General features: G+C 33.4%; 2 protein-coding genes across 2 annotated transcripts; both read right to left on the bottom strand.

Annotated features, from left to right (window-relative positions):
- Positions 1-7,217: 7,217 nt before the first annotated feature.
- Positions 7,218-40,829, bottom strand: LOC129220774 (fibroblast growth factor 16-like). The gene is made up of 3 exons (XM_054855202.1): positions 40,596-40,829; positions 36,024-36,127; positions 7,218-7,412 (listed from the first exon to the last, which is right to left on the bottom strand). The coding sequence occupies exons 1-3, from the start codon at positions 40,801-40,803 to the stop codon at positions 7,218-7,220; spliced, it is 507 nt and encodes a 168-aa protein (XP_054711177.1). The 5' UTR covers positions 40,804-40,829.
- On the bottom strand, positions 14,795-16,471 carry LOC129220158 (YEATS domain-containing protein 4-like). Its single transcript, XM_054854513.1, has one exon. The coding sequence runs from the start codon at positions 16,246-16,248 to the stop codon at positions 15,532-15,534; it is 717 nt and encodes a 238-aa protein (XP_054710488.1). The 5' UTR covers positions 16,249-16,471; the 3' UTR covers positions 14,795-15,531.
- Positions 40,830-66,117: the final 25,288 nt, after the last annotated feature.

Below are 66,117 nucleotides of genomic sequence, written 5' to 3'. Positions count from 1 at the left end.
TTAATCTTTCTGATAAATCTGAAAAATTCCATCACAAGAAAATTTGTCTTATCACTCATACTACTTACGGTCATCCTAGTCATCCAAGTGTATGAGATACGAAAAGATTTTGCAACATAAATCACTTGGGAAACTGACCCTTAGTATATGTTGGTAAATTACTACAATCTGCTTTCTGCTATGATACAAGTATGTTCTAGCAACCTTTTTATAGCAATAAACTTGAGTTAGACAATAGATCAAAGATGAAATTAGAAATTAAAAAAAATATGAAAAAAATGTAAACAGTTAAGAGCAAAAGAATGGACGTGGAACAAGTACCATCAACACTAGAAGTCAAAAATATGAAAAGAAACCCAGTAAATCTACAGTGTATGAGGAATAAATTCATAAAGAATAACCACATCTTCACAAACCAAGCACAAAATATGAAAACAAGGCAAGGATATTACTAAAAATAATTAGAAAAGTAATGATTCATTGCTAGCTTAGTAGCAGATAACCTGGTTTCGTTTTTATCCGATTTATAGAGCGTCACCTATTGCTACTTTCCGTTCCCAATTGCTAAATTGCTACGATCTGCTATGATACAAGTATGTTCTAGCTCTAGCTACATTTTTAAAGGAAACTTGGTATTTATCGGCACGAAAACAATTAGATCAATCAGTGCAAATAATAATATGCAATCTTCCTGTGTAGAAATAAACACCAACGGTGAAAAAGGGAAGGTAGTAGACAATACATCAAAGTTAAAATTAGAAATGAAAAGAAACATAAAATGATTGTAAACTGCAAAGAGTCAACCAATAGACATGCAACAAATACCAATACTAGAAATTAAAATATGAAAAAAAAAAAAGACAATAAATCTACAGTTTATGATTAATTAATGCTTTAAGAATAACCACATATTCACAAAACCAAGCACAGAATGTGAAAACAAGGCAAGAATATCACTAAAAACAATTAGAAATGTAATGATTCACTGCTCTTAACTGCTTTTAATAATCGGGAAACAGTCACACCCTACTATTTGACGTGCTTATAGACATTGGTGGATGTATTTGAAGAGGAGGTTTTAAATGATCTCGTTAAAAAAAGACCAACAAAAAATGAATATAAGATTAAAGCAAAACTAATGATCAATATGATGTGCTTTTCTCACTTTCTTCATTTTAAAGTCGTAGTGATTCCGAAAAGATTTGCATGGAGTAACACCCTTTTGACGCCCCCCCCCCTCCTCCCCCTTTGGAAAAATTCAAAATTACGGTCTTGGATAGGACACACAATTAACTTTTTGGCACATCGTCAGTCGTCGTAAATTGCCTTTCTTCAGATTGGATAGTTTTACTGCCCCAAACTCCCTTTTGCGTCTCTTTTTTAAGTTACGTTTTTCAAGAACTTCTTTCAGTTTATGTGAAGCTTTACAAATAACAGTTTCTTATCATACCTTTTTGATTGTAATTAGATTCAATAAGAGCAGCAATGTCTCGCAATCGGTTTTTTTGTTCTTCCAAAATTTGATCAACTTTAAACATATGTGTACCCCACATCACCAGATTATTTATCTAACCTATTGACAGTAATATCAATTTTACCCATGCCAACGAGAATGATACCCTCTTCCCGCCTCCCCAATGAGAACATATCCTTAAATGGTGCAATCTGTACCAGCAGGAATCCCTTCATAGAGCTCTAGGTAATAATCACAAATAAATTTCAGAACATAAATCAACAAATGTTGATTTTTAGGTTATTTACATTAAAAAACAACAAATTACATTGCTTGTAAATTTTATCATTGTTTTTAGTTTAAAAAAGTAGGAATTAATTTTTACCTATTTGTTGCACTATGTTAGAAAAAAAGTTGGTATTTTTTATGAGTCAGGCCTACTAGGAGGGAGGGGAGCAGGAGCAAAATCTCCACGACCTAGCTTCCTGCTTTAAAGAAGGAAATGTCAGCCAAAAGGTAGGGACTGAGTTAAGGGCAGTCTTTTTTATGTAAGGCATTCTAAATTTCCATAAAACACAGACTCTATCCTTCCCATTAGGATAAAAACTAAACTAGTTATATCATTTTTAAAATTTTTATAGCTGAAGTGTTAATTACTGTGTACATCAGAAAATAACACACAATTTTGAATTAACTTTATTCAAATAAATTACATCAAATAAACACCATTTGGCACATAAAAAGACTTGCATTTTCAATGCATATATACAGCTATTAATCATACATGAATGACTCAAATGCTAAACAGAACACTTGAGAGGACTTTTCAAACAAAATGTACATACCTGTCCAGCAGATATGCATAAATGTATAATTTAAAGTACATAAAATCATGTAAATAAGTTAAAAATTATTACCATATTCTTCCAATATGCATCTCATACATTATTATAACTTAACTCTGTACACAAGAGTATTGTTTTTTTCTCCTACACACTTTTGCTATATTTTACAAAAAATAATCAATGTACTTGTGTTTGTCAATGCACGTAATGTCTACATTAACTCGAACAAAACTTTAAAAAATCAATTAGTACCTATGTAATCAATAAACAATGCTACAATAGCAAGTACTTCATTGTTCAGAATAATCTAAACATTAAATCAATGCCATAAACATTTATATTAAAATCTAACATCTATAAATATTCTAAAGGGGCACATATTTATACATCAACATTTAAAATAAATGCAACAGGTACCTTATAATTTTTCTTTTTGGAATAAACAATAAATGCTTATTTGCTAACTTCATGACACCAACTTCCATTCATGAATGCAAACAATTTTATGCAACCATTGGCTGGTCCCAAACCATCTCTTTTTGACTACACTGTATGATTCTGTATGACTACAGCACAAAATAAAGTGTTTCAAAGCAATTTGTAACACATTTGAAAATTAGCATTTTTTCTTAACACATATGAATAAATATATCCACTGAAATGAAGTTCAAGTCAATTTATATTTTAAGCATGTAATTATTTTGAGATACTTTATAGAACAGCATATTTTTATAAAAGAAATAAATAATTACTTTTCTACTAAAAAGTAAAAATATAAATAACAATACAGTAAAAGTACAGCTCTGAAAATATTACAAACATGTAGTGGGGTTACAAGGAACTCCTTTGGCGACAAAAGTCACCTAAGCTGTTATATGAAAAATTATCATATAAGCTTTGTGCTACAATATGATTAAAGTGTAAAACAACGTAAATAAAGCACAAATATTGGCGTAGATACAGCATATAGCTATTTCAAGGCTACAATGGAGCCTCTTCATCAGTGCAAAAAGCTCACCAACACAACCAAAAGTTGAGTTCTCTCGCAACTTTTGGTTGTGTTGGTGAGCTTTTTGCACTGATGAAGAGGCTCCATTGTAGCCTTGAAATAGCTATATGCTGCATCTACTCCAATATTTGTGCTTTATTTACGTTGTTTTTCACTTTAATCACCTAAGCTGTTGTTAGATATCTTTACTTCCGTTAGCTCAACATATTTTTGAAGTGAAAAGTTCCTTGAAACCCAGTAAGATGTTGGCGATTTTTTTTTCTTTTTTTACAAATTTGCCTTTTGACTCGTACAATGTACATATTTCTTAGTTCTATGTATTTTTAACTACTGAAAAGTATACCTGTTTCAGCACTTATTAGCAATTCTTTTTTTTCTTTTCCTTCTTTTTTAACATTTAGAGAGAGCACAGAAACACTACCGTTTTCCACTACACCTGGATTTAATTTTACATGATGTTATAAATGCTTGTTTTGTACGCTTATTTTAGTTCATAGTTATTTAGAAAAAATTGCCATATATGAATAGTTGTTTTTTTTTTCCTTTGAATCAATTCACTTAATAAACAATAAAATTCTTATATGTAAAGCAGAGTACTTTTAAGCTCAAGCATCGATTATAGAATCCAGAATAATTGATGGTTGTTCAAATTGTGCTTGAAAAATAGATTAGTGCAAAAATATAATACTAGTATTTGAATTTCAAAATACTTTTTGAGCAGAGTTTTCTACAGAGTACAAAACTTTGGCTTTTCAGGACGGCATTAAATCACAATAAGCCACAAATTTTTTTCTATTTATCAAGATGTTTGAAAGTACATCCTTGAGAACTAAATTTTGGCAGAACAAATAGGAAATCTGAATTTTATTAAAAGATAGGCACAAATGGCCACATAAAAATTTAGTAAAATCAATTCATGTATAAAGTTTATAAAAGCTTTAGTTGTATAAATTTAAATTTATGAGCACATTTTCGTGAGCAAATTAACTGAGGTAAGACAGATTTTAAATTTTCAAAATGCATAAGTATATTTCAAAAGCAGGTCTAAAAATATTGTACCTCATGTGCAACAATTTAAAAAGATACTACCATTTTTATTTCTAACATCCACAATGGACCCAGAAAAAAAATACATAAATAAATAGCGTAGCTTCACTGTATTTTGCAGTTTTTGAAAATGTTCTAGATTGAATATCTTACTAAGGGGCACCTGGATGAGAGGTCACTGTGATCTCCCAAAATTACCTTATTCAGCAAATGTCTGACAAATTGGCAACATTTGAAGTGCCATTCGGCAAAATTATCATCATTTGGCGAATTTCGGACTTCCATTTAGCAGAGTAATCATTATTCAGCAAATTTTGAAGTTTATTCTGCAAATTGAGAATTTTCATCCTCCCAAAAGTTAAAGTTTGGGGTGGCTCCGATCTTACTTAATATTTATATTTCAGCATTAACTGTTCAAGGAAGCCTTTTAGATACAGAAAAGTCACTTATAAATCATGCAAAACATGAAATATCTAAGATAAAGATAAGTAAATACCTTTGTACTGAACAGAAGAGTAAGAAATAAACAACGTCAGAAAAGAACAAATTCGCAGATTACTGCAGACACGTGTTTTGGGCATTATAGGGAACATCTTTTCAATGCAAAAAGTATTGAGCTTATGGATGAAAAGACATCCGACAAAAGCCATTTCTTTTTCAGATCATTTTTCGCCATCTTTTGTCGTATGTCTTTTCATCCATAAGCTCATTATTTTTTGCATTGGAAATGGCGTTCCCTGTAATGCCGAAACACGTGTCTGCAGTAATCTGCGAATTTGTGCTTTTCTGATGAAATATCTAGTTCAGAAAGGGGAAAAAAAAGTAAACTATTTTATTTGTTCATTGAAAGTTTAGTTAATACTTCATTCAGAAATTCAACAGTCACAGCACTATAATTGACAGGAAAACAAATTCACAACTAGTCATATTTTTACTTTATCAATGGGGTTGTTTCCAACATTTTAAAAGTATTTTTTTCCGAAACAGCATGCTAAAAACATAGGACTTAACCATTTTTTAAATAATTTGACAGTCTAATATTTTTTAACAATTATTTTAATCTGTGCACAGACTGAAACTCATTTTTTATGCTTCTGCACATGACATCACAAGTGATGAAATGCCATTAGCGCACAGCGCAAATTACCATAACGTGGCAATGCAGTTGGCAGCAAAGCATAAAAAATTCAGCGTGCAATGGAGTAGTGTAAGTACATCAATATTTGAAGTGAATTGAGACGTCATAAAGACCATGCCTTATTTCCAAAATCAGACATTTAAAAAAATTAAATAAAAAGTAACTGTAAAAACTTTTTCTGCCTCCATGTTAATGGGGTCGTTTCTAAATTTTTAAAAGTATTTTTTTCTGAAAGAACATGCTTAAAAACATAGAATTTGACCATTTTTTAAAATAATTTCTTTAATATTTTTTAAAAATTACTTAAATCGGTGCTCTTTCATCGTTTAACACTTCTGCCGATGACATCACAAATGATGAAATGCCATTCAGTGTTGCCATTCACAGTCCAAAATATATAATTTGCTTCTTTACTCAAGTGTATTAGCAATGATATAGTTGATAGCAAGAGTAGAGGCAATTTTCAATTCGGTGTTTGATTATCATAACGTGGAAACGCAGTGAAAAATGCACCGAAGTACATCATTTGTGATGTCACAAAGACCCCGTCTTGTTTGAAAAATCGTGCATTTTAAAAAATTAATTAAAAATAACTGTTGGGGAAAATAAAAGTACTTTCTGGGTCCTTGTTATTTTTTTTGCTTATTCTATCAAAATCTGTGACTAAAAGTAGTACTTTTGACTGAAGGAAACAACCCCATTTTCTTTGCTTATTCTATCAATTTCAGTGACTAAAAGTAGTACTTTTGAGTAAAGGAAACAACCCCATTATAAGTATTCTGCTAAAAGGCTAAAATAAATTAGAGGATGTAATGCATAATATATGCAAAAGCATTGCACATACAATGATGAGGGTTACATGAAAATAACCTCAAATGCACTGAGATTTGTAATTAATGGTGGTAAAACAAATGCAGTATTTTTTAAATGGCGACAGAAAAGCAGCAATTTTATGTTTGTGTGTGATGTCTCGGTATGTCCAGCGTGGACCTGATAAAGTCATAACTTCCACATGAATGTTATCTTCGAGTTTTTCTATGCTATTAGGAGAGGAGTTACATAAACCAGGTCATTAAAGTGCCTTCCAAAGCACTTCAAGAACAGGTAAACATTACGTATATTGTAAGATGAGAAAATAAAAAATGCTTATTTTGTGTTGTCGGTATTTAAAAACTCATATTACCATCTGGTTGACATGACTTCAAATATTGATGAGTTTTTTTGGTTATTTTTCTATACTCCTCATTGATGTTGATGCAATACTTTTGGACAAATAGCGTTTTGAAAATAAACGACTCATTACATTTGTGTACTGAAAATATTTGGAAATCCCTGTATATTGCATTACACAGGCATGCACTTTACCCTCAAATGTAATTAATCCCCCCCCCCCCACCTCCTTCAAAGAACAAAAACTGACTAAAATACTTTAATAACTTATATAAGAGATTTCAATGGTCTAAATTTAACAAAAAGTAATGAATGTCAAATATAAATATTTGAACCTACTATAGAAATATCATTTGGATGAAAATGACATCTCATAAACATGAACCTTTGTATAATATGATAGTAGCATTAATGACGTCGAATTTGGACAACAAAGATTTTTCAGCTGTTACTTCAGTATCATCAATCACTTTAGCACACAGTCATTATAAGAAAAACGATTTTCAACATTTAACACTACAATTTACAGAAGAATACTGACTTAAGCAGAAATAATCAATAAGAAGGATTTGCAGATCTGGGCACAAACTTTACAGACTTCTGCTTCTTCTTTGTCTTGTGGCCATGTTTCAACTTCCCAGATTTGTTGATAGCAAGAAACCATTGTTTGTTATTGCCCAACCATACATAGTTGTTCCAATTTTCTTCAAAAAGCTCTTTAAACCAAATGTTTGGTGATTCGGGATCTTTCTGAATAAAGAGAAAAAAAAAATCCTTATAATATAAATAAACAATAAAACACTTGTTCAAATAAACCCTTTGTGAATAAAAGGAGTTTAAAATGCTATATATTTTGTTACAAGGACAGCAAGTTTAATACAGTAGTACCTCCTGTAAGGGACACCTCCGAATAAGGGACACCTCTATTTAAGGGACACTTTTGCTGGTCCCAGTCCCTTTGAATAGAGACTCCAATGTATTTACCTCTCATTAAGGGACACTCTATTTAAGGGACACTCAGAGAAACGAAAAAACAAAAATTAATGCATAAATGGATAAAAAATATTGAATTTTCTAGAATTCAAGTTCCACTTTTTCTGAACAAACTAACTGGGGAATAATGGTATAGGTTTCAAAAAAATGTTAGCTGAAAACTACTCCCAAATGCTTTCCCCATTCATGTGGGTTCAGCACTGACAACTTGAGCACCGCCCTTGACATTTTCTATTCATAACAGGAAAGTGCATACTATTGCTCTAGAAGGGGCAAGGGGTGAAATTATCTGCAAGATGTTTCTTACAAAGTGTGGATCTGGATTACTTCTGGTTGATTTTGCTTTTGTTCTCACCCTCACTCATACTCATCTTTTAAATTCTTATTTCAAGTTTTGAGAATGCCTTTGAAAAAGCTCCACAGGTGTCTCAGAATGTACACTGGTGTATTCAACTCTAAGCAGATTTCACTAGCAAGTCAGGGGGGAGGTGTGTTGTTCAGAAGAGTTTGATTAAGGTTTCTTATGAGAAGGAAAAGGCTGTATGCATAGAATGTTGCTTACTAACAATCAAGAATGGAGAAGGCAGGGATTATCTTGACTGATTGGCCCAGTCACTATTCTAAAAGGCTAAATTTAGATTCGGTAGGAAAAAGGAGATTTTTTGCTTTTAATGTCCTGTCACCAGTCAGGTAGGTCATATAGAGCTCTGTTGCTGAGAGGAATTTGTTTAGTTTTCAAGCTTTAATTCTAGCCATGGCTTCTAAAAGAAAAAGAATAACTTTGAAAGAAAAGATTGAAGTAATAAATGTGGCAGAAAATGAAAAACTAAGCTTAAGGGATTTAGGTGAGAAATTTAAAATAAGTAAAAACCAAGTAAGTAATGTGCTAAAGGAAAAAGAAGAAATAAAAAGATTGTGGATTACAAATTCAAATGAAAATTCTAAAACTGTTAAGTTTAGGAAAACTGAAGGAGAAGATATTGATCAAATAGTTTTTAAATGGTTTTCGGCTATTAGAGGAAAGAACATTCCAGTTAGTGGAGTACTGTTGCAAGAAAAGGCGAAAGAAGTTGCCGAAAGTTTAGGATTGCAGAACTTTAAGGCCTCTAATGGATGGCTGGAGAAGTTTAAACTACGTCATAATGTTACTTTTAAAACTGTTTGTGGGGAAGAAAAATCTGTAGATTTGCAGTGTGTTACAGAATGGCTGGAAATATTGACAGAAATTTGTGAAGGTTATGAAGCTAAGGACATATACAATGCTGATGAAACTGGACTGTTTTTCAGAGTTTTGCCAAATAAAATCTTATGTTTTAAAGGAGAAAATTGTTCTGGCGGAAAAAGTTCTAAGGAACGGTTAACTGTGTTACTCTGCTGTAACTCGGAAGGAGAATTTGAAGTACCACTTGTAATTGGTTAGGCAAAAAAACCTAGATGTTTCAAAAACATTAACCCAAAAACCTTATCAGTTCAGTGGTATTTCAACAGAAAGGCATGGATGACTCAAAATATAATGATAGAATGGCTAACTGCTCTTGATGACAAAATGTGCAAACCAAATAGGAAGATTTTGTTATTTCTTGACAATTGTAGAGCACATCCACAAAATTTAAAATTGAAGGCTGTGAAATTGGTATTTTTTTCACCAAACACTACATCTGTGTTGCAGCCTTTAGACCAAGGCATTATTCAAAACTTTAAAGTTGGATATAGGAAATTGTTTTTAAGGCATGTTATTTCGCAAGCTTCCAGTGAAAACAGTGCTCAGCTCGCAAAGTCCGTGAATGTATTGAATGCAATCCAGTGGATCACTAAAGCGGTTTCCTCAATATCCAAAAGTTGCGTTCAGAACTGTTTTAAAAAAGCAGGCTTTAAAATCCAAGGTGTAATAGTCAATGAAAGTAACAACGAAGAAAATGAACTCTCCGAACTTGCTCGAGTCACTGGCTGTGATATTCCGATTAACGATTATATAGCGATAGATGAAAATTTATGCACTGATGACACCAATGAGGATATCACTGCTTTCATCTCTGAGAAAATTGAAGATGCAGGAGGAAGTCTTCCAGAGGATCTTGAAAGTAGTGAGGAAGAAGAAGAGCCAGAAGAAGATTGCAAAATCAAAAATTATAGTGATGCTTTAAGACATATCACACGGTTGCAAAAGTTTATGTTGATAAATGGTGACAGTGAAGGACTCGGACTCATTAGCGACTTTAGTATACATGTACAGAAAAATGCGTCTAAATTACGTGCTGCAAAACAAACCCTTGTAACAGATTACTTTAAATAAATATCTGTAAGTACTTTTCATCACTAAATTTTTGCTAAAATTAATTTTTTCTAAATAAATAACTTAAAATTCAAAATATTTTCAAACTTTATTTAATACTAGCATTACCCAGACGGCTTAGCCTGTACTAGAAAATTAAAAGGGCATTTTAAAAATTATTATTGAATTCTTATTAATTATTATTGTATAACGTTAATGCTCTATTTAATGTTTGGAAATCTTGATTTTTGTACCTCCGAATAAGGGACACCTCTATTTAAGGGACAAAATTTCTGGTCCCCTTCGTGTCCCTTATTGGGAGGTTCTACTGTACATTAGTAATATAGGTTATGAGATTAAGCGTAGGTTTTAAGAAGAAATAGGGGTTAGAGCACACTTCAGTGAAATGTTTTGAATTATAGTTCTAAGAGTTAAACGATTTTTGAAGATGTTAGAGGAAAACAAGTTTTGGGGGACTGCCCCTCAAAACTTTTTACAATTTAAGTCTAAATACAATGACACATTAGGGCTGTTTCCATGGACAATTTCGACCCCGGAAAAAACCTGCTTTTCACCGCATTCAGGTTATTTGCGGGATTTATGTGGAATCTTTCTACTCCTGCTAGCTTCTGGAGTGAAAGCGGTGTTTTTACCTAGAATGCATTACTCGAAACAAGTTGGCCTACTAGCCGCTAAGGATGGTGGGTAAAAACCGCTTTCTCTGGTATAATAGGAGAACCTCCTTTTACATGGAAACGGTAAATTTTTCAATCGGTTTTTTGTGGAGCCAGAGCCGGGATTTACCGGGTCGAAAAGTGCGTTATGAACGCGGTTACTAGGTGAAGGAATAACTTCAAGAAAGCAACCCTGACTATTTAACACTATTGTAACCTTAAATGTATATTTTTAGACGATGTTTGGTGATATTAAGTACAAGTTAGAGAGGTTCATAGAAGGGTTCGTTAATTTAAATGCACTTGATTTAAATGAAATGATTTTTTTTTTTTAAGTCATTGATTTAAATCAACTGATTTGAATCAAGTGATTTTTTCAACAAAATCATTTATTAAACTTGGTTGCTCAAATATAACTTACTTCATTACTAATCTTAAATTCAACTGGCAAAACTACATAGATCCCTCTTTCTGCGTGTGTAACAAATTTTCAGACTCTTGCAATATTGCTTTCACTCCAAAATTAGAACAAAATAAAAATGTGCAGTTTTTCTTATATACCATGACTAATATAGCTGAGAAAAGTAATTGTACAGCATATAATTGTACAGTATAAATGGGCATGATGATCTTGTCTGAAACCAAAATATAAAACAAAATCACATCTTATCTAAACATTATAATGTATTTACAAATCTTAAAAATTTTATTGAATGTTTAGAGAAGTTATCCTAATTTTAAGAGTAGGCTGAATGGTGGACAGTCGGTGGATTTTCAACTTGCAGAAAATCATCAGTGCCCATGTCGTATGATTATACTTTTGACCCCGGAAAAAACCTGCGGCATGTGAAAGATCCCTTGAGTATTCGTGTGGCTTAGAATTCCCTCGGCAAAATCAAAAGTCCTAGTGCAATTTTGCATCAAAAGAGAGCCCAGGTGCCTCCATCTGGTGGAAAGTGGGTGTTCAAATTATTCGTGCCATTCACATCCACGCCTTAATGGGTGATCACACTACGTCTGCTAAAAGGCTAAATAGCCTAAAAACGCAACCCTCATTAGATGGAAAAAAAAAGAGTAGGCTGAATGGATTCATTAGTTCGAATCGCTTTATTATCAAGGTTTTTTACCTTCATTTTAATTGAATAATTGAATCCATTTAAGAAATTATGTTGATTCTAAGTTGATTAACATGGAAAACTGCCAAATTTTAAGAATTTTTCTTCTAAAAAGTATGATTCGGGAAATAGTAGTAGTACTGTTTCCAAGAGTTACAGTTGAAAGGTTGTAGCTGGGGGGGGGGGGAGAATTTAATTTAATTTTAATCATTCATTTGAATTAAACTCTGGTCTACTTATACCTATTATTAAAAAATACTACCATGGAATGAAAATAGCTAGTTCCTTTTTCACTTATTGTATGAAATATATTATATTTATAATTGTAAAGTGTACTTAATATCTACACATTTTTGAAGATTTTAAAAAATAAAAATATCTAATTTAAATTTCAAAAAATCCAACTTAAATTGATTTTTTCTAAAAAATTAGAGACCCTGGTTTCTAGACCTTCTGCCGGATTTGTTTTTTTTTTTTTTTTTAATTTGTAGAGTCAAGGAATAACTGCTAACAATTTTTTACAATTGTGGCATTAAAATTCACAAAATTGTTTCATAAATTATTTGTATTCATATTTTGTAAAAATTCATGTTCTTAGAATGATATCTAAATATGATTTTTACAATAATTTGTGCAATGTGATATTTTAATGTATTGGAAATAAAATATAACTTAACTAATATTCTGGCCATCTTTTTCGATATAGGTCGACTAGGTGGCGTGGTGGTAAGGCGTTGGCCTTCGGTGCCATGGTCCCGGTTTCTGACCCAAAGTGGCCTGTCGGTAGATTTTCGAGATGCAGAAAATCGTCAGTGCGCATGTCGCATGATTATGCTACATGTAAAAGATCCCTTGGTTATTTGTTTGGCTTTGAATCCCTCCCCCCCCCCAAATTAAATTCCCAGTGCAGGTTTGCATCAACTGGTTCCTCCAACTGGCAGAAACTGGGTGTCAAAGTTATCCGTGCCATTGACATCGTAGCCTTAATGGTAGCACATGAAAGACTGGATGCCACATCAGGAGATCACAGCAGGTCTGCTAAAGGCTAAATAATCTAATGCATCCCCATTAGAAAAAAAGAAATCAATATTGACTTTTACATTCATGTGCTCTGTAAAACTGATCACTAATATGCATGTCGCCTGTAAAAATTACAGAGAAATACCACAGTAATATGTTTATAAATATAAAATATCATGTAAAACTAAAAGATGAAAAAGTTATGGCTCTCCTCTGATATGCCCCCCTCTTGGCGAGATTTTAATTTTTCGCTCGATACGAAAATCGCCAATAAGGCGATAACTTGGCAACCCTGGTTTTGCAACTTGAACGCTGGAAAGTAGTTTCTCGAAGTCTGTCTTTTTGCACGTGTGTGTATGGTAGGAGGTAGGTGCTCATATGTTCCGCTCTTAGGGAGATTTTAAGTTGAATACTCTAAAATAAAGTTTCAATTCAAACTTTATTTTAGAGTATTCTTTTTCTTGTTGTTTTTTAATGTTAATTTAGTTGAATTTTCTATTTTAATTATGAGTTCGGTTTGTGATGTTGTCCAAATGTATCAATTGAAATTTTTGAATGAATCTTCTTTTTCTTTTTCGTCAGGTCGTCCAACGTTTGGACGTACCGGAGTCCTAAATAGATTTTTTATATTTAAACTAATTGAAAATAAAGAGGTTTTTTTAGAATTTTTAAGGGAAATTGGTTTACTTAAGAATGAAATGTTATGTTCTAGATGTAATTCTGTTATGAAAATTAAAAAAACTAAAAAATGTTCAGATGGGTTAATTTTTTTTTGTAGAAAGGTTATTGGGGGTGTTGTTTGTGGAAAAGAAGCAACGATCAGGAGTGGGTCATGGTTTAGTTCTAGCAAGTTGAAAATAGAGGAGATTTTTTTGATAACATATGAGATTTTAATTGGGACCAAAACTGCTGATATTGAAAGTCAATATTTTTTTTCATCACAAACTTTAGCCGATTGGCGAAATTATATTAATGAAGAAATATTAAATTACATTGAATTAAAATCCGAACAAATATTCCTAAGAGCGGAACATATGTGCACTGCCTCACGTGAGGAAGTAAAAGAAAAGTAAAAAAGGTAAGTGAACATATTTTGAATTATTGTGTTTTTAGTGTGTTTCTGGTAGTTTGTATTTTGGTCTGGTTGGCATTTTTGTAGCACAAAAATGGTGTTAATTTCACATAAAATCTGTGACTTTATTGTATACTGAACGGAGGAGATCTGTGACTTATATCCGACTGTGATGTATATTAAAAGTCGGAGGGATAACGGACCGAGCGGCAGCGAGGTCCTGGCGAGCCCGAGGTCTCATAGTACTTTCGTAATGAGACCGAGGCAGGGCCGGCGAGCCGAGGTCTCATTACGAAAGTACTATGAGACCTCGGGCTCGTATCCCGGAGAAACAACGGAAAAAAATTAATGCATTAATTTCATTAAATAATTAATGACATAATTTGAATTTTTCCTGTTGGCGCTAAAAAAGCATCGCTAAGAACGATATATGACATATGACGTCATACATAGTTTTCTTGGCGACGCTTTTTTGGCGCCAACAGGAAAAAGTCGCCAAGAGGGGGTATATCAGATTTGTTCCAAAGTTATTTAAAACTAAGGTTGGTTGGGTTAAGTGGAACCCCTTTTGAAAACAATTCGCTTTTGAAACCTTAAATACAAAAGTTTTGAAACAAAAAGATTCAAACTTGTCTTATTTTATCTTGGACATCATTAATGAACTAAAGTTTATCATTTGTAAAAAATAATGCTTTAAATCTTCTTAACGATCATTCAAAAAAAAAAAAAAATCAGATGGGTATGACACCCCATAATAAGTTGTAAGTGGGTAACCCCCCCAATTATTTAACTTTAAATCAAGCATATCTAAAAAAGGGATGTCGAGGCTTTAACTTGATAAAGTATGTTAATTTTTGGTATGATTTTTTTTTTTTTTTTGTAAACGCATCTATTTAGGAGTTATCTACTATCTTTTAAATCTGTATGACAGAACATTAAAAAAAAAAAAAAAAAAAAAAAAAAAAAGACTATTACATCCTGTGAAATTTATTAAAAGCCTTTAAGTACATATTTCACTTTTCAGATATAAAGGTGAGTTCAATAAAAGTAATACAGTCGATTAAGATCAATTTTGGTAAATTAAGCAAAACCATAAAGCTGAAAAAGAAATTGTAAGCAATTGACCAGGTCTGTTAAATGAGTGTGCTAAGGAAGTTCTATCATCATCTGGATGATGCAAGTTTCATGAGTACATTACCACCAGCTTTAGAAGTTTTTCTAGCTGAACTGTCAATTCCTACTAGGTCATCATAGCTGTCTTGTATTTCACCAATAAATATTTCATTACAGTTGATTTTGAAATCCCCATTATTATAGGGGGACCCACTTACACCTTATAGCAAAAATTTACGGGGTAAGTGGGACCGCTTCTCTGAAACTTATTAATAATATTTTGTGCAAAAATTGTTGTTGCTGTATGAACTTTAAGTTAAACTATAGGTGTAAAATCAACTATCATAAAAAATAATAATAACTAAACTGGAAACAATTCTTTGAAAAATGTTGCTTAGCAAAAGAAAATTTATTTTGAATTTTTTTTTTTTTTGACTAAGTGCTATGACCTAGAAAAAAAATTCCACGAAGTCCAAATTTATGCAAAACCAATCAATGTGATGAAATTTAGCATGAGTGCAAAAAATTTTGAAAACTTTTATCCATAATTCAGTTTAAGGAGTGTAACCTACTTGTCCCAGACTTTACCCCTTTACTTGCACTGGACATATTAGTCTTTTTCGAGCTTGGCCTCCAGCTTTAACTTTGAGATTTCTTCCTGCTTAGCCAGAAGTTCAGCTTTAGTTTCAGCAATTTTCTTTTTTATTTCCTCCCTTGCCGTCATTACTTTCTTCAAATCTATTACTTTCTTTTGTTCGTAATCCGTCTTGTGCTGTGTCGGTCCACTTGCGTTGGGTTTAGGATGAGTCAACTGTCGATGCATTTTGACCGTCGGGTCAGAGAAAACCAATTCATCATAAAATTCGGAGTCTACAGGGCCAGCTCCGACCTTTACACTTCCATCCTTTTCACGGTCAAATAATTTCAGAAAATGATATAGAGTTACTGGCCTCTCATTACTATCTTGAAAAAATATCTTGATTGCAATTTCAAATTCACCCCATCCAGTCTCCGTAATTGTGTATGGAGGTGAATGACAAACCCTATTTGGTTCCGAATAGCTTTCATGCAATTTGAAATGGACTCTCTTGACATACACCGACATATCCTCATTATCATATGGTCTCAGGTACACAGTCCACTGATGCGTATGTCCATCTTCTTCTCGCTTCTTACCAAGAAACCATGCAACATTTCCATAAATTATCGGTTTAATAATTTGAAGTCCTTTTAGACGTGTAGTTTCATTTCCTGAGCCAGCTTTAGCGACCACCGCTTTGCCAGGCGGATTACGGAACGGTAATGCTGCCATTTGTTTTGATGCCATATGCTAAAAATCTATTTGAAAATTTTACATTATGAAGAACAATTGAACAAGATTAATCGACACATCAACTGCTGTTGTTTGATAACAATTCAGAAAACAGCAAAAAAGTTGACAAGCTTTGAAAATTTTCAATTTTGTCGTGCTGTTTGTTGTAGTTGTTGAATATAAACACTACGGTTACGATTAGATCTCCTGCACACATTAACTGCGTGTTTGATTTCCAAAACCAAACATCTATGATAAGCTCTAAATTATCTTCAATCACGCTGAAATTGATAGGAAATTGCAATCTCACAAAAAATAGTGTTAAGAAAGAAATTGCTTTACGCTTGCGTTCGACGAGCCTCACCGGTCGACCAGTGAGTAACCGGATGCTAACCGCAGCGTTCTTGAGAGCTACCGGTTAACTGGTTGCGCTGCTTCCGATGTCGATGAGCCTCATCGGTTGATCTACCGATCGACCGCAATGAAAGCGTTCGATGAAACATTGGTTCGTGAATAACCAGTTAGTAATCGCTGACGTCATTGCTGTCACGTGATTAACCAACCGGTCGCTACCAGTCATGCTACTCGAACGTAAGTTACGTGAAACTATTCCTTAAGTATCCCTGCGAACCGGGACTTGCTCTTAACCTTAACGGTATGAAATAGCTGTTAATCCAAAATTTTTGTGTTAATCACATTTTCTGTTTTTTTCTGGGTGAGTTGATTATTTAAATAATTATTTTTTTTATTTTCAAATCATCTTTCGTATTTTCATGCTTTAAAATTCGTTTTTCAGTGTTTTTTGTGATTTTAAGTCATATCTTTGATACGGTGTCTCACACCATCGATTTTGCATATCATTCTGAAAAGCTGTAGATAAACACTTTAGAAAAAGTATTAATGCGAAACAAGAATAAATATTTGATGATAAATAAAGAAAAGTACATTTTGTATCTTTCTAATACATTGATTAGAATCCGAGTTAAATGCGTACTAATCTCTTACTCTGGCACGGAACTCTTTAAGTTCGTCAGCGTCATGTATATTACCGAGAAATTTTTCAATATACAGAATTTTAATTTACAACTTTTAACCTACTAAATGCTTTTTTCTCTAATACTATTACTGATGCATTGTTTAATACTTACAAATTGGATCGATCTGCAACGCCCATGCTAAATGCTTTTCCGAGATCTTAATGAGTGATATTTTATGATAAAGGTATAAAAATTCCGTGAAATTTAAGATAATCTTTTCTTTTCTGTTTAGTAAAATTCATAGGAAGATTGTATTTGAAGCAGTAAGGCAAATATTTGAAATTAATATTGCAAAACTGTCTTAAGTTGATTTGGTACAAGTATACAGTCGGGGCAAAGAAGGTAAATAATTTTCTTTTGGAAATAAGTATTTACAATATTTACATAAAGTTTGAACAAATCTTTAATTTGATTTGCTCAATTTTTGAATTTTAAAAAAACCGAGAATATAATTTATGTCCTTAGAGCTTTAACAAATATAATCGTAATTGTTAATCCTTACTATTTTTTTTTTCATCAAACAAAGTCACGAAAGTAACTTAGTTTGTTTTTATTTCACACTTTAGTAGTCAACCGAAATTTTGTTACACATTGTTAAGGGTTCAGCAATGAACATGGGTACCTTTTACATGAAGTATACCAGGCAGCCCTGATATCACACCCAGAGACTGCAGTTTCTTTCTCAATAAAACTCATCAGTCTGGATTAGTGAATAACTGAGCTGGAGGCACATGTCATCACAGTAAGATAAAAATATAAAGTATCTGCGCACATAGCTCAAAACTGTCTGCAGGAATGAAAATCAACATGAGGTGGGTAGGTTACATTTTTAATAAGAAAATGCGTTTTGTTTTCAATAATGTTTTCGTGAAAGCTATCATGAACATTTTTCATTGATTTATCTTTAAATTTTGAAGATAATCAGTGTTAAATATGGATATTATTAACAATTTTCAGCCAGTGCACATATCTACAGCAAATGTATCTGCGCAGCATCAAATGTGTCCGTGCTCGCATGCCATGCCTCTGTTTTATTTAGCTATGGATGTCATCTCATTGAAGTTGAGGGTGATAACAAACTGATAGATAAATTTATCTCACCAGCAAATGGAGTCAGAAGGGACATGATTCAGTTGTTTAATTTCATCAAAATGAATGATGTTAATGGATTAAATTTTTGCACAGAAAGCAGGACGAGGGGTCATTGTTTTAAGCTATTCAAATTTCAGGCTAACCTGGAAATTAAGAAAAACTACTGCTTTAGTAGAGATGTGGGCACTTTGAACAGCTTACCCGAAGAGGTGGTACTGAGCAAAGGGGTGGATAGCTTTGGGAGGGTCATTGATCTTCATTGTGGACTAATAAATTGACTAGGACTATCCTAGCTGGGCCAAGAGCCTGTTGCTGGTTGTCACATTTGTATTTGTAAATGTTCGCAGCATGGTGACTCTTGAGGGAAAATCTTGGGTATTTAGCAGTATGTTACTGCCCCTAAGCAAGGGCAGAACTACAAATCTTGTGGGATAAATTTATTTCATCTACCAATTTGTTGACACTCTTAGCTCCAATGAGATGACATCTATCTCCAGCTAAGTCTAGACTGGTGAAATCTAACCAGAACAAAACTGCAGTCTCTGGATGTGATAAAAGGCCTGTCTGGTACATGGGTACCAAACTGGCCCTGGGTTAGGAGCAGTAACTTACTGCTAAATGGGGTACTTTTCATTTAGATAAAAAAAATTACAATATTTTTATTGGAGTTTAGAGCGTCATTGGAAATATCGTATTTTGTAGGTCATATTTTGGGCTGCAAAGCATTTTTGCAGCATATACTGAAGCCCATAAAATGCTGCACAAGATTAACTTTGCGCAAAGTTAATAGAATAATTGGAGCACCCCTCCATTCGTCATTTCAAGTTGTTTTCACATTCTAAAGCAAGAGTTATCTTGATTTTTAAAGATGCATATTCAATTTAAGTTGGATCTCAATTAAACTTAGCAGGGAGGTACTTATGCACCCAGGAGCAGTCGTTGACGGTTTTGAAACGCCCAAAAAGTATCAAACTATTCACATTTTAATTTTAGGAACAAAAAGTGACTACAAAAAGCTCTTTCCACCCGAAATTATTAACAGAGTGGTTCATCTTGTTAGAAAGCTTGCGAAAAATATCCTTTTCAAAGATGTTCGGCCTGTGGATTTGAATCCACTAAGGCTTTACAATCACCAGGAGTTAAGCATTTTTGAATAAGGAAAAATCAATTTTAAATGGGAAATTTATCGTCTGCCGCAAGCTGAGGTTCAGTTAGCATGAATAAAATCATTGAGAAGAAAGATCTGTTGCCATTTTTTTCTTAAGTGCGTTACCAAATAAAATTCTTGCTTTTGGTTTGAGACTTTTCGTGTAAAGTTTGGAGGTTTTAAAAAAATTCTCGTTTTTGTTATTTTCCCATGATTTACCTACTAATTTCTTTTTATTGTCGGCAGAAGATATTTGTATTCATGGCAACTTTTACTGTTGCATTTTCAGGGCTCCCATATTGTCCGTTTTTCCTGCCAAAGTTTTTTTTAGGATAAAGTCCGCTTTAGACCGCTTTTTAACATTTTGGTCCAATTAGTCTGCTTTTATGTTGTTTTTACTTAAAAATTAGATGTTAAAAGCTTTCACATTACTTTAAAAGATTCTCTGTGCTGATATCTGTTGCGGGCTTCTATTTTCTATTGAACCTGACTTTCCTGTATTATTTCGCTTCAGATTGACGTCATTACTCCTCCTTCAACCGCTGCAGCATAGAAATCTAGCAAGTAGAGAGGTTCCAGAGAGGAGTTATGACGTCAGATCAAAGCAAAGTTATTATTAAATTGTGCTCTTTTTTTTTTTTTCAAGAATATTTCATCAGTACAATTTTTTGAACTTGTGTTTGATATACAGCATCAGGAAAAATTGCTTCCTGTGTTTGCGAGTTCAATCTTTTTGCATCTTGTAAATATTTTGATATTTTTGGCAATCTGAAGTTATTTTAGCCTATGCCACCATAGATTAGCTAATTTCTTGTTTAATTTCAATAGATAACAAACTTTTTTTTTTCGGAACCATGGCGGCATTGCACTTGCTGGAACTTTGGGGGAAATTGCTGGTCGTCTTTGAGATTTCAATCTTTTTGCATCTTGTAAATATTTTGATATTTTTGGCAATCAGAAGTTATTTTGACATGACCACCTTAGATTAGCTATTTTTTTTTGTTTAATTTCAATAGATAACAAACTACTTTTTTTTCGGAACCGTGGTAACATTGTACTTGCTTGGACTTCGCGGAAAATTGCATGTTGTCTTTGAGATTTCAATCTTTTTGCATCTTGTAAGTACTTTTGGTATTTTTGTCAATCAGAAGTTATTTTGACATGCACTGTAACAGATTAGCTTATTTTTTGTTTAATTTTAATACATAATAAACTTTCTTATTCTTGGAACCATGGTAACATTTCAATTACTTGAACTTTGCGAAAAACTGCTTCTTGTGTTTGAGATTTCAATCTCTGTGCGTCTTGTTAATTTTTTAATATTTTGGGTAATCAAATGTTATTTTCACATGTGCTATCTTAGACTAGCATATTTTATGCACTTAATTTTAGTTATATTTCATTTCAGTAAATAATAAATAAATTTATTTATTATTTACTAAGTATTTCTGCAAAAACTTTTCATGCGTGTTTGTCTGGTTTATTTTTTCGATCTGAACCTAAATTTTAACTAAAAATAAAAGTTAATATTAAAATAAAAAAATATTTTCCCCCGAAATTTTGGAAATTTTTGATATTAACTCATAAAATGTCAAAAATAAATTAAACAATTTTTAAAAAATGAATAAATTTAGGTTCAGATCATAAAACTAAACCAGACAAGCATGCACAAAAAGTTTTACGGAAATATATAAGAAACTTTTTGAGATATCATGCACACAAAACGAGAAACCTGAGAAAACGCAACCTGAGAAAAAGAGGCTTAAACAGCTGCTGTTAACATAGATCTCTATGGGGAAAGTGGAACTGATGTGATACAGGGGCGGCATTTCACCATTTCATTTGGGGGGTCGAGTTTCTTAAATATGTATAACCTCAAAGCGAAACCAAACACACATTTTAGCTAACAAGAAGTTGTCATAAAATCGGTTTAGTATAAATAAAATTAGTGTTTAAAAACAATTAAAATTTTGATTCATTGACTAAAAAGTTATAATACAAAACATCCCACTACTAAAAATTTTATACCTTTTGGAAAAGTTATAATGCATGATTTTTGGAATTTGGAAGAGCAGGGGAATCTGTTACTAATCTATCAGTGCCCAATGTCGTGCTGTTTTGCCAATTCAGCTAAATGGAAAAAGTATCCCCCCCCCCTTGTGTTTCGAAAATAATTCTCTAACTTCCTGAGATATAAAAAAAAATCTTTCTGTATTAGCTGAGCTGATTGTAATAGTTAAAAAATAATTGAAGTAACACAAAGTTATGCATTAAAACACTTTTTATACCTTGCTCTTCAAAATCACTTTGGCTACTTCAAAAACTGTGAGGGGCTTAAACTTTTCATCACTGAATAATCTAGTCATGTCGGCGCTCTCAGATCAATGAGATATCATCTAGCTCTGTTATTCACTATTCCAGACTTATGAGTCCATAACAAGGACGAAACTGCAGTCTCTGGATGGGCAGTTCTCAAAAGGTGGGAACAAAAAAGTTAACTTTGAGCAATTTCAAAAATTTTCGAATTTGACATCAATTTTGCTTTTATTCTATAGTATGCATACCTAGAACACAATATATGAACATGAAAAGACAGCAGGTATTTGTAAAAATTGTTAATTAGCAAATTAAATCAGCAGTCTGTAGGTAACAGATTTTGGACATTGTTGTCCTGTAGGTAACGGATTTTGGACATCATCATAACGTAAGTTTCACCATTTTTGACAATTCTTAATCTGATTTTTAACTTTTCCAATGAAAATTTTATTTACTACTTTTTTAAATTTTGCAATTTAATAATAAAGAGGATATTACTGAAATACTTGAATGGCTATACATGCTGCTCCTTACATATAATAAAGTTTTGGAATGATTTTGAAGAAATTGATGCAAGGTTAAAAAAAAGCTTCAAATTAAAAATAATACAATTGTAAAAAGTGACATCAGTTTTAATAATGAATATTTTTTCTAATGTCATAAGAATTAAAATGATGTCTAAAAAAATATTGAAGAAAGAAATTCGTATTTCTATTTGGAGATCGTTAAATTATGTTTCCAAAAGAAAGAAGAGAAAAAGAATTCTAAAATAATAAAAGCGGGGAAAAAAAAAAAAAATTTGCTAGCACAGGTGATAAAGTCGCCAAAACTGGTACAGCTGACGATAAACTACATTTGTCAAATTGGAATTCCCCTCTGGTAACCTTTAGCTTATCGTATACTGTGTTGTCGCCAACGGAGGTTTGCTTGGCGATTTTAGCGCAAAATGGCTTTCGGTTCGACCATAACCAGCCATGTTTCTACTGTAATTTATGTATTGTTCAATGTGTAACATATTAATTATGCAAAATACCAATGGATTAAAGAAGATAACATTATAATAACGTTTTTTATTGAGGTTAGAAGACAGTAGATCATCAAAAATTATGAATAAACGGACAGAATTATCGGCGTCAAGATCGTAACGCCATTTGGACATCTCACATGTACGTTTAAAAAAAATTATTTTTCTTCTAAGATACTGCATAAAAGCTTATGAAAACACTTTTAAACAATTAAAAATTGATTCTGAGGCTCGATAAACACCTTTAAAATGAAAACATCATATACTTCGTTCTCAAAAAATAGCATTGTAAAGATCGTAAATTTTGGACATGCATCAAATTTCAAACTTACTATTTTCTAAAATCGTTTACAAAGTGAATAATCTGCCTTTACTTTTGTTATTTGTGTAAAATATTAACAAAAAATCATTCAGTGTAAGATTCATACCCTTAATTTTTTTTTGAAACGTATGGAAATAATTTTAAAAAATTTTTCTTTAATGGTACATTTGCTCAGTTAACGTTTTGGTATGTCCAAAATTGCGCCTTTTAGCAAAGAAAATATTTTTTTAAGGGCATTTAAAGAGCATTTTTTCCATAATTTACGTCAATTCTTGTCTCTATACAGTATTATAATTTAACTCAAAAATTTTTGAGTTAATTAAAATGAAAGTTATTTGGTATTGAAGCCTCAAAGTTGAGGTCTGTGTTTGCTCCCACCTTTTGAGAACTACCCGGATATGAAAACCATTCTTCCGGTATATTGTTTGTAATTTTTCTTGCCTCACTCTAAAAATTTTACTCACAGTTGAAACATTTTATTTTTCGTTTTCATAATCCAATCCAAATAACCATAATCCCAGTCGACCATACAAAAAAATAATTATCATCAAATCTCATTATCATGTTAATTTCATTCGAAACTGAATCTATTACTTCATACAAAATATTCAAAAATCAATGTTTAACTTCACATCATCATGTGGATGTTTTTTTTTTTTTTTTCGCTTCTTTAAAATTGGCTTAGAGGAAGGATTTTTTTGAAAAATTTCACGATTGATTGCAATATACATCTATAAAAAATCTATTTTCAGTTTCAATTGTAAATTGAACTGTGGTAGAATGGTGCACAGATCAATTGTAGATTGAACTGTGGTTTGAATTGTCGAGTAGCGGATTGCAGATATAGATTTTGATAGAGTAAAGCATTTTTCAAAAACTTTTTCCCGATGCAAACAAACTGGATAAAAATTCAAACAAATTCATACATGCTAAAGGGCATGAGCTTTTCCACCATTGAAAGAATCGTTTTGCAATAATTCTTCCAGTCGCCAAATCACTGCTTTGAAGTTATAGAGAAATGTTTTTATCGTTTTAACTCTTGAAGATTATCGTGTGTCACTCCGCGATTGCATAAATATAGAGCCCCATAAATGGTATTTGGTTGATATGTCTTTTTTATTCAATAATCATATGCATTTTTAAGAAGTTTCTATGAAAACCTTATAATGTATTGAGCAGCTGAAACGTGTTTCTAGCAGAAGAAAGCAAAAAACACTCATTAAATAATTATGCACTTAAAAAATGAGCGTAAAAGTGAATGTAAAATATCAAGGAATTTTCTTGTGAAAACCATGCTGTCGCTGTCACATCACTTTTCACGAGCCTCTCATATTGGACATACCGTCGTTACACTGGGCACACAAGTGTGAAATATTTAGCCTATATGAAGCAATGTCTTCATTAGTTAAAATTAGCCATGGTTCTCTAGTTTTCTACGTTCTAAAAAAGCCGAAAATACTTCATGAATTTCAAAGTCATCATCCAAATAACGAAAAACACTTTTTCTAGTGTGAGAATGTGTCGAGTTTCATCAAATAGTTGCTGAGAACCAGCGAGATTTCCTTTAATGAACATTGATTTCCGACTAACATACTTTGAATTCACCCATTTTCTATTATTCTGCTCAAAAAATGTGGGGGTGCGATCGCCCCCTCTTGACCCCCCTATTTGCCACCCCTGATGTGATATACCCCACCCTTGGCGACTTTTTCCTGTTGGCGCCAAGAAAGTGTCGCCAAGAAAACGATGTATGACAAATATGTTGTACATCGTTCTTAGCGATGCTTTTTTAGCGCCAACAGGAAAAAATCAGATAAAAAAACATGATTAAAGCACTTCAGAACACAATATATATAAAAACAATATAAAACAACAACAAAAAACCATCACGAATATACGCTTCAAAAATGCTAGAATCTAGAAAGTTTTTGTACACAAAGAACAATTACTAGAAAGTATTTAAAATGCTTAAATTGACATATTACTATAACAGCTCACCAATGAAATATGTACCAATAGAAATAAAAGCTATTTTCCAACATGCATTTCATCGAACAAAAACTTTTCTCATACTCTGCTATAAAAGAGCAAAGCGATTCAAATTGCAATGTTTAAAGCGGAAAAACATCCCCAAAATCAATAACTATTTCAGCCAAAAAAGCGCTTAGTTACTCAAATGTATGATGTATGAAAAATAAAAATGTCTCAACAGAACCATCCTAAACATAAACAATACAAAAATACCATACATTTATTTGCTATCCAGACATGCTTTCAAAATACCTATTATATTTTACATAAAATAACACCTTTATATTTTTATAAAATGCTGTCAACTTATTTTCAGAAATTCAGTACCTAAAGTAAGCACGTTCATAGATATCTAAATAATTCGTGGCATTGATAAGAATTAACTTTTAGAACAAAATAACCGTACTATTTTTGTAAAATTAATTTACATACAGTAAAAATAAAGTTAAAAACTACAAAACCTCTCAAGGATTTGTAAAAACAAAGAATTTCGAAAGTGAGAGTTTTTTTTTTTTTTTTGAATTTTAAAATAAAAAACTTACTTTTTTATGGTATAAATCCTCACTCAGTCTAAAACAATGCATCATATGAAAATAGCACGTTACAGATACACACCACGTTGGAGTTAACTTTTAATTAACGTTCAAGTTTGAAGAAACTGGCATTTTCTAATGTTTTTACTTCAAAACACAACTACTGAATTTAAACTAACACAAAATAAGCTTTCCTGTATGGTATATTGCAGGAAACAACACCTATCTCTCCTGCGTAAAGCCGAGTTAACAACCCAAGTAAACAAGTTTGAACAAGCTTGCCTTCGGGTTGCGAAACACGGGTTACTTTCGCCAGGGATGCCATGCTTAAGAAGTTATCGCCTTATTGGCGAGAAAAATATTTCAATTTTGTGCAAAAAATCGGATGTCGCAAATGGGGGGGGGGGGGGTATATCACATCTGTACCGGGAAAGTACAGTGAAACCTCCCAATAGCGGACAGTCAAGGGACTAGAAGTTTTGTCCGTTATTGGGAGGTGTCCGCTATTAGGAGGAACTACTTAATTTACCTTTTTCAAAATGGGCTGTTGTTCCCTTTTTAGAACACAATCGAAACAATTACGAAAGGTTTACTACATTTTACGTCAAGTGTAATTAATCTGTTTTTTCTTAATAAAGGTATACTGACAGCACACATTTGTCTTAAAAAGCATTTAATCAATTAATAAAGTAAACAGTTAAAACAGTTTGACATCTCTTTTTTGCATTACCAACGGCGGCGATTCGGTGGAGCAACCCCCCCCCCCCCCCCCCACACACACACTTTTTATGGTTAATTTATTTATTTTATCTCGAGTATCACTATTGCATGATGTATGATTGAAAGTTGGCAATATGACCTTGAATATGGGCAAATCTTTTTCATATCTAAAAATTAAACAACCCAACGAAACCACGGCTCCATAAAGCCGACTACTACCGGCGCCGGTCTGCTCAATTACATCTCCTGAGAGCCCCAGTTAGAAAAAGCGCCCAATTTCCTCTTTTTTATCGTAACTATTGAATAGTTATTGTGTATAAAATTCATTAAAATCTTAAGAAAAACGTACGTTAATTGTTAGACTGACATCAGTTTTCACTTATTTGCTTCAATACTCTCAAAACTAGCCGTTACAAAATTATGACTTTTGTTTTCTTTTTCATTTTTTGCTGCCCGCAAAAAGTACCATCCCTTTTAGTTCTTTTTTTTTTTCCTGCCTCCAACTTTTAAGCCCCAATCGCTGCCTCTGCCTATTACCACCCTTTTAATTCCAAGAAACAGTGATAAGGAAATGACGGGGGGGGGGGATATCAGTTGTGGAGGATGAAAAGCTTTGTAATGAAAGCAGTTACTAAGATATTCTGTGAAAAGAAAAAAAAAAACCGGAAGTGCTACGATCGCAAGGGAAATTTTTTGTGAAATAACTGTCCGTTATTCGGAGTGTCCGTTATTCAGAGTGAATTACATGGAATGGCCTATATTGAGGGACTGGGACTTGCAAAAATGTCCGTTAATTAGAGGTGTCCGTTATTCGGGAGTGTCCGTTAAGGGAGGTTTCACTGTATACACATTTTTTCGATAACTTGAAAAGTTTTTTGCGTATGGTAATAAATAAGGTATCAAATTGTTCAGGATTAAATTAGCCATAACATATATTTTTTCCAGAAAATCGAACATTTTTAAGGTTAAGGGTCCTTAGACCTCTTAATTAGTAGAAAATTTATTTTTCAATTAAAATGACTCTGTAAGCTGGTCAGTTACATGCTTGCTTGTCTCCCCCCCCCCCCCCTCCAAATATGTGTGTAAATAATATAATTCAATGAAAAAAAAAGTTCAGTTCTACAGAAGGTGATAAATGAAGTGTACGAAACAGGGAACCCCGCTCTGCTATGCCATCTAGGGCTTCCAGAGAACGGACCTTTCGGCCGGGGCCCCCCTACCCGTAAGGGAAGGTGATAAATGAAGTGTATCATTAAAAATCATTATTATGGTTAATTGACGAATTTCCGTCACTTATTTAGCAGCAGGCAGCTAATTTGCCTTTTGGTGTTTCCCTGGGTTTAACTATGAATGGTCCTCCCAATGTCCTCTTTTTATTTCTAACCGGTCCTCTTTGGTACCCTTTTTGATTGAAATTGGTCCTCTTTTACCCTTTTCTATGGCTAAAATGTGTTGGGAGCCCTGCATTTTAATCTAACCAGGACGTTAAGATTTGCCGTTAAAGTTTTTTCAGAATGGGTGATTCTAATCTGAATTTGAGGTCTGCGTCGTTATTCTAATGCATACTTTTAGAGAACTTATTCAAAAGAGATTTGCTGCAACGCTGATGGGGATCAAAAGCAAATTTGGATGTTACTTTGAAATTTTTTTTCTCAACCTGAAAGTAGTCTTTTGAACTATTTTCCATGTTCATGATTTTAGACGAACTGTTGGCGCTATTTGAAAACTAACCCTTATTCTAACAGTGATTTTTAGAAACAGATTTAATTATCATTAGTGATGCTTCAAAAAAATCTCTATTAGAGTAAGGGTTAGTTTTCACCCAAAGTGGAATTACAAGTTTTTGAAAAATATGAAGCTAAAGTGCATTTTTAACACTTACTGCAAATTTGAAAATTGTTTTGGGGTAGAAACCCCCGGACTCCCTCTCTCCCACCCCACATCATGGAATGAATACTTTACTTAGAGTTAGGTTTATATTCTCTACTTAGACCTAGTAGTGACTTCCTTTTATACCTAAAACCCGAACCCCATTATCTTTCCCTGTGTGCGAGATACGTTAGAAATAATTAAGGGGCCATGAATTTCATGCAGACCTTTTCGACCTTTCAATGACCTGCACATCTGCGTCTTTGTCAGTATGCACAGAAAGCGTTCATAGTTTTTATTTGTCCTTAGCACAATTAGCCCTTTTCAATTTTTTTAAAACACATTGTCTAGTTTAAAAATTGTACAAATTTCATGAATATTAAAACCTTTTTTTTTTTTCGTTTGTATGTGGGTGGAGGAGGAGGGTGGGTGACACCACATAATTACCGCCCCAGGTGTCACCCATGGTAGGTATGCCAATGTTATCATAATAGGGAATTTTAAAGGATTTTTTCTTTCTGTAATGAAGAGTTTGCGGGGAATAATGGGAATATTTTAAGGTTCATTTTTAAAAATCGAAGCATGAATAGCCCTTTAATTTTTTAAAGGTATTTATTCAAACAATATTTTTCCATATCATGAAGCGCAAAATTTGTTTAATGAGCATAACATTGAAAAAGAATTCTTATTGTTTGCTAGAACCAAGGTGTATCTTATTATTTTCACTATATCAACTCATTTTTTAAATACTAGGGAGCTCCGCGTCCTGCTCACTGCTGTTCACCAACCACTCGAAGATTGCATTGCAATCTTATTTGATTCACAAAGATTTAAATCGTTAATTAGAAAGAAACAGATTAAAAGTGCATTATGATTATGAGTTCCTTTCCCTTGTAACAAAAAGCACCCCTTCCCCGGGTTTTAAAATAACTTGTACCAACTTGCAGAGCCATAAGGGCTAAGAGGCTTCTGAGCATTGCAAAACTGCAGTTTTGTACGTTTAAAAAGTCTCTTTCATATTCGTGGTCTATAGTAATGTCTTTTGCTCTTTAGCTCGAGGCTTGAATTGAGTTGAGCCTAAAATTTTCTGTTGAAATCAAAACCCTTAAAATTTGTGAACAAGGAAGGAAATACATACGTATCTAAAGGACATAAAATTATGGCAAAGCCAAATAAAACATCAATAATTTGAATGAAGATGAGATTTTTTGAACTTGATTAAAAGGGCTTGTAGCTTTTTTTTTTCCTTCGGAGATAGAAGCTCAGTTTTTTTGAGTATAAGTCGAGTTATATCTAGGAGTAAAAAAAGTTGCTCTTTCCAGTGGTGTCAAAAAGAAAACTGGAAAATTCCATCCTTTCCAACGTTATATAATATTAATATGTGCACGTAATTTTCACAACTATAATAGGCAATTTACTCGAAATTTGAGCTTAAAAAATTAATTACAAAAAAACTAATTTGAAATTTAAAAAACATAACCCCTGGTGCAATCCACTGGGTTTTGAAGTAATTTTGTACAAATCTTCAAGGCTGTAGGTGCTATGGGGACTCCTGGACGCAGGCCCGCCACAGGCTTCCTTTCAGAATTTCTTTGACTTACTTTTTTTTTAATATTATGGAGCAACTAGGACAGGAGATAAACTAAAAAGTTCATAGGTGTTTGAGCGTTCAGTACCAAAACAGGACTCCCACAGGTCTTTTAAAAGGCTTTATTTCAGTGATCTGTTACAAAGAGACCTTTAAAGTGCTTAATTTTGAACAAAAATTATTTTGATGACATGCTTTTTTTGCTACTGAAGTAAGCTCTTAAAGAATGAAAAAAACGTGTGTGTTTTTTTCTTTTCCTCATTGATCTCTCTCTCTGGTTTATTTCTTTTACCGAAACTTAAAATTTGAATGAAAAACTAAGAAAAACTGCCCTTCTTGTTTAACGTTTTGAATTTATTTTGTTTTCTTCAAAATAAATATTTATTTAATACTTTGAAAAAGCTTTGATGCTTGTTTCCATTTTCTCTGTTTATTTCCTCAGTTAGTTCAGCTTTACATTTCTCTCTAAGTTCATAAGCCAAGTATTTTCAAGTAATGATGCATCCCTTTCCTGTCAAGATTTTCACTGACATATGTATTTGTCTTTCTCTGGTCCCTTATTATTTTTAATAATTATTCAAAACTTACCTAACTTAAAATCTTTTTACATTATTCAGTCTTAAGTAAATGGTTTTAATTTTTTGATAATTTTTATTCTTGAGGTTAAATTATTCTGCAAAATCGCAAAATGCTCCTCAAAACCACCGCAGATTATTCTCAGTGTTTGTTTAAAACTAGGAACCCTGACTTAGGCTTAAATTTTGCCTTTTTGCTCTTGATATTCATTTACTCTAGTCCAAATTTTTCATTTCATATTTAAAGTTAAATTTTTTGTATTTGCCTATTTGTTGCTGAGATCTCTAGGAACTAAGTATAAATCCCGAAAGTACATAAAGTATGAAAATCTTATGGTTTACCAAGAATGCTACAACACCACTCTAGTTGGAAAAAAAAAGTAAGATGCTTTAAAGTGCTTGATTTTGATTTCTATTTTGAAGTGAGAACCATGCAAAAAAATAATAACTCATTATCAATCTTTTGTTCTTGTTTATGGCTAAATTCCTAAATTTTGCTGTTAATGGATAACAATAAAATAACTGTTTAAAATTATTGTAAACCATTCCATTTATACTGAATGTAAAGATTCCCAACTTAAGGGTGGATTTGATTCAAACAAATTTTATTGGAAATAGCTCTTAAAGACCAACTCCCGACTCCAAATCCTACAATTTTAGAGCCGTCGACTCCAACTAAAGTACCCGTAACTTAGTTTGACTCTGACTCTAGCTCCGCAGCTTTGGCAAAAATTTAGACACTGAGAGAAAATGACTGATTCCGACTCTTGGAACTTTAAAGTCTTCGACTCCGACTTCTTTTTCTTAAAATGAGTCCGACTCCACAAACTTTCGTAGAGTTGCGGAAAGTGACCGTTCTGACACCCCAGTCCTTGAATTAAAAATTTTAGACTCCCGACTCTGACTCCCTAACTTAGCAGACTTTTTTTTTCTTTGATAATGAAAATTATTTCTTAAAGTTAACATTTTATTGTTTATTTATTTTTAAAAGCACTTTTATTCTTTTTTTTGGCAACTGGATAAAAACAAACCTTTTTTTTTTTTTGATACATTTCAAGTTGTTAAGTTAACTTTTGTGACTATGATTGGCTGGCTGAAATTGCCTATTTTTAGTGATATTTTTGAAAAAATAGTGAATTTGTTCCCCCTGAAAGGAAACTTCAGGGAAAGAAAATTGAAATTTTGTACGCTTTTGAGTGACCTAGATTCTTTTCCAACAATAAAAAAACTAGAAAAGGAATGGGTTGAAAAAGTAGAGGCATTTAATTAAAAACGACTGAGCATTGGAAATGTTTGAGTGAAGCTATTAATCAGTATTTTCCAAATTAATAACAGAGAAAACATCAAAATGAATTGTGAATTAAAAACAAATTTGCTGTCAACATACAATCTCCAGCTTAGATCAGCATAAGAACCTAAAATTTAGAATTCTATTATTTTAATATGTGTATATTGCATGCCTGTTACAGTGAAACTTCTATGAACAACCACCTCTATATAACGACCACCTCCATTAACGACCACTTTTCTGGGGCACCGATTTTTCACCGGATATACCTATTGTTAAAATACCTCTGAGAAAGACCACTGAAACCTCTCACAAGGACCGGCCAATGGTGAACCTCAGCATCAACAAATATAGGAGTTTTTGTTAGAGAAACCCCGAGAAACAACAAAAGAAAAGCAATAGAACATTTAGTTTGCACACAGATCAGATTTCACTTTTTAACTAAAGTGGAAAGAAACCAGAATAAGGGATGTAAATCTATTCTCTTGTTGACTTAAATATGTTCCTTTGTTGCCCTCTCTGTTTTGAACCTCAAAATGTCGCAAAAAGGAGGGCGTTATTTTTTGGACCCTTTGAAAGCTAAGGTAGCACATGCACATCTTGAGGCAAGTCAAGTGTGCGCCCCTGTCATTGAGGGAGGCTGATAAGAATAGAAGTTCTCTAAAAGAATGTTTCTTGAAATTTTTTGGTTGCTTACAGGAGAGGGGGATTAGAACGAAGCTTATTAAGTGGTCAAAATCTACTTTTAGCACATTTGAAAAGCTCAAGAATTAGTTTCATTGAAGTTGCATTTTGTATTTCATCATTATACATAGCAGTTAAAATGTTGAAAAACTGCGTTCTCATTTTTTGCCTTTCAGGCAATCAATCGGATTCCGATGAGGAAGATGAAGTGAAAATGCTGAGTTGAGGGATACTGTGCGACCAAAGCTGTCAGAACAACAAACTCTGACAGAAATAGATATCTTATCTTGCACTAATAATTAGGACATTATCTTGCACTAATAATTAGGACATTAGTAATTTATTTTTTTCGCTGAAAGCTAAACTAGAAACTAAAGTTGTTTTAGAAAAAACTAAGATTCGGAAGCAGGCGATTCTCTTCACATAAAATATTTAAATTTAATAAATAGTTTTCAAATGGAAAAATCATGTAAGAAGTATATTTAATATTGGAAAAAAAAGTTTCTTTTTGTTCATTCTTATCATAATGTCCTTGATTAATAGACTACAGGAAGAAGAAAAATGAAAGCTACTGGTGCTATATTTGCATGTTCGAAAATGATCTCTAAGAGTGACCAACCTCTATTAACGACCACTTTTTTGAGGAACGGAGAGTGGTCACTCCAGAGAAGTTTCACTGTATTACCAAAAATCCTTTCCTCCAGGAAAAAATTTAGCATTAGTGCTAAGTGCTATCTTTTTAACAAAAATTTAAATTTTGTGCCACTTGTATAATTCTGATACAGTTTAAAAGATGAATATTCTCAATTTTCAATGTGTTGTGGCACTTAAATTATTTACAACTGATGGTTTCAAGTTTGAGTATGGAAGCGATGATGACCTTAACAGATTTTTAATTTTCACAAGCATAAAAAAAATGTTTAGCTGATACTTTATCTGAAATTCATAAGACAAATCTTACGCTATAAAGCTATGTGATTAACATTTAAATGGGTTACCCTATCTACAAAAATAAATACCACAAAGGACTTAATGCTGAAACTGACCTGTTATTTAATTTTTCATCCACAAAAAACACTTAAAGAATACCGGGGACAGTAAAAAAATGGAGCCATGCATCTCTTTAAATTTTAAACTTGAAAATTTTGCTTGTGTGAAAATTTAATTTAAAATAATTTTACCTTTTATTGCGAACAAACCAAAGTTCTATACAAATCTTATTAGTATTAATAAACAATTTAATTTTGTAAGAATTATAACTAAGCAAACATTTTAGCAGTAAGTTATCGCCCCTAAGCCAGTTCTAAAGAATTTACCATAGCTGTTCAATAACAATAACTAAAAATTAAACTCACTTCTCTAAAAGGACCAAAAAAAAATGTATTTAAAAAAATAATGAATGAATCGCTGTAACAATGATTGCTTCTGAATTGATTACTTTATTGGCATAATAATTAAATCCATTAATATTGACCTACCCCAAAGCAGAATTCTTGATGTTCTACAACTTAAATCATTTGACCAAAATTGTTCTGCAAGTACTTCAGGCATTGTATACACAAGCGACCAACATGACCTTTTCCACAAATCGGGTGCTCTAAATCAAAATCGTTTCATACAGGAGGTTTTTTTTTTTTTTTTTTTCAGTTTCTAAAACTTTACTATTTTATGCAATTCTGTGAAACTAAACTGATTGAGATTCTCCTAAAATATTTTTTATGCTATGAAATTTTATAAAAATCCGAACTTGGTGTCAAACTATGTTATTTTGGTCAATTTTACATGGCATGAAGGAACAATCAAATTATTGTTAATAAATAATTACTAAAAAAATAAGTAAAATGAGTCGAGTTAGGGTAGCATATAATAAAACACTTAAAAACTTTCTAAACAATTGAAATATTTTCAGGAATCAAAAGGATTGAAAACTCAAACAAGACATGCAATTTTTGGCGATGGATGTGTTTCAATGTTGGCATGTTTCCAAAACATACGTTTATGAAGGAAATTGCAGTAGAGGAAGATCAATTGGGAAAGTAAAGGAAAAGGGGAACCAAAAACACTAGAAAATTTGGAATCTTTTCTGCTTTAGACTGTGAAATTTCTGCAGAAACTGCCAATTTTCTGCAAATATCTTCAAACTCAAGATAGAATTTTGCACAAATTCTGCAGATTTCTCTGTTCCTGCAGATGGCTTATCGAATTCAACATTTTTCGCGAACCTTCTGCCGGATCATCGTAATTTCCGAGAATTTTTTATTTTCATCTCATTTAAAGAAATCTGCAGAATTTGCAAAATTCTACCTTGAGTTGGAAGATATTTGCAGAAAACATGCAGTTTCTGTAGAAATTTCACAGAAAACTGTAGAATTTCTACAGAGTTTTCCTCTCACATTTGAACAGAAAGTATTATCAATTTCTTCTGCAATGCTTCATTTTGTGCTAGAAATTTGAAAATTTTCAACATTTTTCCGACCATTCTCATCTCTATTCCTAACTGTAAATTGCCAGGTGATAGCAGTTATCAGCATGTACTTCACTCACACCAAAACCCAGACACAGATATATAGAAAATTTTATTTAAGTAGAGGTACAATATATGCGCTTTATAATCTTTTAATCAAGTTAAATTTTGATTTTAATCCTTGAAATATTTACCACTGGTATGACTCATTACAATATAGAGTTTCAAACTTAGATAATTCTTCATGCTTTCTGCCCATTTCTTTTTCCAACTATAAAATCTTGTTTGAAACTCACATTTCAACAACTCCTGATAAGTTATTTCTGTTAATTAAGATTCGCTGTTCTAACTAGAGTAACTAGAAAATCGCCCGTCAAGGTATGAGGGGTAAAAATTGCTTCTACATTTCAACGAAGCAATTGCATGTTTGCTGATATTTTGATAGTTGAAATTTTAACTCTAACACCAGTAGATAGTGTTAATTGTTGACCACTTTTTCTCCTAAAATTACAGTCTTACCCATAAAAAGTTAAGTTACTGGATCTGGTTCAGCCTTATCAAAATAAAGCATTTCCCTGCATGTCAAACATTATCAAAAAATATTATCGTGCCATGGCACGAGTTTAATTATTGGTGACGTCGGGAGCGTTATTCAATCAGTGAATAAGCTAAGTCTATTATGTATGAGAGGATATGTGTTGAATTTATATTTTTCCTCAAATTTTAATAAAACATTGCAAAAATATTTTCAATTTTTCAGATTTGAGGTATAGATTGCTTTATTTTTTGAAGTTTTTTTTTTTTTTTGGTTTTTCAGGGGAGTGGGCCCCGTAGTGGTGTGCCCCCTTCCCCTCTTTTGCAGGTTCTTTGGATCTGGGCCTAACAAAAGGCTAAAACTCAAATTTTTTTTCTTAATCTTTTGAAGGGCAGAATTGCCTTCAAGCTTAACGTATTTCCACAGGGACAATTTATGAGAAATTTCTGCAGAAACCCGCTTTGTATTTTAGTCCCTGTGTATCAAATTTTTCGGCTGTCCTGTGAATTTCGATAGACAAGCAGGTTTGAGTGTTAACATTAAGAGTGCAATGAAATTGTCTTACCTCAGGGTATATTTTCCCCTTCTCATCCATAGCAAGGTAGAAGTTGGAATGTTTTCCTTTTATTTTGACTTCTCCATCGCCTCTTGATGTGACCACCATTATAGCTATAATAATTGCAATCAGTTATTTGAAAATTATTAATTAAGCACAAAAATGTTCAGTGTTGTTTCAAAGTCTGGATTTTAAAATAGGTTCATGGTTCGTTGTGTATTTTTGGTGGTTACAGTAAGGTGGGAAAAAGTTCTAACAAATTGGAAATTTGATTTTGACAATTAAAAATAATATTTCCTAATAGTAATATTTTTTTGGAAAACAGAGAAAGGATTTTTATAATTAGTTGAAACTATTTAATGAGCATCTCGCATTCAATTTGAATGTTAATAATTTCCCACCCTCGGTATTTCAATGAATTCAGATTCTGTCTTCGAATGAAGTTATAATGTCAAAGATAAGATAAAAGTCTCGAATGTCAGAAATTTAAAGCAACATTTTATGTCTTGATTTTTTACTATTTTTAATATACAGGTTATAAGGTTATATAAACTCAGAACAAACCAAGGTTTTTTTTTTCCTTTACTTTTATATTGGGGGGGGGGGAGAAAAGGAAAGTGGTGCAGCTTTGAACCAAAAAAATTAAATCTCTATTGGGAAAAAAAAATCCTAATTTATGTTTTAGAGCCCACACTGTATGCTTTGTCCAGTGTTGCCCACTTATTTTGTGCATTGAGAAGGAATACTAAAGGAGGGAGCCATAGCAAATGTCTCAGTGTAATAAGCTGGGGACTCGATGTTTCCCAGGTCAGGTGACTTGTTTGGCTGGGAAGTTGTTGCGTTTTGGCACGCAATCGCTCTTTTGGCATTAAATATTTTTCAGACGACGCGACGGCGCTTATTATGAAATTGGGGCTACAAATCAGAGCAACTCTGGCTCCAACTCCTTTCCGCATAATAAATAAATAAATAAATAAGGGATACAAATACAGGCCAATCATTCAAACTCCCTCTCCCCACTTCTTTCCGGATTTTAAAATATAGTGTAATTGCATTTTTCATGTATTTTGATGTTGATTCCTTGAAATGACGGGCATGCACAAATAGTTTAAAGTGTTCTGTTATTGACTGAAAATTTATGGATTCATATGTATTGTAATCAATGTTTTGAAATGATTTCCTACGCAGGCATACTAGTATTTAAATTGAAGCATAAAAATAGCAAATCTTTATTCTTGCGCATCTGCTGTTCACAGGAGCTTGGCGAGAAGATTCTCGCCAACAAAGCAAATGTACACAAAATGCTTAAGAGCTGTTAAAATAATTACTAATTAAGTAAAAAGTGTTTTTATGGAACTAAAATGTTATTTGCACTCAAGATATACAATGTTTTATAACTTTAATAGGTAAAATAAGTACGAAAATTTAAAAATTATAGGCAACTGTGGAATATGTACTCGTTGAATGCTATAAATGTTATTTTTTTTTATTTAGAAGTAAAAAACATTCGTACATGCTAGGGAAAAGTTACTAGACCTCCTGGTGTGGCTTTTTCCTCACAGTTTACAATGCTAAAATACTGTACTATTACTGTAAATCTAATTTTTCCCTTCTACAGTTAAAGGTTGTTTTCATGCATGGCTTCAGCTAATGAAGCGAACTTCAGCGGTTACGATCAACTCAAAATTGCTCCCCAAGTCACATGGTACTGTTGCCGAATCAGGATAGTAGGGTTGCACTCTCTCCATCTATTCCTTCTCAATGATTTTGTGAAATGACAAGTAGAAAACTGTCATTTCATCTGCTAGACTATCTTACTAGCAGATTGTGGCGTAACTGATATTTTGTTACTGCATGCATTGAGGGGAAAAAGATTTAGAATGGGACTAAATATAATGTGTAAATGTTGACTAAAAATATCTGTTTTATTATTTTTTTAATTATTCTATTTAAAAATACTTATGTTAAAAAATAATAGCCCTTTCATTCTATAGACAAGGAACTTTTTGAGACAAAATAAATGTTTGAGGTTTTTTATAGCACATCATTGTAAAAATCAAAACAACTTCTTTTAGTTTATGAAATCAAAATTTATAAAACTAAGGGTCACTCATTTAAGTAATTTTGTAGCCAATATTATAGTTTGACAGGTTTTGGACATAAATTTTCGTTTTTGACATGACGGTAAAGACTGTGGTTGAAACCGGATAAAAGCACCTGCTGTCGAAAACTTGCCGACCCTGGGTGAAGTCTTTTTTACAACTTTAACTAATGTACCGAGTTTCAGATCTAACTATTTTGGTAAATCAAACTGTGTAATGCACCTAAAATCATTCATTAAATTGTATGATGAATTGCAAAGTTTAATAATGCAGATAATCACTATATATTGTGTAACAGTACATCATTTACAGACTTTCAGGGCAGATAGAAACACCTAGATGATGGGAAATCACATAGCAATGCATGGTAGGAAACGCTTTCCTGAGGCGATATTGACGACACAAAGTACAAGAAAGACAGGACACAAATAAGAGGAAAAGCCATGTTTGTTATCCTTAGTACAGCAAAAAACTAACAAAAAAAGAACATGAAGGAGCCAAGGATCGTCATCAAAGTAGGTGTTCGAACTTATGACCCTGGGCCGTGATGCATGCCTCACTTCTCCAGCGCATTGAAGATCAAAGGTAGAAGTGAGTGCGGCAAGAAAAACCGCATTTCTACATGCACCGTCCTCTGACGCTTTGGTTTACGTAATGACGTCTATCGTGTACACCAGACAATAACTTAGCCAGCATTTTTGCTGTATTAGAAATAACAAACATAGCTTTTCTTCTTATTTGTGTCTTGTCTTTCTTGTACTTTGTGTCATCACTATCGCATCAGGAAAGCGTTTCCGACCGTACATTGCTGTGAGATTTCCCATCATCTAGGTATACTCTATCTGCCCTGAAAGTCTGTAAACGCTGTACTGTTACATCCTGTATATAACAATCTCTGACAAGTAGTAAATTCAGGTGTGGTCAGGGTTATAGCAAAAAAAGGGGTGAGCTTTAGGATCAACTTTTGTCCCACAAAGGTTTTGGGTTTAACATTTTTTTTACCAATCTAGTATAGTAATTTATTTATGTCCGGATTGTTATGACCCCCCACCCTCAGAATTCTTGGGTTCACAACTCAGGTAAATTCTTGTTGCGCCAGTGGGTACAACTGGTTGTACAACAGTTTTACTTCTTCCCATTGTAACTTTTTTCCTGCTGAGTTTAACCTCCCCCCCCTCCCCCATTCCCTTCTCGTGATTGCACCCCTGACTGTGATGCATTTTCAAACTAAAATAAAATTCAAATTGTTTTTCATTTTTTATGATATACAGTACACTCCCGATTATCCGCGAGCGGATTATCCGCGGGGTGGATTATCCGCGAGTCAATTAACAATCAGGAACATGTATTTTCGCAACAAAAAATAAATACCAATGGTTTTTTTTTCGGAAAAATTGTAAATTTAAACTCGGCTGTTTTTATTTATTTGGTTATTTATTTATTTTTTGGGGGGAGGGGGGGGCTTTCTTCATTGTGCATACACTTGTTTGTTATTGACGGAAAGTTCCGTTGTGAAAAAATACAAAATATTTTTACCATATATATTTTAACTCTTTGTAAAAGTGTTATGCATCAGTGCAGAGAATTTTTTAGGAAGGACAATTTTCAACCTTATTTGTCCCTCATTTGAGTCTTTTTGTGGTTCATCCGCGATTTTTTTTATCCGCGGCAATTGCGCCACCCAATTCCGCGGATAATCGGGAGTTTACTGTATTTACATTCATAGTTTGCTTTCATCTTAGAATGCTGTTGAAATTATAATAAAGTGCCCCTTTAATTTTAAAAGGAATGTTAAGCTATGTAGCAAATGTTGCTTTTGAAAAGCGAATGTTTTTTAATATGGAGATTTTATTAGTGGCTATTTTACCGTGTCTCATATGTCAGGTGAGGCATGACATAGAGGCCCTCAGTGCTAGATCTAGAGGAAGCAAAGTGGGGGCCCTTCACCAAGTGGCAACTACTAAGGGAGGGCAGCAACTTCCACATAGTTCTGCATTTTTTCTTTGAAATTTCATATGAAAACTTGAAGGATTGTGGGTCAAATCAGTAGTTTTCTCAAGTTTTTGCCTTGGCTCGGAAAAATCAAAGATTCAACACAAGGGGATCCAAAAAGGCACATGAAAGATATTTTTCATTCAAAGTTATGTTCATCTCTAAGTGGCCCCCAGAAAGTGCATTCCCAACTCTCTATACAGGAGTGCAAACCTGGGGGGGGGGGGCATGGCGCAGTTTGTGCCGTTGCAATTTTTAGGGGTGTGTTTTTTCTTCTGTTGGGGGAGAGGTTCTTGGTATTTGGGGCGGGGTACCCCTGCTATATGTCCGCCACTGCAGACTAAAGATCTTGTAAGAAATATGACTTTTTTTTTTCTTTTGATTGAAAATTGTATTACATTTCGCTAGGGGGGGGGGGGGGAATCCAGTGCCGCGAGTTAACAGTCAAGTATCAAGAAAATAAATTTCTAGTCTGTGTTCCATTTACCTTCGTTATTATAGGGCTCTCTAGTGCCATAAATTTTCCCTTCGGTGTCGATGACCAGGTTGTAGCCGGTCGCGCTGTGCAGCTGCTTCTCCGGGCCCACATGCCCGGGCACCCCGCTGTCCGGTTCTACCGCCCGGGCGTAGGCGGCGCCCCTGCGTTCTTCGCTCGGTGGCCGGGCCGGTCGCTGCCTGCCGTCCTCGGAAGCCATCTTGCGATGGGAATGTGGGAGAAGAGCGGGATCCTGGAGAAGAGAAGAGCAGAGATATGAGCGACGGGAAGGGGGGCGGGGCCGAGCCTCGTGCGCAGGCGTGGATGCAATTGTTTGCGATAAATGTTTGGTTCTTTGCTGATTGCTTTTACCTATTTGACAGACAGTTTTATGTGCCGTGGAATGCGACATGAGCTCTTTTCTTTCTTTCTTTTTATTTTAAAAATTGTATGGGTGATAGAAGAGAAATTTTTTGGGAATGAGACTATTTGAACCCGTTACTGACTCCCTGTTTCATTAATTTTGTGATTTTGATTGTAAATGACTTCTTTTGAAGTATATTCGTACTTAGACTGCAAAATGGCAAACACTGTTGAATTCTCGGAATAGCATGTGCCGCATTGCGGGACTTCTTTTGTCCCCAAAATTTAAGAAAGAATCAAAAATTCCAATTTAGACGAGTGTTTACTCGGTCTCGCATGTTCGTATTGATTTTTAATCTTCCGAATATATTGCTGCTTTCTTTATGAGTTTTATTGCTTGGTTATTTTCAATGAAAAGAAAAACTCCTGCATGGTCTTAAATTTGCTCTCCCTATCTTAATTTTAACTTTTGAAATACAATAGATTTCATTTATTCAAGATTTCTCTCGCTTTTTTTTATTTTTAAAATTCTCTGAACGAAACCGCATAAATTTTATTCTTATAAAGAAATTTTATTTTATGGGCTTAAGTAAATAATTAAATACAGTGAAACCCCTCTATTACGGACACTAACGGGACAAACTTTTTTGTCCGTAAGAGAGGGGTGTCCGCTTTACAGAGGTTTTTTTAATTTAATTAACTTTAGTTATTTGTTTATGTTTCTTGAAATCTTAAATGAAATATGTGTGAATTCTACTCTTTCATATGCATAGATTTTTTTTAATTTACTAGTTTTTACCAACATATACATAATAAACAATTATTTTATCAGGTTAAATTCAAATATTACAGTTTTGCACACTCAAAGAGATTTAAATAACAGGTTCGCATAAAAATTACATACCTAATTTGTACTTTTAAAAAATTGTTCGATTGATGTCTGTTGATATGTTTTGATCGATGAAAGTCTTTCATTTTCGAAATGTATCTTAAGTTCTTGTACCAAGTCTAGTCCTTTAGGATCGTTGTGTTTAATTGAAAATTCCCTGAGTCCATCTATAATACGCTTAAGGGTGCTCTTCACTGAGAGTCTGAAAGCTTCGGATCCAATGCTAACCTACGGGGAAAGTTAAAGGTTATTTTACAATATTCCTTTGAAGTTTTCGGGTCAATTTTTTTTCTGAGTATTTTTCAAGCCTATGTCTGTGTATATTAGTTTTTACTTTTTTGATACGTCCATTCTTCGATTTTTTAAAATTCGAGAAAAAATGAATTTCTACGAAAACGAGGTACTGTTGGACCTTTCGCTCTGTAAAAAAGCTGCAAATCGTGCTATCGAAATTTTAAGAACGCCCCAACACGCAAAATATTTCCAGCTCTCTTTTGAGACTATGTTTGAAATGATGCGACCATTTCTAAAAAAATATCGGAGTTCCAACCATCTGAAATATTTTCGAAAAAGCTCAATTTCTCTACTAAGCCACGCCCTTCACTGGTCCCCCCTTTCTTGAGGGGAAAAACCGGGTGAGGTGTATAAGATTTACGATCATTAGCGCAAACGACCGTTTCCATTTACTACTCCCCTCTTTTCCGGAGGCATTTTTCAATGAAGGAATGAATGAGTGCTTTTGAAAGTGAATCCACATGCTTGGAAACATCTTCACGATTTGATTTGTGTTTAGAAAGGATATAGTTTTTAAAGAGTGCTTCTGAGATAATTCTTGTGAATTCTTGTGCTAAATGACCTCCTGAATCCAAATATGACCACCTTTTCCCATTCACACGTCCCGCTTTTTTGGAAATGTCGCCCGCAATTTTTTTCAGTTTTTGAGTTTCATAGCCATTATTTTTATTTGGAGGGGAAGTTATCGTTATATTATACATTAATACTTTTCTGAGGGGCTAGAGAGGTGCTACGTTTGTACGCAAGAACATATGAAGGAAATTGGTTAACTCATGGGGGGTATTACCACTTATTATATTTTTAAAATCATCAAAATCCATCCTTTTTTCTAGGGGTTTGTTTTACAATTTTTTCCCTTATTTTTTGGCATGAAACCAGAGTATAGGACTCACACCTATAAACCCTATATCCGAAAAAAAAAAATTTCACGTTGTAAATTTAAAAAAAAGGAAGTATCGCATTTTGCGTAAAGTTGCATCGCAGACCTTCAGTGAAGAACCTTTTCGTGTTATTCAAATTCATTCACGGATATAATTAAGATTAAAATTATCTTAAGTATGCTTATAATATAGCATTAATGAATATTTCTATTTCTGGGGATGCACTACCCCCATTACTTTTCACAACATCAAGAAGGCATAAACAATGGAGCTGGTGCATCCAAAGAAAGATAAATATGTATATTAATGCTACTTTATAAGCAAATTTAAGGATGCTTTTCACTGAGAGTCTGAAAGCCTACGGATCCAATGTTAACCTGCGGGGAAAGTTGGATGAAGATTTTACAAATTCCTTTGAAGTTTTCATGTAAATTTTTTTCCGAGTATTTTTCAAGCCTCTATCTGTGTCGTGTACTTTTTCCTTTTTTGAAATATCCATTCTTTGATTGTTTAAAATTCGAGAAAAAATGAATTTCGTTGAAAGAGGTGGTAGGTACTGTTTGATATTTTGCTCCATAAAAAATCTGGCAAAATATTTCCAGCACTCTTTTGAGACTTTGTTCGAAATAAAGCGACCATTTCTAAAAAAAAAAAAAAAAAAACCGAGTCCGAAACCGTATTCTAGATACTTACTAGATATTTGGATTCTATTTTTGTCTATATTATACTATGTTACTACAAATGTAAACGCATAAAATGCTTTCCACAGCTCAACAAACATTTTTGAAAATAATTTCTCGAGCCAAACTCGTAAAAAATTCTTTACAAGGTATGTACACATTGATCATGTAATTCATAATACAGTGAAATCCAGTAACAATGAACTTCAAAATCGGGACTGAAAACTTATTTGGTTGAAACGGGTACTTCGTTATACTGATATACGTTGTAACAGGATTTCACTGAATTTTTCTTTTGAAGACTTTCTAAGGAGAAAAATGATACATACCTGCATTTCTTTAAAGCATGAATGAGTATAAAAAAATTGTTTTAAAGCAGGGTTGGGTTCCCAGGGTCGTGACCCCAAATGGGGTCGTGTAGCGTTTCTTCTTCGGTCGAAACATTATTCCTACCACAGTATAGTTGGGGGTGGATCGAATCTAACATAGCAGTTTTGTAATGTAGGATCTAACGTAGCTTTCACAATGTTGCCAGGTTAGGTCCACACCTTGCGATACTTTACTGACATGTAGGCTACGTGATCACAGGTCCTTTACTTAGTCAAAAAAGGGTCGCAACGTGCAAAAGATTGGGAACCACTGGTTTAAATTTACAGATAATTAGAGAACTGATGGGGGAAGGGGGAGAACACTGACCATTTTGTTTTTAACTGGATGAATACACCATGTTCTAAGAATCTTTCGGTAGTCGTGTTACACTGAAATTTTCATAAGCTCAGACAAATAATTTGTCTGACGTCTAAAACATTTCCCCGAAACCTAAGGTTTTTCAATTTTAGCCGATCTTTATCAATATATATTTGTGTGTATGCACTGTGCAGTCGCATCTGTTCATAGTGAAGTCTAAGGAACCGAATAACAATTTCGTATATAGCCTCAATTTCGCTATAAAAAGGTAAACAACAAGAAGGGAACTGAACCATAAATACGATACATACGGCTTGAATATTAGTACGAAAAACCAAATTTCTAGTTGAATTTTAATTCAAAGTGTCAAAGGTCAAAGTTTTTTAATATCCTGGATAAAAAAACAAATACATAGCCACAAGTTTTCAATCAAGCAATGCATTTTCTACACTTATAATTTACATCTTTTACTTGTGCTTTTAAGACGTTGTTTTTGACTTTTATCTATTTCTTGCACAAAGCTCATGCTTTTCAAAGTGCATATTTTATTTACAATTTACACATTTAAAAATTGAAGCTATTTTGGAACACCCGATTTAAAATGGTGTTAAAGCTTCATTGAAACATTATCATTATTTAATATTATTCATAAATGGGGGAAAAAAATTCAAAAAAAAAAAAAATTAATACCAAACAGAAAAGAAAGAAACATTTAGCATCCAGCCCATATCTTTCATTTGAATTTTGACGTCTTGAATTTAAATTATGTTTTTCACAATCACGAATTGTGGTAGAACCCTACTCGTTGGGTTTCTTATTTCTACAAATGGTTCCTATCAGAATTATATTTGTAAAAGTCATGATTTGAATACAAGACGTCTACATTCAAATGAATTCCAGGGGCTGGATGCTGGACGTTGTTGACTGAATGCTGTTTTTGTCTGAAAAGTATTGTGTAAAATCGAGAGGGTCGGGAATAAGTAAAATCGATGGCGGGGACATGAACTTCACCGCCCAGGAGGAGGGACATGCTCGCGAAGACACGTGGAACAGACGAGTTTGCATTAAAAGAATAGAAAATTAAAGTCGAAAGAACATCAACTACGGACAAGTGAAAACAATAACCAACTGTGGTCGCTCAAAAAAAGAATATATTTGGTCTTGGTCAAGCAATAAGGTATTCGAGGGCGAATGATTGGTATTAGTCTCACGCAACTTTGCGCACATCTCTCAACTTTTGTTGATTTTAAATGTTAAAATTTATTGACATAGAAATTACACTATTTTAATGTAAAAACGTGCAAATTAAATTACACTTGTTTCGGGGTTATTAAGAACATCTTTATCAATAGAGATAGATACATGTGTTTCTGCCTTTTACATCATTCAAAAAGTTTTTATTGGGCCTGACAGATTTCTCTTCCACGTTCTGGAGTTATTTGAGTTACCCTAATTTTGCTAACAGTTTAAAATTTCTCCGGGAAGTCGAGAAGAGATCAAAAAAAAAAAGAAAAAAAAAAAAGAAAAATTAGAAAAATTAGAGCAATAAATGTTAGTACACTCAACAATTTATAAATTATGCTTCATGAATACTTTTATACAAAAAGAGAAAAATTAAATTGAAATATTTTTAAAATTTAAAGGATAGTATACTAATGTGTGTGATTTGCAAATGTGGAATTATATTTTCAATTCTGATATTTTTTTCTGAATATAAATTACGTATGTAAGACATTGTTCACATTCTTACAAGCAAACAATTGACGTAAATAGGGAATATTCCACGTAATTGTTACGATTGTTTGATTGATTGCAATAGTTTGCATCAATGAAAGCTTGATTGAGTGCAGCTATCAAGTTTAGGACTTCGTTTGCACGAAGCTGTCAACATTGTGTGGTAATAAAGAGGTTTCATTTAATTTCGAAATGCGAACATGAATGAATTTTCTGAAAATTATGCTTTTAGCCGTTGCTTTTCTCACCATAGTATCCGCAGAAAGGAAAGCATTTCTGATTATGTTTATTGTTATTATTACTATTTTGAATCGCAGAAAGCAATGCATAACTAATGTAACCAAAAATTGAAAACCGTTAGGAAAAAAAAAGACCTGAGAAGAAAAAAAAAATCAAAAGTTTTAAAAAGTTATTCTATTCCTCCTAACATTTTGCATTTGAATAAGTCGAAGTACATTGTTCCAAGTGTACTGCAAGTAAACTGCAGCTTGTATTTTTAATTTAAGTGCATTATTGCAAGTAATTCCCTGTTGCTCGTGTAATTCCACCCACGAAATGTATTTTCAAATGTTCTCAAACATCATATAACTGCTGCTTCGAAAATACACTTCAATAAAAGACTTACCAACTACTTATTATTATAGCCTGTTGCACTTTTCGTCTAATGCGTAAATTGCATTCTTTAATTAAACATCAGACAAGAAACTAATTAGCTTTATGAACGAAATAAGATTCGGACGTGGCAATTGAAAACATCGTTTAAAAAAAAAAAAAAATAAGACAATCGTTTTTCCTGTTCAATTTATGATAAATTTTCTTTTCATTCATAAATTTTTCATGAATATAAAATCTGGGAACGCATATCCAAAAAAAAAAAAAACTTTGTTTCAAAAATTACGGCAGACCCTTTGGTACTGACTTTATTTTCTGTTCTGTTCAACCTTCGCATCGGTACTGTTCAAGTGGGGTTTCGGCCGCCAGCTAATTTCCTTGATTGCTCTTCACGACGGGGGTCATTTAGGGGTTTCTTTCCCTCCAGAACAATGACAGCTGTGACAGGTCACGTGTTCCTGCCTTACATCGATTACCGTCCACTCCATTGGCTGTTGAAGTGTCAATCACTTGATTCAGGTTCACGCCCATCGTTCAAGGAAGAAAGTCATTTACACCCTAACTTCAAAGTTTTCCCTCACTGAAGAGCAGCCTTAAAGCTTCGTTAACATTTTTAATTGTTTTAACGTCTTCTTTTACGGACAGTTCATCGTCATCCTCAACTGTATGATCTTCGTTAATTTCGCGCACTATGCTTGCAATTTCTGTTTCGCTTTCTTCAGTGAAAACTTGGTCGTCGATGGGAGCATAGTCTTCAGCGGTCACATTTGTGAACCCTGCTTGTTGCATTAACGACTGCAAATCGGATCCATCATTGTCACAATCAACTTCGTTGTCAATTTCCTCTGTGGCAGATCCTTTTTTGAATCCAACGCGATTAAAGCAACTTACTATTGTTTCTTTTTTAACTTCCTTCCATGCGGGCTTAACCCAGCTGATTGCATCTAACACATCAATTGTTTTGGACAATTCGCTACTTGTTTTAGTTTCTTCCATTTTATTGATTAAATGCTTCATAACTAGTTGTCTGTATTGAATTTTAAATGCTTGAATTATCCCAGCATCCATAGGTTGGCATTTCGATGTTGTGTTTGCTGGCAAGAAGACTATTTCTATATTTTTCAAGTGAAAGTCTTTGGGATGGGAGGGCGCGTTGTCCATAAAAATAACAATATGCCTTTTTTCTCTCCCCAACTTCTTATCAAAAGTTACAAGCCAATCAGATATGACACTGGTTGTCATCCACGCTCTTCTATTTGAATACCAGTCTACAGGTAATTTTTTTATATCCAGTCCTTTAAAACACCGAGGTCTGGCTGCTTTTCCGATGACAACTGGTTTTAATTTTGTACCATCCATGCTGGCACCCAACAAAACTGTTAAGCGTTCTTTGGAGATTTTGCCACCACAGCAGTTTTCTTTCCGTAAAGTTAAGGTTTTATCTGGCAGAGCTCTATAAAACAAACCGGTCTCATCAGTGTTATAAATGTCACATGGCTCGTAATTTTCAATCAAACTAGGCACTTTCTCAAACCATTTCTCGCAAACGTCAGCATCCACATCCATGGATTCACCACATATTTTTTTAAAAACGATATCATGTCTCGTTCGAAAACGATCTAACCATCCATTGGAAGCTTTGAAATTTTCTATACCCATTTCAGTAGCTGCTTCTTTCGCCTTTTCTTGTAAAATAGGGCCAGAAATCGGAATATTTTTGCTTCTTGCGGACACAAACCATTTAAACACAATTTCATCCACTGCAAGGGCATTACTTTTAGGAAAATCTTTTTTCTTCTCTTGGTTTCCATTTATGAACCATTCTTTCTTAAACTTCTCTTTTCCTTTTAATATACAGCAAATTTGTGTGCGTCCCACACCAAACTTTTCAGCAATGTTCCGTATTCCAATTTTATTTTTTTCTGCGAAATCTATAACTTCAATTTTTTCTTTAAGAGAAAGAGTACGACGCTGACGATGAGTATTCAGAGCCATTTCAATGAGAACGATGAAACAACTGAATGCTTTTACCCTTAAGTTTACTTTATGATATTGCATTGGCTTTACTTTTACTCTCTATAAAATATTTTTGTTAGATGGCGCGTCAACTCGGCTCCACTTAGACACAACACGCCTGCTTGTTAGTCATCTGAAAAGGAACAAGGCAACGGGGGAGGGTGGGGGTATACAGACAGAAACTTGCAGAATAATCATTTTCTCTTTTCTTTTCTTTTATTTTTGACGATTTGATGATGTTTTTTGGAATGAAAAATGCATTTCGGTGTCAAGCTGAAAATTTTTTGCTACGCAGTAGATGCAAAGTAAAATTGCAAAGAAATTTTTTTTTATCTCCGTATAAGCTGGTCGACTTTGCATTAAATGAAGCCTTTCAATGGAGTAGCTATTTAATTCTCAAGTTTTAAATACTGTCCGCAAAAAAAGGATATATCAATGTAAATGACTTCGAAAGGGGTGTCCGTGTCCGTATTTGAGGGTGTCCGTACGAGAGAGGTTCCTTATACATTAGGTTTAATGTCTCTCTGCCGGGGAATTAAAAACTGTCCGCATAAGAGGGGTGTCCGCATTAAAGGGGTGTCCGTTAGGAGGGGTTTCACTGTACAGAATATATTTTATTTGTAGTATGTATCAAAAAGTAAATAAAAAACAAATATAGGAAGAACAACACTGTTAAAAAAATAATAATAATAATAATTGGGTAAACTTCAATTCTTTCATCTCCATTCCTTTTCCTTTGGTTGCTTGTTGGTTATGTGTTTTTCTGTTTACTTCCCCTTAAAATCCGTAACTTGTTCAGACCCCGAAGAGTTCCTATTTTTCCTACTTTTTCCTACTTTTTAGAGCTCTCTCCTTATTTTCCTACTTTTTCCTTTTTTTTCCTACTTTTTCTTTCTTTAGTATAGCACTTCTAATACTTCTAATTGTGCATTGATTCTTATTTTTACAATGCCGCGCCGATAATTTTCTGCATGTTTTGATTTTGAAAAGTAAAAGGAACAAGCGGATCCTTAGCTTTTCATTGAATGACTAGACTATAGTAATTTATGGAAGGAACGCCGCGGCGTTTGTGTGTTTAAAAATTTTCGTAAGTGACTTTTTTTGCCGTTGCGGCGTTTATGATCGACTTTTCTTTTTATCGTCCTGACTTCAGTCCTACTGTATTAACGAAACTAAAAAAATATATATACTGGCACATTCTGATGCAATTATATATTATTTACCCATCAATTAGAAGCTTTAATTAAAGTAAACAGCCGACTGTTCAAAAAATGCGGGAAAAACCGCATTTCCTATTCGCCAATTTTTTGTATGATTACAAGTGAAATGGAGCTCTATTTAAACAGAAAGGCAATGTAAAACCTTAAAAGGACATAAGGAAGCAAAAACTGAAAAACTTGTATACTGTACATATTTTATTGATGTTAGTACAACATAAAAGCGACATCTAACAGAAATTCGCAAAAACGGACCACTTCAAAAATAATCGCGGAAACTTTTTTCGTACATAAATATGATTATTGTTCATTCTAAATCGTAAACATGATTATAAAATTTATAAAATTTCATTTTCTTTCCTTGCAAAGAGTGTATTTGCAAAAAAAAAAAAAAAAAAAAATAAATAAATAAATAAATAAAATAAAGCGGCAAAACCTGGATGGGCAAAACGTTCCCGATTTTTGGAGAAAAATCGGAAATCAATTTAAATGCAATATTTTGTTTTTATTTCTTCTCATTTTTAAAAGTTGGGGGATAGAGCTACAAATTAATATGTATTTTTTTTTTTCTTTTTAATGGGTATTTTCTACTCTGATATATCATCAATATCGAGGAGTTGCTCATCATTTTTATGTGCTGTGTTTCTGGCAATGCGACATTTCTGAGCATTTAAAATTTTTTTGACAGACTCTTAACTCTTTTCGGGGTGCGGCAATTATACCGATGCGGCGTATCTACTGTAAGTTATTGTACTTATTGCGCCTGATCAAAGGGAGGGGAGAGAAAGAGATATATGCAGCCATTTGATGCCAAGTGCTTCCCCCCTCACTCTCAATTTCGTGAACAATTTCCGAATGAATATTTTTGTCGTATGGTGAGGATTGAGATAAACTATTTGCCTTCACTTTTATGTACATAGAAGCATTAGTAACTGATCTTTGTCTTTGATAAAAATGTTATGTTTACCATGCATGGATGTTTCCTTTTATTTTCGTGCCAAAAAATTTTGGAACAAGAAGGAGGTAAAAATCATCAAACCATTAAAACAATATTCGTTTTTATTGCTTGATTAAAATTAGAACTGACTCATCACTTTGATTCCCTCCCCCGAACCCCCCCCCCCCCCCGGAGGTGGCTAGCGAAGGATGTATACTGAATGCAAATTTTATCTGCAAACAAAAAAAACCGCACAAACATGTATAGCTAAGCATTAATTTTCCAAATCCAGCGAGGGGAGAAATTGACCCCCATAAATGACGTGCCTGAAACAAAAATGTATGTTGAATGCTAAAAATACATAACATAGTACAAACCCTTTAGTTGACTTATTTCGTTATTTATTTAGTTTAATTATTTTGTTATAAATTTTATGCCCCATATTTAAGAACACATTTATTTTAGTTCTGTATTTTCAGTCGTTTTCCTTTTTTTTTTTTTTTTTTCAAATTCAAACATCTGCCTCTGATTATGCAAGAATGCATGTCAACTGCTGATTATTTTTGACTAAAACTAATTTAATATTTGCTTTGCTTTTGTATCATAGTTTACGATAACAGGAGCTGAAAGTGATAGTATTTTTTAAATGATAAATGGATGCTCTTGAAGGAATGTTTCGTTTTTGACAAAACAAATCTGAAACAAAAATGGTTTTATTGAACCAAAATAGGAGTTTTATTATTATTATTATTTATTCATTTATTTATTTATTTTTTTGTTGATCGCAATATTGCATTTTATTCTTTCACACTTAAAAATTTTATTACTGTATTGGTAAAAGGTGTTTCTTTGTTTAGATTTTATTTTCATATTTTTGTAATTACTATCTTTGTTTCCACTAGTTTATTTTCCATACTAATGATTGTCAGTCGTCTTGACGTGAGTGTAGTCCTATCTCTTCCTATTTTTTCCTACTTTTTTAAGCGATTTTTTTCCTACTTTTCCTACTTTTTTAATTTTTGATTCCTTATTTCCTACTTTTTCCCCTCAAAAAACCACTTCGGGGTCTGCTTGTTGAAATCATGTGTTGCATGTGGTTATCTAGATTGTTTCACCCCGAAATCAAGGGGGGAAAAAATCAAATAAAATATTTTTATAAAGTGATCCAATCAGGCATGGTTTAGCAAAAAAAAATTTAATTCGCTCTAACTCACGTTTGAGCTAACTGTAAACGGGTGTGCGCAGAAATTTTGGAGCCCATCACAAATAACTTTTCCAGGCTCCCCTCCGTATTGTTTACTCCAAAATTTACGCCTAGTTTGAAAAATATTGAGCCCCCTTCAGGCTTGGGCCCGGGCCAACAGGTGTTCCTTCTCCCTTGTGCACATTCCTGGCTGTAAATGAAGTTGATACGAAATTCATTATATTTTTTATAAATTCACGTATGTAATCACGATGAATTAATTTTTAGTAGAGAACGGAATTTCTTCGCTAGTTTTTAGTCGGTTCGAGCAGACGACGGATGTAGCTCAGTTGCTCCAAACGAATTTTCTTTATCTTTACTAATAATAAAGCTGAAAGTCTGTCTGGATGTCTGTTACGCGCATAGCACCTAGACCGTTCGGCCAAATTTTATGAAATTTGGCGCAAAATTAGTTTGTAGCATGAGGGTGTGCACCTCGAAGCGATTTTTCGAAAATTCGATTTTGTTCTTTTTCTCTTCCAATTTTAAGAACATTTTATCGGGCAAATTATCATAATGTGGACGATCAAATTACAAAATTATTATAACGCGGAACCGTAACATGGGCGAGCCATTTAACATAGCAAATTGGCGAGAAATTCATCATCCATTATTTGTAAATATGCAGGTGAACTAAATGACCTTTCAATTTTCGACTACGGACTAAGCCGTGCGGGTACCGCTAGTTTTGATACAGTGGTGTTCCCATAGGGTATACTTCATATACGCTGTATACTCTCAAACATTTTTTAGGCATATAGCGTATACCTTCAAGCTTCAAATGTGTTTATATTATGACATAGCATGTATATGATCGCATATACATATTGTGCATAACTGATAACTGGGAGTATACCCTCAGAAAAATTGATGGGAACATCACTGGGAATAAAACTGAGCTTGGTTTATTTTGGTACTCATCTGTTGAAAAATGCTTGATTAGAAAATTTTTATGAATGAATAAAAAAGCATTTAAGGGAATATTAATTAATTTGAAGTGAACCAATGAGTCTAAATCTTTGCTGATTCTCCTGCACTTAAAGAAAGAATATTGAATATGTGTTTCAAAATTATAGGTTTAAATTGCACCAAAAAAATGGATCTTAAAACCAATTTTGGATCACACAAAAATTCGTTTTCAATTCTGTCTCTTGTCTTTCATTCATGTTTTTTTATTCCAATAAATTTTAAACTGATTTTATGTAAAAATAAATCATTCCCCGAACAAAAAAAATCAGAAAGCGAACACAATGCTGCATGCTTCAATTTACATAACATTTTTTATGGTCTTTTATTTGTTTTCTGAAGTTGTAAGTTGCATTTATGCGAGGAAGAGGGGGCATTTCCTGGCTGCTTGCCAAGACCTGCTGGACTGGAATCGCTTGACGTCACTAGTCGGTGGTTTGTTTTTGTTTCACATTGCCTTTGCTACTGTGGGTTGCACAAACGGAAGAAAATCGTAAATTTCTCTTCTGCTGCTACTCTCATGAGGATGAATTCAAAGTTATATATATTATGATAATTTAAAATGAAAGAAGCTGCGCAGATCTGTTCTGAAAATTTGCGGTTTATCTCCCCTCCCCCTCAATACATCGAAGATAATTTAATATTTCTCTCTCTTCAGAATAGTGAGGATAGGAAGCAGTTCTACTAAAGGTTTTCCGAGAATATTTGTGAACACGTTTAAGCTATTTTTCTACGCGTCGTTGATACTAGTGTCAATAGCTAATCCTAAACTAACATTCATCAAGATAGTACTTTTATAAAGATCTAGCAGTACCCGCACACCGATGCCCGTGCTAAAAATTTAATGGAAGTCCGTTGAATAAAAAAATTTGACTCCCCTGCCCCTCTGATGTGAAATGATCATTTTTCTTTGTATAAAATGCGTACACACCTTTTCAAAAAAAAAAAAACTATCAGTTTCTTTGGAGTTAAAACTTTTCGTCAAATTATTAAATTAGATTTACAGTTGCTATAAAACTTTATTTAGCGAGTGAAGCGGTTTTTACTGCAATTTAAAATATTTCGCCAAATAAACAAAAAAAGACATCAATTAATATCTTTCAAATGTAAAAATAGTTCCGCAACTCTATTGTTTATCGCCAAACTCTCCCAGCAACGACGCTATCATAATCCATCCGTCTAACGAAAAAAAAAAGTGGAACATTCAAAAATCATCGTCAGAAAAAAAGAAGAAATTGTCGTACATTTCACTCTGATAAAAACAAATCAAAAGTTTCTTTTCTTTCAAAACAAATGGCCAAAACATTGAATTACATTTACGGTTGCTTTAAAACAATAATCCTAGACTGAACAGCTCAGCGCCTAACGCGCCAAGCGACCACGCTAGCGGAACCCAGCCTTTTTGCGAGTGAAGCGGACGTTTTTTCTTTGACAATAATAAATGTTTCACCAACCAAACAAACAAAAAAGTATAAACTCACATTAACACTAGCTTTCAAATCTTTATATATTAAGAGCTGCTTTGCCCGGTCTACCTTGAGAATAAAAATTGTGTCACGTGACATATATTCAACAATCAGGCTTAAATAAATTTAAACGAAAAAAAACACCATGCAAAATTACCCTTCCAAACAATGACGACAGATATTAAAATACTTTTAAGAAATTAAAATGCGAAAGATGGATTTTAAAAGCATAACCATGGAAATACGAAAATAAAATGGTTGACAACCTGAATTAAAATGACATTCTTCGAGTTTGATTTAAAAATGCTTGTAACTTTTTTTCACTTGAATATAGAAGCTAAGTTTTTCGACCATAGATCTAAAGAGATCTGGAGTAAAAAATGTGGCTTTTCCAATGGTGTCAAAAAGAAAACTGTGGGACTCCTTCACTTTTTATTGATAGATTTAATGAAGAGAGTAGTGCCTAAATTTCAGCTAAGCCTAAAAAAGTTCGAGCTAAAAACGCAAATTACTCCCGCTGTAATTAAGTAAGAGCATTGAAACAAATTGCTTAGAACGCGGAAAATTCTACCCTTTTCAACGATATGATGTTAATATGTGCAAGTAATTTTTCACTCCCATATTCGGGAATTTATGTGAACTTTGGACTTAAATTGGAATAAAAAAAGAACTATTTATTGGATTTTTTCGAATTATAGCCTGTCATTCAGTAAGAAGCACCTTTCATATAGGGAAGGAATTTTTCAAATACAGTGAAGCACCGTTTATACGTTTTTGAAGGGACCGTATGAAAAAAGCGTATAAATGAAAAAACGTATAATAGGTGTACGTTAATGTGTGACTCTGCAGAGACCAATTTAAAAAACGTGTAATTGATAAAAACGTATAAAAGAGAAACGTATAAACGGTGTTTCACTGTAGGATAGATGAGCGATTTTTATCATTAAATATTGAAATAGTTGTCTTTCCTTACAGTATATTTTGTTATAGTCATTTGCGCTGTCTTTTCAACTAAAGGTAGGAGGAGCTCTCTTATTGAGATTTTCTAGCAAGTTCCTCTATTTTTTTCATTGCACAAGCTCATCTTATTCTGCAACAACCTCTACGGTCACTAATAATCCTGACAAAATGCGACCATCTTTCAGAAAGACGAGAGCCGCTAAAGGGGTCTTAAGAAATACTACAGAATAATTCCCTCAATTCTTAATTGCTGTGCTTTTGCATATAGCACTAGCATGTTGCAAAAAATGTGTGAAGTATCTTAAAACAACGTAATATAGCGTTATAAAAGTGCAAATAAGAGGTTGTCAATTTATGCCGTATGTATGTATGCCACAATTTTGGCAGTGTTGTGGTACCGTGGTTGTGCGAGAGTTTTTAAAAAGCTTGCTTGGTGTCATAGACATTCCATTAAAACGAAAATTACGCCAAATAAATAAATAAATTAGGCCATCACTTTCAAAAATCATTCAAAGTTCATTTTCTTCAAAGCCTAAAAATCCACCAAATAAAACAAATTATAACCAAGCGACCACCTTACGTCACCTATGATAAATTCTCACTGGATGAACCAATTTTGATGATTCTTTCATTTAATGGATGAGGGTTTTTTTTAACTTGGGTCCCGTACCTTCTTTTGACTGTATTCTCTTCAAATAAAATGACAGGTAAAAAAAACTTTGATATTTCCTTAATAAAAAAGGTTATGGAAAGTTGGTTGCTATGAAGGGAAAATAATAATAATTTTTGAGTGAAGGTTCTCTGAACTAATCATAAAATCCATTCAGTCGGTTTGCTCTGCTCCAATGGCGGTTTTAAGCACTAAATTTTCTGAAATTTCCCAAAATGCTGAAAAATTTGCTCTGCCTATTTCGAAAATTTATTCATTTTTTCTCCAAAAGAAAAATGTCTGGAAAACTTATAAAAAACGTAAACCTCGAAGTTGCTTCGCCCCCCCCCCCCCCCCCCCCTCTTTTGTCACTTTTTGTATCAGTCTTCTCGAATTTTTTGTTTTCAATCATCAGTTAATGATATTTTTTCAGTCTTTTTCTATTTCGACTACATTACTGTACTTACATACTGTCATGCGCAATCTTTTACATTCTTAACAGTAATTAACAATTTTTCCTTCAAGCAATAATCGCAAAAATGCATGTCAAAAACTTATGGGTTTCATTTAAATTTAAACTCTTTGTACCAAATTTCAGAAAAGTTCATCACTGTCCACTAACACTCTGGCTATGCAATGAATTTTGGAAAGTCAGCGTTACAATTTAAAAAGAAAAAAAAATTCTATCATTCGCCAACTTACCTTACTATTCCAAAATCGTTTCATCGTGATGGAGTTGCTGTGTGATGACAGCGCTCGCGCATTCAGTTTCCGTTTGACGCGTTTTGAAATGTTAATTTGCTCAGTATTTCAGGGTTGACGCCTACTTTACACACCAACATCTTTCTTTCCCGGATAATGAAGTGCCCTTTGATACTTAGTCGAACGACAAGAACTTGGCAGCTTGTGCGTAAATAAAATTTTGGTTTCCGAAATGATTCGATTTTTAAAGTATCCGATAAGCTCAAAAAAACTATTAAGAGTTAAAAAGTATGTCTAAATATATTCTGTATAGTTCTTTCTATGTGAAAGTTCTTGTCAAGCAAGACTTCATCTTTCACTGTGGAGGGATTATATCATTTAATTTTCGAAATCTTGCCGGTTCCCACATGATACGTTTTAAATTATTCCAATAGGGAAAAAAGCTTTCTCGCCTTCTCGAGTTATGGAGCAAAATGACGTGTATTTATTATTACTAGTGTCTGCCCAGTGGTCGAAATTCGATCATATTCATAAATGAATACTCGAGAAAACGTGTATGAATTTAACTGTTTCCAACATTTTTATTTCTACTCTTACTCATGTTTACTGCATATCTGAAAAGATACAATTTTTATACGGACACACAATACCACAGTAATAATTTATTCCAATTTTCCTTTTACCTATAATCTCAAAATAAATGGATGAAAGGGGATATTTCGGTAATGGGGTCGTTTCCGAAATTTTCAAAGCATTTTTTACTGAAAGAGGATGCTTAAAAACAAAGGGTTTAACCATTTTTTAAATAATTTGAAGAAATTAAATATTTTTAACAACTATTTTAATCGGTGCGCAGATTGAAATTAATTTTTTGGCATCAAAAGCGATAAAATGCCACTCAGTGATGCCATTAGCGCACAGCATAAATTATCATAACCCGAAAACTCGGTTGAGAGCAAGCCGTAAATATTTAGCGCGGCACGCCAAAGTACATCACTTACAACGTCAATAAAGACCACACATTATTTCTAATATCGGACATTCAAAAAAGTTTTAAAAAACAACTGCAAATGCAGGTATTATTGGGAGCTGGAACTGAAAATCGTCCCTCACTCCGTAAAATTATTTAAATACAGTCGGATCCCGACTTACGCGAGGGATGCGTTCCAAGACCCCTCGCGTAAGTCGGAATTTCGCGTTTGGAACAACTTATGTTTAGAAAATTTTTATAAGCATACCCAATTATTTCAGACATGTGTTAACACCCCTCAAGTTGTTTCAAATCATTTTTTAACTATATATTACCGTATATTTTATAAGGAACTGATTTTTTACTGTATTTTAGAAAAAATCGTTACTATTTAACATGATTACTGTTATAAAGCACAAAATCTATGATCAATAAGATACATGTACTTAAACAGTAGGGTACTTACATTAAGTACATTACTGCATTATAATAGCACTGAATAGTAGATATCGTAATTTTAACTATAATTTTTTAAATTATGAAGATGGTGGTTAGTTAGATGATGGTATGCAGTGGGGGGGGGGGGGGGGGGAACACTCCTATTTCTGGCCTTGCTTCCATTTTCATGATGTTTGTATTTTGCTCAGACACTACTCTGCGAGCTTCACTGTTAAGATTCAAGTACTACTCGTTTGGGAGCCATTCTGTTTTATCAACGTTCGTATGTAGAAGGTAAAAAAACTGTTAAGAATCAAAGCGGTTATTTGTATAAACAAAAGCAAAGCGTTGTTTAGACTAATACAGTGTGTGAACTTCCGCTTTCAGTGATGCTAAATTAATGAAAGTCCATTCACGAAACCGATATTTAGTGTCAACGAAGCCCATTCTAACGCTCCGCCGCTCCTTTCCAAAAAATTTCATGCTGCAAGCGAGCAATTTGCGTCAGCAATAAAAAATTCATTACTCATGAAAAACTCGCGTTATAGCCATTTCGCGCAAGTCGGATCGCGTTGTAGCGGGATCCGACTGTATTAAAATCGTGAAAACATTATCAAAATGAAAATATTTTAAATGCCCGTAGTTACCCAAAAAGCCTCAATAATAAAAAACAAATGCAAGTATTTCATTTCTTTATGCTCAAGCGAGAATTGGCAACACCACAATATTATCCAGCAATTTCTTACCGCTAACTATGTCGCGTAAAAAAGCAAATAAAAATGAATTTTCACTAACTTTTAATTGCTTCTAGCGCGTTTTCTAGCCATTTTAGTGGGTTGGCGTTTTCGAACGGTAAAACCGGGTAGAACGTGTTTTAAAGTATTTTGCACGAGCTTTCCAACCAATTTCAAGCTCGAAGCGCTAAAATGCATTTTTCATGTAGAAAGAGCGGTTTAAAAAAACAATTAAAACTTAATGTTTCACGCTTCCAACAATGAATTTCAACAATGAAAAGAGTCGAAATTAAAATTTTTGAGTTTCGCTAACTAAAAAACGCTTAACTTTTTTTCACCTTGGGCGCCCTGACAATTTCTTCGTTAGGAGTATTTTTTAAAGACCTTTCCAACCATGTCAAATTCGAAAAAATTTGACCATCCGTTCGCGTAGAAAGAGTAATTTAGTACGAAAATGCTTTTTTTTTATTAATATCTCCGTTAATTAGCGTTCAATTTCGAAAACTTTTATTGATGACACTAAAACTCGGCAATAGCTCCTAAACAAAAAAGGAATGAAGGAATTCGGTTCACAAACAGAGGAGGAGTCGGTACCGAAAGAAAACGACTTGCCTATAAAGACTAGCATTCCCGTACCCGGCATTGCTCGGGTAATGGAATTAGCAGGGGTTAACAGTGCTTGGTGCACCTAGTTTCGAAAATCCCCTGTAATAATTACTAATTACCTATATTTTTTTTTCTAATTTTGGGAGGATCCCTGGGCCCCTGGACTCCTTATATATATGCCCTTGTCCTTAACCGATCTTTAACTGTTACTAACGATCCTTTTAAAGTATTGATTATCTTTGCAAACACATGCCATCCACATTTTATTGTTATACCTATGTTTAAGCAAGAACTTTTTGTACACAACATTTTTTTTTAGCAATCACGATTGCTTATTGTTCTCACTTGACCGTTTTTGGCGTCCGTGCCTTTTTCAGCTTGGACCAGGCCTGCAGCACCACCGTCCACCGGCGGCGGCGCGGCTGCTCCTGAGCACTGTCCCCCGAAATCCACTTTTGCTGGGCGGTGGCGTCCATGTCCCACACACACGAACGCCTACACACACACACACACACGAACATCTACACGCACACGCACGTACACAACACTCACTCACACACATGCATACATACACTTACGCACCCACACACATGCGCCTACACAAACACACACGCTCGTGATTGCGAAAAACATAATTTGAATTCAAGATGCCAAAAATTCAAATTAATTTTCTTCGTTTTTTTTTTTTTTTTCTGGTGCCAGAATTATTAAGCTGCTTGATGAACTGCCTTTGGAGCAAGCTACATAAAACTGGCCGTGTTTGAAAAAAAAAAGTCTTCTCTTAAATTGATCCCTGCTACTTTTAATGTCTGTCCTTGTGACTTATTAACGGTTATTGCAAAGCAAACTTTTACAGGAAACTGCACTCTTCTAAATTCAAAAGGATAGTCCGCCCTGTGATGATGTTCTTAAAAACTTCGTTTCTAGTTTTGAAAAAATGAAAGCAAAAGACAGAAACATTATTATTTGACTTGAGAAAAGCCTCAAAGAATCACGTGAGAAACAAAAATAATATCAAATTTAAAATTCGCAACTCCAGCGCTCGAATACGCTACCTTGCGGTGATTTATAAAACTGCCGAAGAAACTAAAACATTGCCACGTTGCGTTCCACGTGTGTCTGTTGACGTAAACACAGGCAGTTTGTTCTGAGTATTTATTAACGCAATCGATGTGTGTCTGTCTTAGTTTGCTTTCAGCTACAGAAATTAATTCGAACCTTAGTAGTATTCTCGAGCTTCTCAAAATAATGTTAGTTTTTCTTATTTCCTTCTAAAATATGAGTTGATTGGGAAATGGTGAAAGCGAAAACTCTGGATTAACAAACTTGGTTAGCGTTATACAAAGTAAAAAATTTTATTGTTTTGTATGAATTTGTAAGAATATGAGTTTTTTTTAATCTTAAATTAATTTAACTAACCATATTTTACAGCAGCATTTAGTTGGAATGGACAGTATGCAAAATATTTTCTTGAATATATTATCGTAGAACAAAATGGAAAATATTTAACCGAGAAAGAATTTACTTTATTCCTTTTATTCTCAGCTGAAAGGTTTCGCCAAATTTGTTTAGGGTTATAGTTTTGGTATTGTGCGAGCAAAGTAGCCTTGGCGGGATTTCGCGTTTTTAGGTAACCATTTTTAATTTTTATCATAGTGGAATAAAATGGTAGTAAGATTACAGAATTCGATAAGTAAAAAGAAGTAATGGTCAATCAACTGAAAAGAAAACTACCACCATATATCCGTAAGAATTTTGTAGATGATTTGCATAACATGACATAATTAAATCGTAACTCAGAAATTAGAAACATCGAAACAGAAAAATTTTAAATTAACCGATTCGGGAATTTGAGAGAAATAACTCAGCTACAAATGCAAAACAATAAGCGCTAGCTAAGCAAAGCAAAGAAGTATCATCTTCTTTTGTTAATAATTTGTAATGTCACATTAAATTTTCTAGCATTAATTGTTATTCTTGTCAGGCCATAATTATTATTTAGTTTTATCAAGAATTGATAAATATCGAACTCAACATCGTCAAAATGGCTGCTTAGAACTACGAACTAAGTAGTTTGCATTAATGTTTGACGTTTAGTAATGCTTCTTGAATTCTAATCTCTTTCTACGTCGGCCAAAATGTCCTCACCAGGAAACATCACGATCAAGGAAATTCAAAAAAATTCCAAATTGGTGGCATTCGAAAGAGCATTGGAAAACATGTTTATGGCACTGAAACTACGTGCCCTCGTGACCCGTTATCGAAATATGGAGTCTTAAAAATTGCCGAAATTTTTAGTAAAGTCGCCAAATTTAGCGAGTTTTGTTCAGAAATGGAAGGTACGGCGCGAATTCAACATCTGCATCTGACAAGACATTTCACTTCCATATTTGGTCACTGTTCCGGGATATTAACGTGCAACTGTATAGGGGAAAACGCCACAGCCCGAAATATTTGTTTTATTTTATTGTAAAAACAATGGAATTTTTTGTTATTCTTAAGACTGTCTGTTAAAAAAACTTATGTTTAAAACTTTTATGCTTCTGAGGGTGAAATATTTCCACTGAAAGAGTTTATTCGATGATGAAACTGTTTTGAAAAAAATATGATAACCGTAGAAAAACGGTAAACACACTTTAAAGTCTTTTTTTTTTTTTGAAAAGTCGTAAATCTGAAGTCTTCAACAGTATCTAAATACGAAGAAAACAACATTTTTAAAGATTTCAAACCATGTTCTCAAATTAAAAAAAAAACGATTTCTGTCAGTTATTTCCAGTGTGTTTTTCGTTATGTGTATCGTTTTCAAGTTATGTGTAAACCCTCTAACAAGTCAAATAAAAAAAAATCTGTATTGATTTTTATTTTGCTCGTATTTAAATTCCCTTTTAACGTGAAACATAATTGGTAAAAGTGACTTCAGTATTTTTAAAAATGACTAAATAACATGCAATATGATGTGAATTTACGTTATAGCGACTTTCAGTTGCAGTGACAGACTTTTTCGAACTACAGGGGTTGTTGTAATGAACGTCGACTATAAAATTTTTGATAAGAATCTGTTATGAAGTAATTTCCGACATCGTTAGTTTTGCTGTGCAAATTTTTGACATTTACTATCCGTTGTTTTCTTTTTTTAATTATTATTTTTTTCGATTTTAAATTAAACATTTTCGCTAGCAGTGGTCAGACAATAAAACTTCATGAATGATAATAACTTTTGAAAAAATAAATAAGAGCTGGGATACTACAATCCATGATTATGTTCTTTCAACATCAAAAACTATCCATTTTATTTTCAATATATAAGCTTTAATAAGCATGTTTCTTTTACTTATTCATATTAATTCTCGTACATAATTATTAATTACTTACAACACATTTCATTACAAGAGTACAAACTTAAATTAGTTAAGTAAAACACACTTGAAATGCACTTAAATTCTGAAATGCATTATTATCACGATTACAAAGTTAAATCCTACGTTCAATTTCGTTATAAAGTTGTAGCTCCTCTGGATAAAGCTCACTAGTTTCCATTTCACAGGCTTCATAGTTACTTTTTAATTTTACCCACACAAGTAAAGGGTTAATTCGAAACATCGTTTACGCGCTTTGCAGATGACCAGAAATGGAAATGAGAGTCTTGCTAGACGCAGGCGATGAAATCACGTGGTATTTTCCATTTCTTGCCAAGTCTTTAAATTTGGCGAATTTTCGTAAGATTTCGACAGACTTTGACCCCCCATATCTCAAAAACAAAAGGACGAGGGCACACAATATTTGGGTCAAATTTTTTTCTAAAGATACTCTTTCGAATGCGACCATTTTTAACTTTTTTCATGATTACTGAACTCGTGATGTTTCCTGGTCAGGACTTAAAATATTGATTTAAAAAGGATAAAACAAAAAAATCATACATACGAACAAAAATCGCAACACTTTTAGCATTTTCTTCGTCACCACGTGCGTTTGTATTAGTTTTTTCGTTCGCCATTAGACAGTGACTGCAGTGCCCCCTATAGTTCGTTGGAGTTGCGAATTCTCAATTGACATATCGCAGTACTTTAGTAGGAAATTTCATTACAAAAAGCAGAGCTGGCTTTCTTATTGTCCTTTGGCAACGGGTTAAATATTTATTTCAGTTCTCGCTCAACAATAGGTTGAAATAAATATTAATCATTTGGGAGACATAACCATCCAATGTTTAAATTAATTAATTAATTAACTAAAACAATTCCGGTTCGATCCATCGCGCTTCGAAACCATGCTTGCCACAACTTAATTACACACAAAAAATTTGATCAAATTCGGTCCAGCCGTTTAAAAGCCTTATGGTGACAAACGTCCGCACAGAAGATTTTTATATATTAAGATGACTATTGAAAAGCCTTTTGGTTACTTGATTTTTACTTTATCTCACAAGATAATTCAAGACTGCTTAAAAACGAGATACATAAGTATTTTTTTTTTTTTTTTTTTTTTTTTTGAAATGTCTGACGGCACCCGTCTGTTTAAATTTTGTCGTACGTGTAGAGTATTTTTGACAAAATTTAAATATTGTTTTAAGAGAAAGCTTCAGTTATCCATATCTTATGACAAGCTCTCCAAACTTTTTATAAAGCACTTTGTTAATGAATCTTCACTAACAACAAAATGTGGTGAAGATTTAGCCATTATTAATACAAAAAAAAATCTATTCAAAATATTTAAATGTAGGTAAATATGCAAAAAAAAAAAAAAAAGAGTAATATAAAAATGTTTGAGGAATGGGGATTTGCTCGAGACCCACGATTTGATGTACTTGGCAAAAGATGAAATGCAGGAAAATGCTTGGCAAAAGCTTTTCCAAAATATAAGTAATCAGTGATTGTAAATAGTTGTATTAAATGTAAATAGATTTCAGATTGTTTAAATTTGTTTTAAAATATTTTTTGTATATAAATAATCTTATTTTCTTATTACATTATTCTTTCAGAAACAGGAAACTCATTCTAAGTATCATTTTTATTTGGGTTTTTTAACTGTATACAGTATGATTCATTGAAGTCATTGATAATAATTGGTGCAAAAATAATTAGAAAAAATAAACTATGTATTGTTTATTTTTTCACATCAAAATCATTCATAAAACATGTCTTATATTTGTCCTATATTTTTTGTGAAAAATGTCCTACATATTACAAGTCGACCACTTCTACCCCTGTATGTGTATGTGTGTGTAGTTGTGTGTAGGTGTGGGTGTATGTGTAGGTGTCTGTATGTATGCGTGTGTATAGGTGTAAGTGTAGGCAAGTAAGTGACGCAACCTGGAGACGGTTTTCGCTAGAGGAGCAGCATCGTGAGGCGGCCGGCCGGCGGTGGTGCTGCAGAGGGAGGTGGGGGGGAAACAAAATCATAGGAATTCAAAACTGTCAAGAGAGAACAATAAGCAATCGTGATTGCTCAAAAAAAAAAAAAAATTCAATGTGTCTGACACCATTTTTGCTGATTCCATACTTGCCAACCCTACTGTTTTTAACGGGAGACTCCCGTTTTTTTTTGCTTCCATCTCCCGATTTCCCGTTTTTTACGATTTTCTCCCGTTTTTTCAGTCAATCATCAAAAAGTTTCACTTTCTTCTTAATAAATGGTGCCCCTTTCTAGTCTACCAATGTCAGGGAATAAGAATTTTTCCAATTTATAACTCCGTTAGTAAAAATTAATATTTAGTAAGCTAACCGCATACCATGTTCAACGAAGCACGTGCTCTGCCGAAATTTGCAGCAGATTTCAATCTTTTTGCATCTTGAAAATATTTCAATTATTTTGATAGTTTGAAGTTACTTTAACATGTACTATTCTGTACCTACTTATTAAATGTATTATTTTCATTATATATTGATTTTTTTTCCGGATTTTAGGAGTTAAATTTTGGTAGCTACTTTTCTAGAAGAGACTGGGGAATGTACAGAACTTTAAGCACGTTCACTACTTATTATTAGGTTTTTCATTTGCAGTATGTTTTTCTTGCTGTATTACCAATTAGCTTACATCTGCGAAAAATCCCCATTTCACTTTAAATTTAGTATTTATGTTATTTAAAAGCACAATTAATAATTATGTTGTGAAGATATGTCATTGATGAATCACCTATATACCTCTAGTGGAATCTCCTGTTTTTTTTTTCTTCGAAGGTTGGCAAGTAAGTGATTCTCTTGTAAAATGACCCCTAAATTCGAGTATGCAACCCCATCAAAGTTCCCTTCTTGGAGGTAGCCCCCCCCCTCCCCCCCCCCTTTTTCTTTCAGTTTTTGAGTCTTTTAGCCATTATTTTTGGTTGGAAGTTAAGGTATCATTATATTAACCGTTAACATTTTTCTGAGGAGCTAGAAAGGTGAAAAAATTGAAAGCATTTACAAGCCGTCCATGGGATATCCGCCCCCCCCCCCCTAAATATTTAAAAAATCATCTAAACAATCTTTTTTTTCCTCTCTGAATTTTTTTTTTTACA

The sequence above is a fragment of the Uloborus diversus genome, chromosome 4, assembly GCF_026930045.1.
Source record: "Uloborus diversus isolate 005 chromosome 4, Udiv.v.3.1, whole genome shotgun sequence".
NCBI lineage: Eukaryota > Metazoa > Arthropoda > Arachnida > Araneae > Uloboridae > Uloborus > Uloborus diversus.
This window is presented reverse-complemented; position numbering and strand designations above follow the sequence as displayed.

Coding starts and splice junctions, on each gene's coding strand:
- LOC129220158 (XM_054854513.1), bottom strand. CDS start 16,248: ATGGCATCAAAACAAATGGCAGCATTACCGTTCCGTAATCCGCCTGGC.
- LOC129220774 (XM_054855202.1), bottom strand. CDS start 40,803: ATGGCTTCCGAGGACGGCAGGCAGCGACCGGCCCGGCCACCGAGCGAA. Junction 36,128..40,595: donor AGAGCCCTATAATAACGAAG/GTAAATGGAACA, acceptor CAATTATTATAG/CTATAATGGTGGTCACATCA. Junction 7,413..36,023: donor AGGGGAAAATATACCCTGAG/GTAAGACAATTT, acceptor CTCTTTATTCAG/AAAGATCCCGAATCACCAAA.